Source organism: Nicotiana tabacum, chromosome 18, assembly GCF_000715075.1.
Source record: "Nicotiana tabacum cultivar K326 chromosome 18, ASM71507v2, whole genome shotgun sequence".
In the NCBI taxonomy this organism is placed as follows: Eukaryota; Viridiplantae; Streptophyta; class Magnoliopsida; order Solanales; family Solanaceae; genus Nicotiana; species Nicotiana tabacum.
The window spans coordinates 29,086,649-29,158,737 of record NC_134097.1 but is presented as its reverse complement, the minus strand read 5'-3'; the positions used below and the strand labels follow the sequence as shown (position 1 = coordinate 29,158,737).

General features: G+C 39.2%; 1 protein-coding gene across 4 annotated transcripts; it reads left to right on the top strand.

Annotated features, from left to right (window-relative positions):
- Positions 1 to 36,720: 36,720 nt before the first annotated feature.
- Positions 36,721 to 56,379, top strand: LOC107799860 (uncharacterized). Of its 4 annotated transcripts, none has more exons than XR_012701958.1 (21): positions 36,721 to 37,266; positions 38,167 to 38,326; positions 39,100 to 39,431; positions 40,355 to 40,436; positions 40,545 to 40,863; positions 42,268 to 42,326; positions 43,327 to 43,416; positions 43,694 to 43,785; positions 44,290 to 44,388; positions 44,470 to 44,547; positions 45,898 to 45,982; positions 46,095 to 46,153; positions 46,255 to 46,324; positions 46,474 to 46,565; positions 47,551 to 47,613; positions 48,004 to 48,070; positions 53,183 to 53,446; positions 54,074 to 54,190; positions 55,494 to 55,646; positions 55,770 to 55,940; positions 56,110 to 56,302. XR_012701958.1 is itself a non-coding variant. In XM_075236714.1 (20 exons), exons 1-20 carry the CDS (start codon positions 36,818 to 36,820, stop codon positions 55,863 to 55,865), a joined length of 2,826 nt encoding a protein of 941 aa, XP_075092815.1. In that variant the 5' UTR covers positions 36,721 to 36,817; the 3' UTR covers positions 55,866 to 56,379. The 4 variants fall into 4 exon arrangements, 2 of the variants coding, with proteins under 2 accessions (XP_075092815.1, XP_075092816.1); XR_012701957.1 differs by having other exon boundaries at positions 56,041 to 56,180; XM_075236714.1 differs by having other exon boundaries at positions 55,770 to 56,379.
- Positions 56,380 to 72,089: the final 15,710 nt, after the last annotated feature.

Genomic DNA, 72,089 nt, shown 5'->3' with positions numbered 1-72,089 from the left:
GTTGTCATTATTGATCCATTCTGACGAGCATTGCCGAGCTTTGATGAAGATATTGAATGAAGCTCATGTGCCCGACAAAATTTCAGTGAACCATCTAGAGACAATTGCCAACAAGATCTTTAAGGTAAACATGGTAGAATTTTCTTATGATGAATTGCCTGCAGAAAGCACAGAACATAATAAAGCTCTCTACTTGACGGTCAAGTGTGAAGATTCAATGGTTACTCGGGCGTTGATCGATAACGGGTCAAGTGCTAATATTTGTACATTGTCCACATTGAACAAGTTGAAGATTGATGATGATAGAATCCGCAAAAATAGTATTTGTGTTCGAGGGTTCGACGGAGGGGGAACAAACACAATGGGGGATATTATACTCGAATTGACTATTGGCCCAGTCGAGTTCACTATGGAATTTCAGGTGTTGGATGCTGCAGTGTCCTACAATCTTTTGTTGGGTCGACCATGGATCCACGCGGCCAAAGCAGTGCCTTCCACACTGCACCAAATGGTCAAGTTCGAGTGGGACAGACAAGAAATCGTGTTATATGGGGAAGATCCCACATGCGCCATGAATGATGCCATTGTGCCCTTTATAGAAACTGAAGATGATAAGGGACCATGGGTTTATCAGGTCTTCGACACGGTCCCGGAGAACAGAGTGCCCGAGGGTAAAAGCATTCCATGTCTCAGGGTGACAGCTGCGACCGTCATGGTAGTATCAGAAATGCTGAGTAATGGGTTCGTGCCAGGAATAGGTCTGGGGGCTGAGCTTCAGGGCATTGTTCAACCTGTTTCTCTGCCCAAAAATCTGGACACCTTCGGACTAGGGTTCAAACCAACAGCGGCAGATGTTAGAAGGGCTCATAAATTGAAAAGGAAAGCTTGGGTTCTTCCCAAACCAATTCCACGGTTGTCCAGGTCCTTCGTCAGGCCTTGTAGCAAGAAGAAGTCATTGGCAAAGGTGTCGGGTCCACTGATTGGTGCAGAAGAGAACTTGGATAGGGTGTTTGAGAGGGTATTTGCTGAAGTGAACATGGTTGAGGACGGGGAAGGGTCAAGCAGAGCAGATATACAGTACATCGGACTGCATGCTAACATCAACAATTGGGAAGCTACTCCTCTTCCAATTCGGAGGGAGTCATGGTAGTGGGTTTTGTTTTCCTTTTTGTCACCTAGATGATTCCAGGGTTTGTAATTCAGTTGCTATGTTCCGTCCGTTTGGATGAGTTAAAACCCTGTTATCTTTACATTCAATGAAATGCAATTTTCTTCATTCCTAATTTTGTTTCCATTTTTTCTTTTCTTTTGTACAGTTCTTTTTATGTTGATATCAATGATATGACATGCATGGGGAATCTTCGGCCCAGTTTTAAAAGCCAATTTAGCTTAGAAATAATAATATAAGAAATCGAGTGTGATGATGGGGTGGATTGTAACGACGATGAGGCTTATGAGGAAAATAGTAAAGAATTAAGTCACTTCGAAGGAAAACCCAAACCTAACCTAAATGACACAGAAGCAGTTAATCTAGGGGACCAAGACAATGTGCGGGAAACTAAAGTAAGTGTTCATCTGGAGCCACAACTCAAGGAGGAGATAATTAAAGTATTGCATGGGTACAAAGATGTTTTTGCATGGTCGTATGATGATATGCCAGGACTAAGCACCGATTTAGTAGTTCATAAATTACCCACTGATCCGGCACTCCCTCCTGTCAAGCAGAAGTTGAGAAAGTTCAAAACGGACATAAGTGTGAAGATCAAAGAAGAGATTACCAAGCAATTTAATGCAAAGGTCATTCAGGTTACATGGTATCCCACTTGGTTAGCTAATGTTGTGCATGTGCCGAAGAAAGATGGCAAGACCAGGGTGTGTGTCGATTATCGAGATCTTAACAAAGCGAGTCCAAAAGACAATTTCCCACTGCCCAACATCCATATACTGATTGACAATTGTGCCAAACATGATATTGGTTCTTTTGTGGATTGTTACGCGGGTTATCATCAGATTCTAATGGACGAGGAAGATGCAGAAAAGACGGCATTCATCACGCCGTGGGGAACGTATTGTTATCGGGTCATGCCGTTCGGTTTGAAAAATGCTGGGACAACTTATATGAGGGCCATGACAACAATATTCCATGATATGATACATAAGGAAATCAAGGTGTACGTGGATGATGTGATCGTGAAGTCTAGACAGCAATCCGACCATGTCAGAGATTTGAGAAAGTTCTTTCAAAGGCTTCGCAGGTACAATCTTAAGCTCAATCCTGCAAAGTGTGCTTTCGGGGTGCCATCTGGGAAGTTGTTGGGATTTATAGTCAGCCGGTGGGGTATTGAATTAGACCTGTCGAAGATCAAAGCTATTCAGGAATTGTCACCTCCAAGAAACAAAACTGAGGTGATGAGTTTGTTAGGAAGATTGAACTATATCAGTAGGTTCATTGCTCAGCTCACGACAACTTATGAGCCGATTTTCAAATTTTTGAAGAAAGACGTTGCGGTCAAATGGACTGATGAATGTCAGGAGGCTTTTGATAAGATAAAGAGGTATTTGTCGAACCCACCCGTGTTGGTCCTGCCAGAACCAGGGAGGTCTTTGATTCTATATCTGACGGTTTTGGATAATTCATTTGGCTGTGTACTGGGGCAGCACGATGTTACGGGTAGAAAGGAGCAGGTTATCTACTATCTCAGCAAGAAGTTCACATCTTACGAGGTTAAGTATACTCATCTGAAGAGGACATGTTGCGCCCTAACTTAGGTGGCACAGAAGTTGAAACATTATTTGTCGTCCTACACTACTTACCTCATATCTCGCTTGGACCCGTTGAAGTATTTTTTTTAGAAGCCTATGCCTACAGGGAGGCTTGCAAAGTGGCAGATTCTGCTTACAGAGTTCGACACTATCTATGTGACACGGACTACGATGAAAGCACATGCACTAGCCAATCATTTGGCTGAGAACCCCGTCGATGAAGATTACGAACTTTTGAAAACTTATTTCCCTGATGAAGAGGTGATGCATATTGATGAATTGGAACAAGCTGAGAAGCCAGGATGGAAACTTTTCTTTGATGGGGCTGCAAATATGAAAGGCGTGGGAATAAGAGCGATACTTATTTCTGAAACAGGTCAGCATTACCCTGTTACTGCTCGACTTTGTTTCTACTGTACGAACAACATGGCAGAATATGAGGCATGTATATTGGGATTGAGATTAGCTGTAGATATGGGTGTACGGGAAGTCTTGGTCATGGGTGACTCGGACCTACTGATACACCAAATTCAAGGAGAATGGGAAACACGGGATTTAAAGCTTATACCGTACCGGTAGTGTCTGCATGAGCTTTGTCAACGGTTTCAGGCTATAGAATTCAGGCACATTCCAAGGGTTCATAATGAGGTTGCCAACGCTTTCGCTACTTTGGCGTCGATGTTGCATCATTCAGACAAGGTTTATGTTGATCCGTTACAGATTCAAGTCTGTGATCAGCATGCTTATTGTAATATGATAGAAGAGGAAATCGACGGTGAGCCGTGGTTCCATGATATCAAAGAGTACATCAGGACGGGAGTATATCCGGTACAGGCCACCGGTGATCAGAAAAGAATGATTCGGCGATTGGCAAGCGGGTTTTTCTTTAGTGGAGGAGTGTTGTACAAAAGAACTCCAGATCTCGGGTTATTGAGATGCATGGACGCGAGACAGGATACATCTATCATGACTGAGGTACATTCCGGAGTTTGTGGACCGCATATGAGTGGGTACGTTCTAGCAAAAAAGATTCTCCGAGCAGGTTATTATTGGCTCACTATGGAGCGGGATTGTATCAGTTTTGTGCGTAAATGTCATCAGTGCCAAGTGCATGGAGATTTGATTCACTCTCCACCATCAGAACTACATACGATGTCCGCACCATGGCGTTTTGTCGCATGGGGCATGGATGTTATTGGGCCAATTGATCCAGCAGTGTCAAATGGGCATAGGTTTATTCTGGTAGCTATAGACTATTTTACCAAATGGGTAGAAGCTAAGACGTTCAAGCATGTGACTAAGAAAGCTGTGGTCGACTTCGTGCACTCAAATATCATCTGTCGGTTTGGGATTCCGAAGGTAATCATCACGGATAATGGGGCTAATCTTAATAGCCATTTGATGAAAGAGACATGTGAGTAGTTTAAGATTACCCATAGACATTCCACTCCATACCGTCCCAAGGCAAATGGTGTGGTTGAAGCAGCCAATAAGAATATAAAGAAAATACTCCGAAAGATGGTTGAAGGGTCTAGACAGTGGCATGAGAAGTTACCTTTTGCATTGTTAGGGTACCGCACCACCGTTCGTACCTCGGTGGGGGCGACTCCTTATTCATTGGTGTATGGCACCGAGGCAGTAATACCTGCAGAGGTGGAAATCCCGTCTCTGTGAATCATCACGGAGGCTAAAATCGATGATGATGAATGGGTGAAAAGCCGTCTTGAGCAGTTGAATTTGATTGACGAGAAGAGATTGGCATCAGTGTGTCACGGTCAACTGTACCAATGAAGAATGGCAAGAGCATACAACAAGAAAGTGCGTCCAAGGAAATTCGAAGTCGGACAGTTAGTACTGAGGCGGATTTTGCCTCATTGGGCTGAAGCAAAAGGAAAATTTGCCCCAAACTGGCAGGGACCATTTGTAGTAACCAGAGTGTTGTCTAACGGTGCCATTGTATTTGACAGATGTAGAAGGAAAATGTATAGAAATGGCCATCAATTCCGATGCAGTCAAGAGATATTATGTATGATTTCTTTATTTCTGAATGTATCTGTTTGTATTTGGCATATCTTAAAGATTGAAATGACGAAGGCATTTTGTCCTGCTATCCAAACACTTTTATCCCTTGTCATCCCCTTTGAGCCATACTTATTTTTCATACCCCTCTTTCGGAATCAATGACACTATTAAGGAACACAGGTGCCGAACATAAAAGAAAAAAAAGAAAAGCAACGGAAAAAGAAAAGAAAAGAAAAAAAAAAGAAAGAAGAAGGAAAATAAAGAAAAAAGAAGAAAAATGAAAAGTGAAGGAAAAGAGAAAGAGAAAGAAAAGAAGAAGAAAAGAAAGAAAAGAAAAGAAAAAACACACAACAACAAAGGTAACTATGATACAGTGAACTACGTTTGACTTGATCCCGAAAGGGTACGTAGGCAGCCTTACTCCGAGGTTCAGTCATACCAAAATAAAATCCAAAAAATCCCCAAGCAAGAAACTGGGGCAGAAGTTGTGATTGTTGTGAAAAGTTGGATTCCGAAAGTTGTAATTTGAACCCATTTGAATTGTTTTGAGCCTTTTTATACCTTTCTTTCTAACCCAATCCAAAAGCCTACATTACGGTCCAAAGAAAGACCTTCTGATCAGTTTTGAGAAATGCCAAGTTGAGCAGGTAGGAATAACTCACGATAGGGGCAACACTCTGGTTCAAGCAAGAAAAACAAAGTAATAATGAGAGAGTCTTATCGGTGAAAACCTTCACATGCACCCTAAGGCGATGGGAGTTGAGAGAAAAATAAATGAGAGAGTCTTATTAGTGAAAATCCTCGCGGGCACCTTGAGGCGAAAGTGAGTTGAAAATGGTTATTTGGCAAAAGGGTTGCGGGTGGAAAACTGTTTCGAGGCACCGCAGGATGAACAAGGTTAAGGCCTGGGTAATTCAAACAATTGATGGAAGTCCTGGGCAATGAGGTATGGCAATTGGGAGTTGTTTAGTTGGATTGGTTGGGCTGATTAATCCGAAATGCATGTCATGACCATTGGTGCCAGCTATTTCGGTCAGATAAGTTTCTTTTCTTCACTTCATTTTTAGGTCATCCGGTTTTGGATTCTTCTTATCCCTAACCCGTAAAACCATTGCATTTCATTCTCTTTTGGGGGGTTTTGTTTGTCTAAATGTTCTAATGACAGTGATGTTCAAAAGCAAGTGGGAAAGGATTTCAAGGCTCGCTACCAGCTTCCAAAATTGTAAAGCACAACGTGGTCAGAGCATGTCAAAACAACATGATGTCAAGTGGAATACAGAGAATTAACGGAAGTTTCATCGGTGGAATGATTGGGAAATGTCGTGGGAAATGCAAAGGTTCAAACAAAAGGGTAAGAAAAGTGAAATAACACCATGGATGTAAAATATTTAGGTCGCCAGAGGTTGGGGAATTTAAAAGTTGGTCAGAAAGTCAAGCAGTTCAGGGTCAGTACGTGGAAGTCAGTCAACACAAAGCAATGCAGGGGAAAGATTTTTCAGCAAGAATGCCATCAACTAACCACCATTTTAAACTAACGGAATTTTCTTTGATTGAAACAGGGGCAGAAAGTTGGTTGTTCAGGAGGAATTCCCCATAAAGGGAAAGCAAGCAGTAATCTGATTTGACCGCAAAGTATGGTGGGATTAAAAACACAAGATAATCATGAATAGCATAGGGGAATATAATTTGGTTGCAAAGTTTGCATGTTTAGGATAAAATGCAAGTTGTTAGGACCTTCCTGGATAACAGGATGTAGCTTAAAACTCTTGTAGATAACATGATGTAGCGAGAGTAATACCTTAGGTTCGTAATTGTTAGGAGTTGTTAGGACCTCCCTGGATAATAGGATTTAGCCTTCAATTCTTAGTAATATGTGGTAATATGATTCAGTTTAATGCTCACCCATACACCCAGCTTCCAAACTGGGGTAGAAAATTTTCGTTGGTTGTCTATTTGTTGAAGTCAGGAGTCCGCCTGGAGAACAGAGACATACAGTTTAAATTTTAGAAGTCAGGAGTCCGCCTGAAGAACAGACATACAGTTTAAATTTTAAAAGTCAAGAGTCCGCCTGGAGAACAGAGACATGCATTTCAAATTTTAGCAATCAGGAGTCCGCATGGAGAATAGAGACATACAATTCAAATTTTTAGCAATCAGGAGCCCGCCTGAAGAACAGAGGTGACACAATTCTAATTTTAGTTTTCAATCAACTTCTTTGTTCATTTTGGAGTCAGGAACCCGCCTGGAGAATGGAGGTATTAAAAGTAGTCGAAATCAAGAGCCCGCCTGGAGAATGGAGGTATTAAATTTTTAAGTAGTCGAAGTCAGGAGCCCGCCTGAAGAATGGAGGTGTTAAATTTTTAAGTAGTCGAAGTCAGGAGCCCGCCTGGAGAATGGAGGTGTTAAATATTTTAAGTAGTTAAAGTTAGGAGCCCGCCGGGAGAATGGAAGTGCTAAATTTTTAGGTAGTCGCAGTCAGAAGCCCGCTTGGAAAACAGAGGTATACAATTCAAGTTTCGGAAAGCAGGAGCCCGCCTGTACAACAGAGGTATTTCAAGTCTAGCTTTAGTAAAATTCCTATTAATATCCGGTAACATGTGCCCAGTTTCAAAACTGGGGCAGAAAGTTTTCTTCGTTTTGTCTATTTCTGTGAAGTCAGGAGCCCGCCTGGATAATAGAGGAGTATTTTCAATTTCAAGTTCAGCAGTCAGGAGCCCGCCTGGATAACAGAGGAATACATCCGAGTTCAAGTTTACTCAAGTTCAGCAGTTTGGAGAGAGGGAACAACATCTCAGTTGACCAATTGAAGTAGCAACAAGGAATTTTATCGAGAAAACACAAGACAATGAGACAACAAGAAAACACAAGACAACAAGGCAACAAGGAAGTACAAGATCAAAGTTTGAAGAATCTAGATAGGACATTTTAGAGCATAGTTAGTTCAGCTTCTTTTATCTTTGACGTGGTGTAATGAGGGAAGTCAGCAAGCAGCAGCAGCAGCAATCGCAGTGAAATCACAGCTCATGGTAGTCCCAGTTACCAGACATTCCCGAACTACACTGACCTGATTCCTGTTTAGCCCAGGATATGTAGGCAACCTCTGAAGCAGGGTGCGGTCAAGCTTTTCAGAAATGCTTCACACGGAATTTCCAAACGGGCACAAATCGCTCGTATTTGCTCACTTATCTTTGCTCGAAAACATTTCATGTTTCTAAGCAAAGAGGGACAGCTGTGAGCACGTGATTTTGCCCTATATATGAATAATTCCCAAAATTCCAACAAAATAATTTTTCTTTATTTTTACAATTTTTTGTGCATTTTGGTATCATTTTCTGATGAGGGTTGCATTTTATTTGTGCATGTTAATTCATATAAAATACAAAAAATATGCATTTGCATTTAGGATATAATTTTATATGTTTAGGATCAATTAGAGGTTAGTTTGTTTTAGAACCAAACATGAAAAATTACAAAATAGCTCACTTTCGCATTTTAGTTGTTTTAATCGTAAATTTGGCGTAAAATAGGGTTTAAATAATTTTAGAATTTAATTAGTTTAGTTTTGAAATATATTAGGACTTTATTCTAATTGTTGTAATTTTATAAAATCAGAAAAAATAAATACAAAATTACAAAGTGGAAAACAAAATACAAAAATAGATAAAAGAAATAAAAGAGAAAAAAAAACACCAAACAAGAACAAAATTGGGCTCATCTCAATTTAACCCAAACCTCAACCCAAATCAGTGTTCCGACCCAAGCCCAGAACCCTCTCCCTATCCGGTCCAATACGCCAAAATCAAAACGACGTCGTTTGGCGTCGATCAATCCAGACCGTCGAGGTTAACAAGATCAACGGCTCAGAGGCGGGGTAGGCGTACTATAAAAGTGTCTGAATGTCCCCCCCACCCCATTCCCCATCGTCTTCCTAACCCCTCACAAACCCTAGCCGCGCCGCCCTGAAACCGCTCGATCGCCGGTGGCGGCGCAGATGCTAATCACCCCCAAATCTACACCCCTCGTCCTCCTCACTCTCCTCTTTACATTCCTACCATTTGTTTCCCTCGAATATTGTCGGAGCTCGTCGAATCTCCGATTAAAGCTTTCCAGCCAAGTCGCAAGTTCATCCAAACCGGCCCAAAATCATACCACACCATCCCCAGACTTCCCTCAACCCAAATCCATGACCATCTTCCTTCGAATCCCGGTGGAGCGGCTCGAATTTTGGATCTAAGAATTTCTGGCCAAAACCCTAACCCAAAATCTTTGTAATTTTAGACTGTAATATCCTTAACCATGTGTTATATTGTAAAAACACATGGTTAGGGATGTTATGTGTCAAAAATATGGAAAGATTCGGACGATAGCAGCTGGCCGGAGTTTCTCGTGCTCCAGTGAGCTTTCTTGTTTCTTTTTACTTGCATAGTTGAAGTGTTAGTTATAGTTTTGATTTCATTAAAGTGTTCTTTCAATTTTACGATTTATTTTGTGAATTAGTATAGTTTAAATCTTCTTTGTTCCTTGCTCCTTGATCAGTAAAGCATCTTCGCATTTTTAGTTTAGTTTGATGCATGTGTCATTTATTAGTTAATCATAATTTTAATTGCATAATCGGCATAATTAATTAGTTTGGATTCAGTACCATTTTGTCCATAAATGTTGATTGATCCTGTTCTCTTGGTTTTTCTAAGTTGTTTGGGTTTGGGTGATTGAATAATTGGGATTGGTTAGTTCAATTGGGTAATTTCTGAATTCTAATTAAACAGTCCTCGTTAGTTTTGAATTAATTTAGGGGATTGGTTATAGCTGTTGAGAATATAGGTAGAACCAGTAACTTTGAGAAGTTTTCAAGGGCATTTTAGGCATAGAAAAGGGTAGTTTCTTTAGGAACAGTAATTTCAGAATATAACAAGGGTAGTATAGGTACTGTATAGGCAGAAGAACACCCTAGGGCCTTCTAGAATAGGACTTTAGTGTAGATTTCAGCCAACTTAGGATACTAGCTTGGGAAACAAGTCAAGAAATGAGGGACTAAACTGAAAATAAGGGAGGGACTAAAAAGAAAACCCAAAATCTGATTGACCCTCTTGTATCACCTATAAAAGAGCATCAAGTGCCTTGAGGAAGGGGATTGAATTTTCAGCCCAAAAAAATCCCCACCAAAAGCTTTCCTCCTTGCTTTCAATTTCAGCTAGCATTTCAATTCCAATACTTAAGAAAAAATATCAAAAGATGGAAAAATCAATAACAGTTTTACTATTTCATCACTAGTGTTAGTGATTCTCAGTCCTTCCTTGGGCATTCTTTATTCCAGCTCGAGGTTCTATTCCTAAAAAGTGTTTGGGAGTGACTAACGACTGATTCAAGTGAGTTTGGGGCCTATTAGTTTGGACTTCAGTTGAGATTTAGGTCAAGCAGGATTTAAGAGGCATCTAGGCTCAGCTGTGAGGGCTAGGAGGGCATTGCAAGTGTGTGTTGGACTGATCTGTTGAGTCTGCTTATATTTCTGATTTTTCAAAAGCATTTCCTGGCCTGTTCTGTGATGATATACTGCTGAGTTTTGTTGTTGTTGCTGTTCAAAGTAGCTGACTTCTTTCCTTCTCATATTTTCCCTTATCCAGGTACACAATTGTACCCCTGATGACTGAGAGCTAAAGTGTGCAGAAATGAATTATGTGAAGAATGAATTTACTTGCAGAATTGAGTTCTGATTTAGCTAATTTCTAGATCTACGTATTCAGTGTTTAATTCATGGATATTGTTTAAGTTTTGCTTGCTTTTGTGCTACATGGACTATATAAACTGTTATGTTTCGGATTCCTGTGATTACTATAAAGTGAGCACTAGTGTTAGTTGATTACATGATAGGTTGATAGTAATGTTGGCGTGAATTAATTCAGAAGTAATTAGTCTGCTTTGTGTTGTTGAAATCATGTCTACAGCTTGGTTCTCACCTAAATAATATCTGAGGATTCACTAGAATACCAGTAGATAAATTAGTCTGTGCGTAAAAATGGAATTCAATTGACTAATATCCCTTTAATTCAAGTAGATGCGTATTGTTTCCCTTTGCTATAATTATCGAACACTTAAAATCATTTAGGTGTAATTTCAGTAGGCATTTGGCTGAACTAAATCGAGGCCTAGCTGGGCTCAGTGATAAGCCATCTCAGGCTATCACACGGACTGCCTTCATGAGTTTGGGCTTCCTGGGGGATTTGATCCCAGGTGCTGTTATCTGTCACCTGGGCTTCCCTTTCTCCTGTCTGACTGAATTTTTGGGCCATTTCTGAAGCCCATCAGTGGTCCAGCTCATTGTTGAGGTTGGACTACTGAATTTTAGTGTATAATCTCAGTTCAGTTTTCACGTAATTAAGTTTTTTTTCTTCTTTTAGGGACAATTGATCAATAGAAAATTGTAGTCACTTTCAAATGGGCCTTTTAAATAAAATGTTGAGACGAATCTCGCCAAACAAAATCATGTATGCGGGGCCTTCAATGAATGGTAATTAAAATAATTAAATTTGGAAAGGTTGTTTAGTAAATTCCACAGCCTCCCCCAAAATAATAATACGTTAGAATCTTTAGGCACGATTTAATTAAATTACTTTCTTAAACTCGGGTGCGCATTGATGCGATCCAAATCCAAATCTCAATGAAGTCGAAATGTGTTGACAACCACGGGTGCATTAATTGCGGCGCGGTTTGAAACGCATTTTCACGACGTTGCAATTCTTTTAAAAATAATTATAATAAAAGTGGTTCAAAATTAAATAAAAGGCACATAAGCTAGCATGTATTAAGATCAGATAAAATTAAATACAACAGTTAAGTGACCGTGCTAGAACCACAGAACTCGGGAATGCCTAACACCTTCTCTCGGATTAGCAGAATTCCTTACTTGGATTTCTAGTTCGCAGACTGTAACAGAGTCATATTTTTCCTCGGTTCGGGGTTCAACCGGTGACTTGGGACACCATTAATCTCCCAAGTGGAGACTCTGAATAATTAATAATTAAATCCCGTTCTGATTGCCCTTTAAATGGAAAAACTCCTTTACGCCCCTTTGCGGAGTGTAGGTGAAAAGGAGGTGTGACAATTATCAATATGATCGCCATGAATGTAGAGAGATTTTGTAACAAATACTTAGTTTCAAGTAAAAGTCATATTTTGATCTCATTAGTGTTCCCCGTTTTTACAGAGTGTTCGATCCCCTTTTATAGGGGACGATCTCCTGTGACGACCCGGCCAGTCGTCTCATGAGTTACCGCTCCGTTTCTCCTATTTATGCTTCTAATTGCTTTGTATAGTGGTCCTATATATGATCGGGTTGATTGGTTAGGGTTCGGAAAGGATTTGGTAAGATTTGAGATACTTAGTCTCTTTTAAGGAAGTTTAAGTTGGAAAAGTCAACCGGATGTTGAATTATGTGTTAGAGGGCTCAGATATGAGTTCTGATGGTTCAGTTAGCTTTGGTAGGTAATTTATGACTTAGGAGTGGGATCGGAATGAGTTTTGGAGGTTCGGAATAGTTTTAGGCTTGAATTGGCAAAGTTGATATTTTGGCAATTTCCGGTTGATAGGCAAGATTTTGATATAACGGTCGGAATGAAATTGCGAGAGTTGCAGTAGTTCCGTTGTTCCATTTGGGATGTGTGTAAAATTTTTTAGGTAATTCAGACATGGTTTGGTTGGGTTTTGATCAAAAGCGGAATTCAGAAGATTTTTAGAAACTTAGGCTTGAATCCGATATGTTTTGGTTGATTGGATGTTGTTTGAAGTATTTTGATGATTAGAACAAGTTTGAATAAAGTCTTAGGATATGTTGATGCCTTTGGTTGAAGTCCCGAGGGCCTCGGGTGAGTTTCGAGTGGTCAATCGGATCATTTTGAGTTAAGGAAATTGCAGAAATTGCAGGTTGAGCTATTGCAGGTTTTTACTCTTTGCGTTCGCGAGTGGACCCTCGCGTTCATGAAGAGTCAGAGGAAGTCAGTGGGATTTTTTCCTTCGCGTTCACGAGAAGGACTTCGCGTTTGCAGAGAGCTAGGAAGTGATGCATCGCGTTCGCGAGAAGGGCTTCGCGATCGCGTAGAGGAATTGGGTCAGCTGGGTTTTGAGGTCAAGTTGCTCATCGCGTTCAAGATGTAGGGGCCACGTTTGCAAAGGGTCACCTGGGTAAACCATTGCATTCTTGATGGTCATGTCGCGTTCGCGTAAGAGGAAATTTGGTCAAAGTTAAGTTGTGCTTTGCGAATGCGAGGCTTTGACCGCGTACGCGAAGAAGGAAATTATGCCTGGGCAGAATGTTTTTAAACTCATCTTGTTCGCGATTTTGGGGCTTATTTCCTCTATAATTGGTCATTTTTGGAGATTTTTGAAGGAGATTGAAGAGGGATTCAATGGGAATCACTTTGAGGTAAGATTCTCGGACTTAAAACTCGATTATTATGTGAATTCCACCTAGAAACCCATGAAATCTAAGCCTAAAATTGAAGAGCTAGGGCTTGAAATTGGAGATCAAACATTTGGGATTTGAAGGGTCATTTGTGGATGGATTTTTATGTTCTTGGTATGTATGAACTCGTGGGAAGATAAGGAACCTATTGGTGTAAAAATTATTGAATTTCAAGACGTGGGCCCTGGGTCGGGTTTTGGTAATTTCGGGATTTGTGCCCTTTATCGATTGTTTTTGCTTGGGCTTCCTTCCCTTAGCATATTTTGACATCCTCGTTCTGATTTTGGATAGATTCGACATGCGATTCGAGGGGCAAAGGCATTGCGAGCTAGAGATTTAGCCAGTTCGAGGTGAGTAATAATTGTAAATGATGTTCTGAGGGTTTGAAACCCCGAATTGCATATCGTAGTGCTATATTGAGGTGAGGCACATGCTTGATGACGAGCGTGGGGTCGTGCACTATTGGGGATTGCGACTTGGTCCGTCCCGATTGATGATTTTACCGCGTATTTGGTTGAAAACTATTTGCTATCATCTTTATTTGGGGTTGAAATGCTATATTTGGGCCTAGTGCCAACTATTTGAACACTTCGGGGCTTTTTATTGAAATTTCCTCACTGTTTTGACTTATTACTTGAATTCAGTCATGTTATTTTCCACTGTTTTCATACTCAACCATGTTTACTCAGTTTTAATACTTAAATGATATTTTAAATGATGTTGGGGCTGAGAAACACTATTTTACTATTTGCTAGATGGGCTTGTGAGGATTTTTGACTGAGTAAGGCCGAGGGCCTATGTTGTGAGGAAACACTGATATTGATTTGAGGCCGAGGGCCTGAGATATGTATGCCATGAGGTGGCTTGATTGATATGAGGCCGATGTCCTAGTTTTGATGCCACGAGATGGCTTGTTATTGCGCTTGGGCCATAAGGGGCCCCTCCAGGAGTCTGCACACCCCCAGTGAGTGTGGGTACCCATTGTGATGTGAGATTGAGCCTGAGGGGCTGTTATTGTTCTGAGATATTGCCCGAGGGGCGGATGTGGTGATACTGTGCCCGAGGGGCGAACTTCTATTTGTTTACTTTACCTTAATTACCTTTCAATTACTTGTTTACTTGTTAAAAGTGGATTTTACTTGAATTTTCAGTGGTTTACTGTTTTTAAATGATTTTACTGCTTATTATAGAATGCCTTGTGTCTTGCGTGTTTTCTTACTTTCAGTCGTTATTTACATTTGTTACTCACTGAGTTGGAGTACTCGCTTTACTCCCTGCACCCTGTGTGCAGATTCAGGCATAGCTGGTTCCGCTCTCGAGTGCTGATTCCTCCAGCTTCAGGCGGGCTTTCAGAGATTACGAAGTAGTTGTTGACGTCCGCAACCCCGTGTCTCTACTTCTTTATTGCTTCTATTTCCTATCAGACATTGTACTAGTTATGGACTTATCAGACTTTTATTATGACTTATAGATGCTCATGACTAGTGACACCCTGGTTAGGGCTGTGTATGGGTGCTTTTCCGCATATTTATGTTATTATCGGTTATTTCGGATTTATTCTTATCATGTTTAGACTGTTCTTAAATGCTTATCTGTTAATAATTGGAAAATAAGAAGTGTCGGCTGGCCTTGTCTTCACGAGAGGCGTCATCACGACCGGGTCCGGGTTTAGGGTCGTGACATCTCCCTTCTTAATCTCAAAAAGAAAAAAGTACAACTTAAAGAATATTCCAAAAGCATATTCCCATTATTTCCTATTACGCTAACACGACTACAAACGTCGTGCGTTCGCTAGCCACTGTCGATCGTTGTTTATCACGACGATCCTCAAGAAGCGACATCGCAGGGACCTCGCTCTCTACCACACTCGGTTTCGATCGTAGCCGTCCAAATTTTGACTCATACAGTTAGTCCCTGCGCTTGTTGAGGTCGCAGCTTGGGGTGTCCTTGATAAGCGGACGTCGTCCATGCATACGAAGAAATTTGATCTGCAAACCATGACGGTTTCAGTTGATGACGGAAGAACAAAGCATTTTGCCATACCTTGGGTGGTGTGTGCCATCTTTGGAGTGACATCATATCCACATGCGTCATCATGGCGTATCTTCCCGAGGGACAACATGATGGCATGTTGCCTCGATTTTTCTGCCACATGAAGTCTTTTTGCTTCGATTCTAGCGCCACCCAACCCTATAAATAGGGGAAGGGTTTGTTTTTTCAAAAATGTTTGGCCATTTCTCTTTCGATCATTTCCTTTCCCATTTCTAGCTTTGCATCTACGTTTTTCTTCATCTACTCTTTCTCATTCATTGTTCTTGGTTTTTCTTGTTACATTAGCACATCTCTTTTCACAGACATGCCTAGAACACACCGATCACGTGAGGGGGTTTGTGACGCCACCCCGCTATCCATGTAGTCCCCTCCCGATGTCGAAGACTTGACGATAGAGGAAGGAGATAGCCTTCCCACCGTGGATGAGCTACTACCGAGACACCCTATGTCTCGAAGTGACTTTCTCAAAGATCCTCCTCCTACTCCCGTCCCAATATTCGCTGAAACTGAACAAGTCCACATTAATGCCCTCCGTGCAAAATATAACATTCCTGCTCATATTGAAATGGTTCCAGCGGGAAGAGACTTCGTAGAAGTCCATAGACTGGGGTATTGTGCTTTTTATGAGTACCCCATCGTGATTGGTCATTCCTTCCCCCTTCTCCCATTAGTGGAAGAGTTTTGTCGATTTTATCAGGTTTTCTCGGCGCAAATTTCCTCGTATACGCTCAAAATACTTATGTTGTTGACAAGGTATGCGGAGTTTGCGGGGTGTGAAGTTACTGTTCACCACCTTCTGCATTTGTTTTCACCCAACTTTCACAGGGGTACTATGGTGCATCTGAGGCACCGTGGGACAAAAAGGCTGGTGGTCGGAACTGATGATCGAGCAAGCCACAAGTTTTGGCATAAATACTTCTTCGTCAGAACTGATCACCTCGTATTCGACCCTGCTAGATTTCCTGAGCGTGGAATGAGAACCGTAAGTGCCACCACTTGCTTACTCTTTCTTTTTTCTTCGTTCACCTTAGCATTTATTTGTGGTTTTCTTTCACAGCTATGGGGCGTCTACCCCATCCTATTGCATTCATATGGGATTGGGTAGCCCGTCTGCTCCCCCATGCAGCGGAGACTCGAGACTGGTCCGCCTTCGTTAAATGATTTGAGCCAAAAGTTTCATCTGGTGAGCGTGTTCCTTTGTATCATTCTTCGTCAATATATCATTATCTATTGATACAACTTTTTATGAAGATAGGTCGTGGAGCTTCTAGGCGAGGGGGCCCCAGTCCCTGCGTTTTGTAAGGCCGTCGTCTCCGTAGGGATGCTATTAACTTAGGGTGAGTCTGGCCGAGAGGGTCATGCCTAGTTGTTACAGGCGAGGGACTCCTCTAGAGACATAGTTGTGAGGGGGGAGATCCCTTCTTTATCAGTTCAACATCCCATGGATGAGTCCTCAAAAGGGGATGAGTCTATATTGAGAAAAAAAGAGTAGGACGGAGCTTGGGAAGAGCGTGGTCGTTAAGATCGGCAAGAGCAGGACGGGTACATCGGAGACGACACCGGTACACATGTTTATTGCTGACGCCATCTTGGTGGGGAGATATCCCAAATGGAAGGGGTTTATCAAGGAGGGGGGACCGAGTGTTCCGCCGAGGGCGGCGCATCATTTACTATTGGCAGGGGTTTGCGTATTGAGGGCAACGGTTCGGGATCGGACGTTAACACATAGGATGCTTGCGAGTTTGCGGAGCGTCATACTCACGTGGAGGTCAGAATGGAGGGTTCTGATCGACACATAGTCGTTCCTGGGAATTATGACTTATTGTCGGACTATGATCAGGTGGCATATATTTTTGCCCCTTTGTGCGTTGACCCTGAGAGCGAGGCACTTAAAGTGATGAGTAATGTAGAGCTGTCTCGGAGTGTTTTTAGCATGGCTTTACGGGGAAATATATTTCTTTTTATTATGTTGTTGGCTCTGTGTTACTATTTTTGGCTCATTTGTTCAAACTTTTATTTCTCGTGCTAGACCCTTATCTTGGAGATCGAGCGTGAGCGTCGGGAAAGGAGGAGGATGACCCTCTATGGAAAGATATTTTCCAAGTACCAAAAATATCGCATCAAGCATCGTACGATGGTCGACATCTACAGTCAAGATCGTGATTTCCAATTGCTCCGTGAGGGACTCAAGCAGAGGGAGGACAAACTGACACGTAAGGTCGAGGAGTTGAAGGAACGAGATGAAGACCCTATGAGGGTTGATGCCCATAGTAGTGAGCTTGAGGCAGCCCTTAGAGCTAAGGAAGATGAGTTTGAGCTAAGTAGGGGAGTAGTTCCTGAAAATGACGATCTTCAAGCGAAGGTAGCCAGTTTGTGCCGAACTGAACATGAAGACGACTGAGGTCGATGAGCTTAAGGGTGAATTGAGTGTGAATGCTGATAAATTGGCCTATGCTGAGAGGGGGAGGGCGGCGGCCATTTCTGAGGTGGCGGTTTCAGAGGACGCTCTCAGTGTTTGTAAGTTAGAGCGGGCTAGGGAGATGGAGGTGTCTACGCTTAGGACGACGGAGCTTGAGGGGCATATTCAAGGGTTGGAGGTGGAACTGTTCGCACTGAACAATCAAGTGGATTCTTTGAAAATCACAGCCTTCTACATCGCATGCCCTAGCTGATCATGTCGTGCCTCAACATTTATATAAGTTGTGGGTTCATGCCGAGGCTCATATCGATGTGTACAAAGCCCTTCATGTTGATGGGAGGGCGTCTGAAGCGGAACTTCGGGATGTACGTGCTAGGGCTCGTGCGGCTCGTGAGTCATGCGAGTACGATCCTCTCACGCCCGGAGATGATACTAATTCTGATGATGCGAACAGACTTGCCTCCGACTTTTGGTACGAAGACGTATATGCCACCGAAAATGATGTGTAGTATTTATTTTGTGCTTTTTGCTTTGCGATTTTTTGTAAGGGTCTTTTTGAACCTTTTGTAAGGATCAATATTTGTAAGATATTTGTTGTAAATGGAGGTTGTTTTGTGCATGCACCTCTGAGTTGTTTTCTTTCTTTGGTTTGTTTGACGACGGTTTGTGCCGCAATCACATTGCTTTGGAGCTTTGTTTAAATGATAAACTTATTTCATTTAGGTGAACTATGTTTGTTAGCAACAACCTTGGGCGTAGGGATATTGCTTTCGAGCTGGAGCCGAAGTAATATCCCGTCGTGGTTCGAATGATGTCGAACCCATTCTTTGTCGATGGCCTTAGCCATTGGGATGTTACTTTCGAGTTGGTGCCGAAGTAATATCCCATCGTGGTTCGAGTGATGTCGAACCCATTCTTTGTCGATGGCCTTAGCCATTGGGATATTACTTTCAAGCTGGCACCGAAGTAATATCCCGTCGTGGTTCGAGTGATGTCGAACCCATTCTTTGTCGATGGCCTTAGCCATTGGGATATTACTTTCAAGCTGGCACCGAAGTAATATCCCGTCGTGGTTCGAGTGATGTCGAACCCATTCTTTGTCGATGGCCTTAGCCATTGTTGTCGCACCCCCTTTTTCTCGCGAAATCGGGCTTGTGACATTTATGAGGACAACTCGTTCCCTTTTGGGAATTGAGTTTTGGAACTTGAAGAGTCGCCACCTAATGATCAAGTGCATTAGGACACTACGAAGGGTCTGAGTTGGAAGAACCAGAGTTTGGGTAAGGGCTAGAAATTATCTCGAGGGGAAGGTGTTAGGCACCCCTCAAGATCCACTAGTGTGGTTCCCGGCGATGTTACAATTGTGACTTCACATAATCAAGTAAGAAATTAAGGGCCTCAAATAAAGGGGGATTTTCGCATATTATTGCAAGCAAATTGAAAGTTTGGAGAGAATAAGGAAAGCAGAAATAGTTCGGATAATAAAACAAGTTAAAAGAAAGGGGTCCTAGGTTTACAAACAATATGGATCACATCAATGCAATACCTAGCAATCGCTCCTCAGAAGAGGGGTTGCACGTAGTATTAGCGCATCGGTCATCATATCCATATCTACCCTTTCCCACCCCGTTCAGGTATTAAGCGTAGAATAGTATCGTTACTTATTACATGCTAGTACTCGCCCCAATCCTATCAGTTCCGGAGGCATTTGGGACTACTAGTCCTAAAGGGAAGGGAGATTTGGTTTTCAGAGTTTTAAAAGGACAAAATTCTAGGGCGACAATCAAAACATATAAGGCAGGTATGGGAAGAACATATAACAGTTTAAAGGGCTCAAACAGGCCTCCTCATTTAAAGGGACAAATTGGCTAGCATGACTTACAAGTGCTGGTTATGGTCTGAAATCAAATTAAAGCGTAGGAAAGGCTGATTCATCACATATTTCTCAGATGAGGAGTCCGAATAGCCTTCCCTGGTTGTAATTTATCAAAGACTGATGCAGTTAATTAATTACCTAATGGTTTGCCTAAGTGAGACCTATAGGCATGATATCTAACAGTGCTTACTCCGATTTTAAAGAAGGCTTACTGATTGTAGAAAACACATAAGTTCTGCAGACGTTAAACGACATTACCACTGATTTTAGACTTGTAGATGAAGTAAATGAATCAGATGCAACCGGTTACTCCTATAAGCATGATTTCTAGGCATTGTTGGTTTTTATGACGATTATAAAAGTGCAGGAGTCCTATAGACATGGTATCTAGAATGCAGCTGATTATTGTTTTAACCTATAACCGTTTGCCTAATGATAGATAAAAAATGCAGAAGTGAAGAACTATATGTAGGATTTCTATGTGACGTGCATGAATGCAGAAAACTATAGGCAGGATTTCTATATGACGTGCATGAATGCAGAAACTTAAAGGCAGGATTTCTATATGACGTGCATGAATGCAGAAACTTATAGGCAAGATTTCTATATGATGTGCATGAATGCAGAAAACTTATAGGCAGGATTTCTAATGCGGAAGGGCAGAAACTATAGGCAGGATTTCTATGAGACGTGCATGAATACAGAAAACCATAGGCAGGATTTCTATATGACGTGCATGAATGCAGAAAACTTATAGGCAGGATTTCTATATGACATGCAGAAGTGCAGAAATTATGAATAGTAACGCATATGAGCATGTTGTCTACCCTTTGCATATATAAGTGACCCTCCCCTTTTCACTAGAACCCTATAAGTTATTACAACATATTACAGACCAAAATGAATTAAGAAAAGTAAAATTACATAAGAAATTAAGCTACAACCAAGGGGCCTAATTCAGACTCAAGGTCCAACAATATGAGGTGAGCCAACTTCCAGAATCAGGTTTCCAAAGCCTTTCTCATATTTTGGATGTGTCAAAGTTCCTTAAGAGACTCAAATGGACTCCGGGTAGTGCTTACAATCCAAATATATTGTAGAATTAAATGCAGTGTGGAAATGCCAGCCCTCATATGTCCAAGTTCAGAGGGAACTCAAGGTCCCAAAGCAAGGCTCATAAGAGGGGGCAGAACTTAGAATCTAAGAGTAAGTATAAGTGCACAAGGGGAAAATCAGGGAGAGCCATGGCAGGCTAGTGGTCATGCCCAGCAATCAGGAGTGCTGGCACACCCATGACTAGCCTATTAGCCACATTTGAGAGTTGGGATCCATTGATGATCAGGTTCAGACCTAAGCAACAATTTGGATGTTGTCAGGCCATGAACCTTAACTCAAATCATAGAAGGGAGTGGGGGGGTATAGGGAGTTCATAACAAACAACAGATGCAAAGAGAAAGTAGCATACTCAATACAGAACATGAACATCAGAGTAGATAGGAGTGTAGCAACTGTAAAAATAAACACATAGGGATGATGCTGAAATCAAAATTAAGGCATACCAGTTTCAGGGAAACAAATAAGTGAAAGCTAAAGTCTTGTAAATCAAATTGCAAGCAAATAGTACAAACAAATCTCAAAAGAGAGTAGAGTAGAGTATTGTAATTGAGAGGTGTGCGTGTAAAGTGTTGAATTCGAAGTGTTGAACTGAAGGTTCAAGGTGTCTAAATGCAGAAGGGTCGTGCCCCTTTTATAGTGTTGAAAATAAGTAAGATAAGGTAAGGGAATAGTTTGCAATCAATCACACAGAATCTCCCTTCAGTTAAGGGATTCTGATTTCAAACGGGTAGAAGACAATTAAGGAAAGAATTGGATTAAAATCTTTTCCAAAGTAGTATAAGAAGGGCAAATACATAGAAACTATTTAAGGAAAGAGTTTGATAGCAACACGGTTTGTGCAAATAAGGAAAGACAATTAATCATCAGCCAGTAAAAATCAGAAATTGAGTTTTGGTATGAATGAATCCAACCAGAAAAGGTGAAGAAAGGTTTAATTTAAAGAAAATCAGTAACAATCAATCGAACCTTATTAAAAGGAATTCTGAATCAATCACAAATTGGAAAAATCTCTTTTGAAGGAAGAATTCCTCAAATATAAAGCATACAGACATGTCAAACAAGTAAGAACTGTCATGGTAATTAGAAAGAATCTAGCATAGAAAAGAGTTCAGAATCAAAAGGGATACAAGTTCAGTTCGGCAGACTCATAATGAGTCTGAGAGTCTAGGGTTCCAAAGTAACCCTAGTCCAAAATAAAACTTTCCAAAACCCAAAGCCTAGGGTTTTCAACTTTAATCAGAAGCAGAGACGAGAAGACAGATAACAGGCTCATGAGAACCCAATATGCATGATAGCAGGTTCGAAACAAACATAGTGAAAAAGTTAATTTGAAGCATAAAGAACATGTTTTAAGAAAAGCTTGGAACTTAAACAAGTTCAGAAGACAAAGAGCTAGCATAAACTTAAGGAAGCAATAGATGAAACATGTTTAGAAAGAATTCAAACAAAGTCCAGAAGAAGGCAAATAAGAACTAAGAGCTTAGTAGAAATTACAGTAAAGGAAAATAGGGTTAAACTAACACATAAGATAAACGTGTGAAAGCATAATATAGAAACCAGTAGAAGAAAGAACGGAGCACAGTAGAAGAATATGCATAATAGGCAAACCTAAGAACATAGGAGAAGGATATGCGAGGTATAAAAGAGAACCTAAAAACATAGCATAGACAAATTCACACAAAGAAAAGAAGAAGAGGAGTCAGAAAATATTTTAAAACTTTTTCAGAAACAAATTTTGAAAGAGAAGATTGGGGAAATCGTTTTTAAAAATTCCAGTATAACACAGATATAGCATACATCTAAGAAAACACACAGAGAAAAACCTCGAATAGCTTAGGGTTTCAGCGAAACCCTAGAAATGAGAAAGGCTTGGAAGAAGGTCCGATCTTGAGTCGGATGAGTTAGAATCAGGCTCCTAATGCTTGAATATGCCGGAGCATGGCCGGAGAAGCCATAGAACTGTAGATCTGAGAAGGATCTGAAGAGAGCCATCAGAGTCGGGCCTCGAAGCTTCGAACAACCATGGTTTGATGGTGGAGGGGGGTGAGTACCAACCATCCATGGCCCGAGAAGCCACGGATTCTGGTGGAAACATGGTAGAATAAGGTGGGAGATGGCTAGGGTTTCAGAGAGCTTGAGAGTGTTTTGAGAGACGAAGGGTTTCAAGGTGGCGGGTCAGGTGAGAATGAGGGGGATTAGGGTAGTCGTTTAGGTTTAATTATGGAAGGGCGGGTCTTGGCCGTTGATCTTGAGTGATCAATAGTCCAGATTTAAGTGGTAGGCGGGGAACGGGTTAGGCCCGTTTGTAATTGGGTCATGGGTTGGATCTAGATTGAAACTGGGTTGGTTTTAATTTGGGCAGAATTGGGGTCAAATTGAGGTTAAAATTGAAAGGAAATGAGGCTGTAATTGAAATAGAAATAGGCTAAATGTTAAATAGCCAATTTTCCTCTTTTATTTTATAAAAATAGTGAAAAGACTTTAAAAACAAATTAAAAATAATAACCCAACTAATAACACATAAATATTTATTTAAAAATATTTAAACCAATTTTACAATTATAGAAATGCTATTAATTTTAAAATAGGCTATAATTGCAATTATATGCAATTTAGTCTTTTAAATACCAAAAAAATTTGTAAAAATGTACAAAAATTATTTTAACTATATTTTGGTATAAATATGGAAATAAAATAAATTATTCACCAAAATTGATGATTTTGGGAATAATTACGGATTTTGTACTGCTAAAATGGATAGTAAATTGATTTTAAAACTCTTCAAAAAATTGAAAAAATACTAAAATACTTGGGTATGCTTATGTATGCATATATATGATATTTTGAAAGTATTTTGTATATAAAAATACGTAGAAAAAAATAGGTATCAACAATTGTGATGTTACTTTCGAGCTGGTGCCGAAGTAATATCCCATCGTGGTTCGAGTGATGTCAAACCCATTCTTTATCGATGGCCTTAGCCATTGGGATGTTACTTTCGAGCTGGTGCCGCAGTAATATCCCATCGTGGTTCGAGTGATGTCGAACCCATTCTTTGTCGATGGCCTTAGCCATTGGGATGTTACTTTCGAGCTGGTGCCGAAGATCGTAGTTCGAGTGATGTCGAACCCATTCTTTGTCGATGGCCTTAGCCATTGGGATGTTACTTTCGAGCTAGCGCCGAAGTAATATCCCGTCGTGGTTCGAGTGATGTCGCACCCATTCTTTGTTGATGGCCTTAGCCATTGGGATGTTACTTTCGAGCTGGTGCCGAAGTAGTATCTCGTCGTGGTTCGATTGATGTCGAACCTATTCTTTATTGATGGCCTTAGCCATTGGGATGTTACTTTCGAGCTGGCACCGAAGTAATATCATGTCGTGGTTCGAGTGATGTCGAACCCATTCTTTGTCGATGGCCTTAGCCATTGGGATGTAGGTGTCGGTTTTATTCTTGCACTAGAGATGCGTGTTGATTTTGTGTACATAATGGAGTGGTTTTATTCATATGTTGGGGATACATGTCGACTCTGCTCGTACAATGGCGATACATGTCGATTTTGTACATATAATGGAGATTCCTTATATCTAGTCCCTTCATTGTTCGGCTTGGAGATGTAGTTGGCAGGCGGGGCAATGAACAATACCTCACACTTTGAGGTGACCTCCTTGTCGCCTATTAAAAACCTCTCCGAGAAAACCCGATTGGGACAAAGCCCGAGTGAGGGAAAAATAGTACGAATTGGGCGGCGTCTCTTTTCATAAGTGGAAGTATTTCAGGTGGGCGACGTTCCAGTTATTTTGTAGTAGTTTTCCTTCCATTGTTTCTAGTTGAAATGCTCATTTGCTGGCTGTTGCTGTGATCTTATATGGCACGTCCTAGTTCGTTCCTAATTTCCCTTTATTCGGGTCTTTCGCTGCTTGCGTTTAGGTTTTTAGTACGTAGTCCCCGACTTTGAGTGGTCGTATTTTGGCCTTCTTGTTATAATATCTTTCTGCCTATTGTTTTTGGGCTACTATTCTTATGTATGCCATCTCCCTTCGTTCTTTGACCTCATCTAGGTCTCGTAACCTGCTCTCGTCGTTGCTTGATCCACTCTCATTTGAGTATCTCAGGTTGGGTTCCCCGACCTCAACGGGTATGACTGTGTCGGTGCCGTAGACTAGTGAATATGGCATCTCGCCTGTGCTGGTCTTCGGCGTTGTACGGTAGGCCCATAACACCTCCGGTAGCATTTCTAGCCATAGCCCTTTGGCATCTTCAAGATTTTTCTTTAATATGTTTAATATTGTTTTATTGGAGGATTCCGCTTGGCCATTGTCGGCGGGATGATATGGCGTGGAGAGTATCCGCTTGATGTGCCATTTCTCGAAGAATTCCATCGTCTTCTTCCCGATGAACTGGGGTCTGTTGTCATAACTGATTTCTTTAGGGATGCCAAAGCGGCATGTGGTGTTTTTCCAGATGAACGTGATGACTTCTTGTTCGCGTATTTGAGCGAATGCACTTGCCTCCACCCATTTGGAAAAATAATTAGTTAAAACTAAAAGGAAGTGTGTCTTACCTCGCCTTACTGGGAGGGGCCTGACGATGTCCATCCCCTATTTTATAAACGGCCAAAGAGAGGTGACAGAATGCAGGAGTTCTCCCGCTTGGTGTATCATAGGGGCATATTTATGGCATTGCTCTTATTTTTTGACATACTCTACAGCCTCCTTCTTCATGGTGGGCCAGTAGTATCCTGCAAGAATAAGACACCTAACGAGGGCCCGGTTACCCGTATGGGTGCCGCAGTGGCCTTCGTGTACCTCTTTGAGTACACACCTTGTCTGATTTGATCCAAGGCATTTGGCTAAGGGGCCACCAAACGTCCTTTTATAAAGGCCGTGGTTAATAAGGTTGTACTTGGCCGCTTGTATTTAGACCTTTTTGGCTTCTTTTTTTATCTTGCGAGAGTGTTCCTTCTTGTAGATATGATATAAAGTGATTATGCCAATCCCAAGTTAAAATATAGAATGTACCACGATTTGGTCTATTGTTGAGTGGAGGAGGGTGACCACGTTCTCCTTGGTGATGTTTTTAGTTGCTGCCGCCAGTTTGGCAAGACCATCCGCTTTGATGTTTTGCGCTCGAGGAATTTGGTCGAATCGACATTCGTCGAATTCTGGCAATAGTTTGTTGATTTCGGTCTGGTATTTTTGCAACCTTTGTTCCTTAATCTAGAAAGTCCCAGTGACTTGATTTACAACGAGCTCCGAGTCGCAGCGGAGGATGATCCGCCGAGCACCATACTTGAGAGCCAACTTTAGTCTTGCAATTACGGCCTCATACTCGGCCTCATTGTTAGTCGTTTTGGGGCATCATACAGATTGACGAATCACTTCGCCTATTGGGACTTCGAGTACGAGTCCCACTCCCGATCCCGAGGCATTGGAGGCGCCGTCGGTGTAGAGAGCCCAGAGGTCAGATCGGTCATGTGAAATGCAAAGTGATTATTGTTCGACTTCAAGCAATATTTCCACACTGAAGTCGGCGACGAAGTCGGCGAGTACTTGAGATTTTATCGCGGTTCGCGGTTGATATGTTATATCATGCTTGCTTAATTCTATGAACCACTTGGACAGCCTTCCCGATAGTTCGGGTTTGTGTAGGATACTCCTGAGGGGAAAAGTTGTTACTACCTTTATGGGGTGGCATTCGAAATACGGTCTAAGCTTTCGTGAAGCTATGACTAGTGCTAGGGCCAATTTTTCGAGGTGGGGGTACCTCGTTTCGACGCTAACTAAGGTTTTGCTGATATAGTAAATTGGAGATTGCGTACCTTTGTCTTCTTGTACTAGGACTGCACTTACCGCGACCTCGGACACAACCAGGTAGACTAGGAGGCATTCTCCTGGATCTGCCTTGGCGAGTAAGGGTGGTGAAGACAAATATGCCTTTAGTTTCCTTAGGGCATCGATACATTCCGAATTCCATTGAAGTCCATTGTCTTTCCTTAACACATTAATGAATTTGTGGCATCTATCTGATGACCGTGAGATGAACCTTAACAAGGCGGCTATCCGTCTTGTCAGCTTCTACACCTGCTTTTTGCTGGTCAGCGTTTCGGGTGTTCCTTCGATTGCTTTAATCTGTTTTAGGTTGACCTCGATGCCTCTTTGGGATACCAAGAAACCGAGGAACGTACCCGAACTTACACCGAAGGCGTATTTTTCAGGGTTCAGCTTCATGCCGTACCGTCTTAGTATATCGAAGGCTTCCTTCAGATGATCAATATGATCTTCTTTCCTTTTCCACTTAACTAGCATATCGTCGATGTATACTTCTATTGTCCTACCGAGTTGGTTTTTTTGAACATTTTGGTGACCAATCTCTGATAGGTCGCCCCCACATTCTTTAGCCCGAATGGCATCACTTTATAGCAGTATGTTCCCTGGTGAGTGATAAAAGTTGTTTTCTCCTGGTCTTCTTCTTCTATGAGGATCTGATTGTAACCCGAATAGGCATCTAAGAAGCTGAGCAACTCGTGCCCTGTTGTTGCGTCGATGAGCTGGTCGATATGTGGTAATGGAAAAGAATCTTTCGAGCATGCCTTGTTTAGATCCGTGAAATCTACACACATCCGCCACTTTCCGTTCTTCTTTTTAACCATGACCACATTGGCGACCCATTGAGGATATTTTGATTCCCGGACTAAACCATTCACGAGTAACTTATCGACCTCTTCGCCAATGGCTTCATTGATAACAGCGTTGAACTTCGTTCTCATTTGTCGTACCGGCGGGTAGAGGGGATCGACATTTGGCTTGTGGGTGGCGATATCTTTTGGGATGCCTGGCATATCTGCGTGGGAAAAGTCAAATAGATTGGCATGGTCAGTTAAGAACTTATGGAACTTACCTGGTTCTGAGAGGTTGTGCCTAACATAAGCCTTTTTTGTACTGTCATTGCCGTCCAATAGGACGAGATCAAGATTTTCTATCGTTGATTTGGATGCTTCCATAATGTCGGGTTCCTTGATAGCGTCTGCCCGCACGTCAAGTCTGACCCCCAACATCACTGCTATGCTTCCGCATTTGCTCCTTTGAGTTATTGGGTGTGTGCGCAATCTTGGGCGATGCAATAACATTCTTGTGCGGTGTGCTGCTCCCCTCGAATGCTGAATATTCCCCATGGGGTTGGAAACTTGATCACTTGATAAAGACTGGAAGGGACTGCTCGCATGACGTGTATCCATGGGCGTCCTATGATGGCGTTGTAAGCTGTTTCCTGGTTCATAACGTGAAATTTTGTTTCCAGAGTGACTCCTCTGGCTAGGACGGGTATCACTATTTCTCCAGAAGTTAGTTCAACTGCATTATTAAAACCTGTTAGCGTTATACAACGCGATACTATTTTATCTTCGAGTCTCATCTGCACGAGGACTCGAGGATGGATAATACAAACGCCGCTCTCGTCATCTACCATTATTCTTTTTTACATCAGTATCTACGATACGTAAAGTGATAACAAGAGCATCATAGTAAGGGAAGTACAAACCGTCGGTATCTGACTTATCGAAGATGATACTGTCTTCGAAGTCATCATACCGTTCGTGGGTGATTGATCGTTTGAGTTTATGTGTGGGGGCGAATATGACATGAATGATTGCTGAACCATCGCCTCCTCTAATGATCATCTGTATAGTGCGAGCCGGAGAGGGCAGTTTTGGAGGTCCCTAGAGTTGTTCACGTCCGTGGACGAAGTTAGCTCGTCCTCGATCGGTTAGCAACTCTTTCAGGTGTCCCTGGCCTAGCATTCTCACTACCTCCTGTCGCAGTCCTATGCAATCTTCGATTTTGAGACCCCTTTCTTGATGGAACTCGCAAAAAGCGCTTGACTTCCGGGTACTGGGGTTTGACCTCATTTTTTGCGGCCATTGCACCTTTGGACCGAGTTTCTCCAGTGCGTACACTATTTCTGAAGGAGAAACACAAAAAATGTGAGCAGATAGGAGTGCATTTTTGAGTTTTGAGTCTCGGATTTGGGCGATTCTGATCACGCCCAACTATGCCTTATAAAAAGGACTAAGCGGTCGTTGCAAATATAATCTGGTTTACAAGTCCGGAGTCGAATCCCACAGAGAACTAAGGCTTAGCTACAGCTGTTCACTATCACCAAGAAGACAAGTTTGAACAGTTCCTAACTTATAGATATTAAGATTCTTGTGTTTAACTAATTAACTAACAAATTAAAATAGTAAATTAACAACTACATATGCAAAGGGTTAGAGACAAGATTAAGGAGGTCTAGAGTTATGATTTCCCCAATTATCGGAATCCTTCCCGCTATGTCTTTTATAATTTCGCCTAAGTATTCTCTACCGATCATGAGTGCTATGCATGTTGTAATTCTCTCCCGAGTAATTACTACAATTTACTAGATATACTCTCCCAAGTTACACTAGTTGGCTTTAATTACAGCTCACTTAGATCGCACCCAAGGTTTCGTTATCCCTAATCCCACCTTTAAACCTTTGGTTATTGATTCCTCACATACGTCGGGAGTGATGTTGTTCAATAACTACCTAAATATGCACTCTCTCACGATTAATACATACTAAATAGGCATAGCTAATTGAGAGCTCTTCAACCAACCACAATATAAACGTAGTTGAACAAATAGAGAAAAGCTACGGCTCAATTATATAAAAACATAACAAGAATTTATCCTACAAAAGGTTCTATCAAAACTCTAGATAACAAATTAGCTATTCATAATAGTATGTAAAACTGCAATACTAAAAGTCATAACCAACAATGAAAAATAGGAAGAGGAAGGAAAAACTCGTAGAAGAATTCTCCGCCTTGCTCCTATTGTGTCTCTGCCTCCTTAGGTCGAATCTGTGTCAAAAATTGGTCTCCTCCCTCAAAATACCATTTTTCCATGTATATATACCAAGTAGGGTCGGGCCCAAACAATTATACCTTCTCCAATGTAAAAAAAGACACTTTCCCCGGGTTTGACTAGCGCGGCCGCGCTCATGACCGAGCATATTGCCCAGTATTCTTCCTGACAAGCGCGGCTGCGCTATTGACGTACACTTTTCACACTGTTCTGATTGAAACTTGGAAAAACGTAAAACATGAAAGTTGTATCGCTTTGTGTTAGCTTTCCAACCATATATTGTGGAGTCCAAATGGAGTTCTGAGAAAAAAAATTATGTGTATTTTACTAGATAGTGTACAATATGCCTACTCGAGTCTTCGTTTGTTCTTAACTATCAAAGTTGACCCCTGACACGATCCCGGCTTAATTCCTTGGACTTTTACTCAGACTTCAAAGCTCCAAATCACTTGAATTCATTCCATAACATCTATATAGCTCGAAATCACTCCTACAAGGCATAAAACACACAGTTAGCGTAAGACACTAGCAATTAAAGCTCAAACTCAATTAAAGTGCAGTAAATTAGAGTGTAATAAGCGACTACAATACGTAATTATAGCCTATAATTAACACCCCACACTTAAATTATTGCTCGTCCTCGAGCAATCAAACTATACTTTTTATAGACACGACCTTTTTATACAATTGTCCTAACTTATCACACCAAAAGTATTTAAAATAACCTAAGCGCAAAAGCGTAACATCTTCACCTCAAGATTTGACTCACAAGTACCACACATTATTCACAACTCACCCACTTACTCTAACATAGAGGTCACTGACATTACCTTTCTTTCATGAATCAAGTGCCATCACACAACTAAAGAGAGTAGTTCCACGCAATAAAATTTAAGAACACTTATGAACTCAAGATAGAAAGAATTCACTCACTCTCAGAAATAACATTCATATGCCACAAAAGATGCACCATAAGCTTGCCCGTAGTGTACTACTCTACTAATCGAGCTCATTCAATCTAGGATCAATTAGGACTTTATTTGGTTGTAATGTAGGCTACGGGACGGGTAGGATATATTTAGATATAAGAGTGACTACACCTCCCTAAGCACTTTAATACATATACTTTAACATTCATACCCCATACTTATGTCAAACCAAAACTTCACCTTCACATCAATGCATATTACCCTATTCTTCTTTAAGCACACTTACATCAAGAGCCATCACTTATCAAGGAATTATTTTTTCCACAACAATCCAACTATTTTTTTTTTCAATTCAAGTGGCTCTTACTTTTTTCAAAACAATGCACCTTTTTCCTTATTTCATTAGTTCCACTCAAAAGCCAAACTAACCACCCCTACACTTTAACTTTTACATAGTTCATAATAATTCAAGTGCTCATGAGAGGTTAAAAGGTTCAAATAGATGATTAATTCAAACAAATTGGTAAGGCTTGCAATGTGGTGGCCAAAGAAACAAGATTACAGGCTCAAAGGGGTTAACTACGATACATAACAATTAAGTGGGTAAAATATACATATTTGGCTCAACAAGGAAACGCCTATATCACTTCCAAGACCAAACGAAACTATTATTCGCTTTACAAACACACATGGCAAGTTCTAGGCATCAAATGCAATGCACAGAATATAACAAATCCTTAGACACACATGGCATATAACTCACTCAGGATTGGTTTCATAGACACTCTAGTCAAAGAAGTTAAGCAAAGTTAAGATCATACAATTTAAGGTACTTCTACAAGAGTCAAAAATTGAGCCTAAGCGTCACAAACAAAGTACTCACTATTCTCAAGGCATAACAAAGTCAAGAGATATTGCTTCATTTAAAAACACAACACAATGGCTCATATTCCTAAAAAAAACTAACTACACCCGGTTCAAATAAAACCCTTGGAAAAGAACCGCAACACAAAGATAAAACCAAGCGGGAATTGCTACACTACCTAACAAAAGAAACTCTTTTTTATTTTTATTTTTTCATTAGACTTAAATCCCTCAAGAAAATTGTCTAATAGATCCATCGCCGGGAAAAGTCCAATCTTTTCTATTTAAAAAAAATATTCAATTAAACTAGCATAATAAAATAGCATAGAAAGTCTCCCAGACAATCTCTTCACCCCACACTTAAAATTGTGCATTGTCCCCAATGCACACCCATATATACAAGAGGGTAAAAGAAACTCTCTGGTAGGCCAAATGCCGAAGCACTAGCAGCTCATGGGGTACTCAGACTTCTCCCAAGATTGGTCCTTCGTGCGGGTACCTCACACTTAGATCCAACCATTTGGTTTGTTGTTGCATCCTTCCAATACCTTTGCTTTCCATGCTCCTAGAAAATAAAAAATTGACACTACAAAAATAATAAAATTTTAAAAATAATAAATAAAAGAAAGCAATAAAGTTGGGTTGCCTCCCAACAAGCGCTGGATTTAACGTCGCGACACGATGTGAATCACTTTTTGCCTCCACTTTGAACTTATGAATCAGACCCCAAGTTTTGATTCTGCTCTATGATCATGCTCCTGGGGTGGTGGAACAAATCTGACTTGACCAATAATATAATGTAGTATTCTGAACTTCTTGACCTTTAGATGAGGTGTGTAATCCCGACTTTCTGGCAAGAAGAATTCCAGAATGTAAGCACTTTGTTCCTCATTCCTTGACTCCTCAAATGGCTCGGACGACTCTATTTCCATATCATCGTCTAAACACAATGTGGAAAAATGCTTGGAGTGAGGACCAATGCGCTCAACTACATGAACATTTGGACTGTCTACATTCTCAACACTAATGACAATAGAGTCAACTAAATATGTATCATCAATATCCTTGGTTGACTCTAGTATCTCTTCTACAACATCGACATCCTCAAAATCTAGTGCGATTGATCGTTGGTGTTCTACTCTAGCCTCCTCCTCTAGCTCATCCTCGTATTTTTTTAAATCCTCCAGTAAAATGGCAATTTCTACAGCCAATTCATGCTCATATTGGCTACTATCCACAATGTCAACTTGTTGCGCTTTAGAAGGTTCAATTAATTTATTCGCTTGAGCCTCTAAGTTGTGAATAGTTGCCCCTTGCCTTTGTGCCCATAGTTGTATCTCATCATATTGTTCCGTAAGGCAGTTTAGCATATCCTCGATCTCTTTCAGGTCCTCATACCTAGGTTCTTTGTTCCTATTAACTTCACAAAAAAAAACATCAAAGTAAGGGGTTGGGGGAAGATAAGAACTATAAGCACAACCATGAAAGTGACCATCTTAACCACCACACATATCATACACATTCCACACATAAGATTGAGTTGGCGCACAAAACTCGCTCTCGGGAATATTTTGATAACTTTGTCGTGGGTGGTTTCCTTCACAATATGCATAAGGAGGATTAAAAGTAGAATTACCAACATCAAAATTCTTATAATTCCATGATGCCATATTTCTCAAATAAACAAATAAAACTAAAATAAAAAAATCAAATAATAAAATAAAAGTTCAAACTTGAAACCTAGCAATATGTACACCTACAACTACACCATTAGTTCCCCGGCAACTGTGCCAAAATTTGATCACGCCCAACTATACTTTATAAAAAGGACTAAGCGGTCGTTGCAAATATAATTCGATTTACAAGTCCGAAGTCGAATCCCATAGAGAACTAAGGCTTAGCTACAACTATTCACTATCACCAAGAAGACAAGTTTGAACAGTTCCTAACTTATAGATATTAAGATTCTTGTGTTTAACTAATTAACTAATAAATTAAATAATACATTAACAACTACAGATGCTAAGGGTTAGAGACAAGATTAAGGAGGTCTAGAGTTATGATTTCCCCAATTGTCGGAATCCTTCCCGCTATGTCTTCTATAATTTCGCCTAAGTATTCTCTACCGATCATGAGCGCTATGCGTGTTGTAATTGTCTCCTGAGTAATTATTACAATTTACTAGACATACTATCCCGGGTTACGCTAGCTGGCTTTAATTACAACTCACTTAGATCGCACCCAAGGTTTCGTTATCCCTAATCCCACCTTTAAACCCTTGGTTATTGATTCCTCACATACGTCGGGAGTGATGTAGTTCAACAACTACCTAAATATGCACTCTCTCCCAAGTAATACATACTAAATAGGCGCAGCTAATTGAGAACTCTTCAACCAACTACAATATAAACGTAGTTGAACAAATAGAGAAAAGCTACGACTCAATTATATAAAAACATAACAAGAATTTATCTTACAAAAGGTTCTATCAAAACTCTAGATAACAAATTAGCTATTCATAATAGTATATAAAACTGCAATACTAAAAGTCATAATCAACAATGAAAAATAGGAAGAGGAAAGAAAAACTCGTAGAAGAATTCTCCGCCTTGCTCCTATTGTGTCTCTGCCTCCTTAGGTCGAATTTGTGTCAAAAATTGGTCTCCTCCCTCAAAATACCATTTTTCCATGTATATATACCAAGTAGGGTTGGACCCAAACAATTATACCTTCTCTAATGTGAAAAAGGATACTTTTCCCGGGTTTGACTAGCGCGACCGCGCTAGTGGCCGTGCTCGTGACCGCGCTAGTGGCCGCACATATTGCCTAGTATTCTGCTTGACAAGCACGGCCTGAGCGTGGCCGCTCTATTGACGCGCACTTTTCACCCTGTTCTGTTTGGAATTTGGAAAAACGTAAAACATGAAAGTTGTAGCCCTTTGAGTTAGATTTCCAACCATATATTGTGGAGCCCAAATGGAATTATGAGAAAAAGGTTATGTACATTTTACTAGACAGTGCGCAATATGCCTACTCGAGTCTTCGTTTGTTCTTAACTATCAAAGTTGACCCCTGACACGATTCCGGCTTAATTTCTTGGACTTTTACTCAGACTTCAAAGCTTAAAATCACTTGAATTCATTCCATAACATCTATATAGCTCGGAATCACTCCTACAAGGCATAAAACACACAGTTAGCGTAAGACACTAGCGATTAAAGCTCAAACTCAATTAAAGTGCAGTAAATTAGAGTGTAATAAGAGACTAAAATACGTAATTATAGCCTATCATCATGCTTTATGTCGAGGGGGAGCATCTGTGTGCCGTGGTGGAGGCAGGGCAGACGTCCTGGTGTAAGGCTGATGCCTTTCTTGGCCGGGGCGGGCTCCCAACTAATCTCTTCAATCGTCGTTGTGACGATCTTTCCGTGCTTCGACTTGAAGTGAAGTCAACCGTTGGTTCGGACCGTTGAGTTCATCCTCTTCGCCTCGTACCTCGGCGTAATAAGCATTATGGATTTCTTCCCAAGTAGTTGGAGGGTACTTTATGAGCTTGCTTAGCAATTTTCTGGTCGCTCTCGACCCGCTCTTGTTCAGACCATTCTGGAAGGCTGCTACCCGCCATTCCTTGTGACATATTCGGCAGGCTCATTCTTACCCTGTTGAACCGAGCTAAGAAGTTTTCCTTACGGCAAATATATCATTTACCCTAGCTTCTATCTTTTTGGTCTCTGCGTGGGTGGTAACAAATTTATCTTCCATTTCCTCGAACGTTGTTATTGAGCCCGTCAGTAGTTGAGAGTACCATGTCAATGCTCCACCTGTTAGGGTTTCGGTGAACTTTTTTAATAGTACCGATGGTACCTACTCTTTTGAAAGATCGTTACCTTTCACGGCTGTAACGTAATGGATGATATGATCCTCTGGATCAGTAGTACCATCATATATCTTTAGGTAGGGCGGCATTTTGAAGGTTTTTAGGATGGCGTAGGTGGCCGCTTCTTCATTGTATGGTTGCTCGATGAATCGACTAACATCGCATTTTGGCAACAACTTTGGAGCGCCTGGTATTTTGTCCACCCTCTCTTGGTGTTCCCTCATTTGGTCGCAGAGTGCTTTATTCTCATTTTCCATCTCCTCCATTTTCGTTAAAATAGCTGCAAGCGTGTCATTACCTACGTCATTAGCGACATAAGTGTTACCCGTATGGGGGCGTCCTACTCATCAACGTTTATCGTGACATTTGCATGTGCAGTATTCCTGTTATCCCTTCGGGCGGGTTTGTCAAGTATGGTGTTCAAAGTACTCGTTAGCCATTCTTCCAGCAATCTTCGCACTACTGGTGGTGCCTCTCCTGTTGCAGATGTGGAGGCTTCCTTCTTGCGTGAAGCAGTTACACTTTCGTGAGGGGGAGGTGAATCGTTTCCCCTAGGTGTGATGCCCTGCGTTTCATTTTCGTTATCTTCCCTGCCATCTTCATTGATGGTGTTCAGAAGGTTGGTTGTGATGTCTGCTATCGCTTTCAGGCTTGTATCTCCTTTCCCTGCCATTGTTAGTTTAGACAAATCTAGGAAGAGGTGGTTATCCCTTCCAAGAATCTAGATGAGACTAAGATCTTAGCTAAAGAAATCCCCACAGACGGCGCCAAATTATTTGACCAAAAGATATTGAAACCTTTTTTATTAAATCAATTAAGAAAGTTGATGGGGTAAATCCCATCCAAGTATAATAAGACCTAGCTTGAAAGATGCTAAAGATGAGTAAGATGAACAATATGTCAAGAAGAACAACAAATTATCAATATGATCGCCTTGAATGTAGAGAGATTTTGCAACAAATATTTAGTTTCAAGTAAAAATCGTATTTTGATCTCATTAGTGTTCCCCGTTTTTACAGAGGGACAATCTCCCTTCTTAATCTCAAAAGAAAAAAGTACAACATGAAGAATATTCCAAAAGCATATTCCCATTGCTTTCTATCACGCCAATACGATTACAAACGGCGTGCGTTCGCTAGCCACTGTCGATTGTCGTTTCGTTTATCACGACGATCCTCAAGAAGCGACATCGCATGGACCTCGCTCTCTGCCACACTTGGTTTCGATCGTGGCCGTCCAAATTCGACCCATACAATTTTAATTTTTATACATGCAAGTAAAGTGTATATTTGCCTTATATTTGTAATGAATTCTGAAGTCATTTTGTAGTAAAATCTCATTCTCCCGTTTCCGACCAATTCTGTATTTTTTTTCTTTTTCTTTGCGCCATGTATTATGTAATAGAAAAAAGAAAAAGTTAAAAAAAAAAGAATAGTACAACAGACCCACAAAAAAGAAAGAAAAAAAGAGAGACAAAAATAGAAGGCTCGGTCTCCTCCCTTTCAACACAAAAACCTCTGCATAAACCCTCCAAAAAAACTCCACCTTTCTTCAGCAGCCATGGCAGAACAACAACACTCCCAACTCTCATCTCTCCGTGCTCTCGAACTCCGTCTTCTTCGTTGCTCTCTTCCACCCTCAACCCCACCCCCACCCCCTCATCAACCCCTATCCACCCCTTATTTGTCTCACCTCCACACCCTCATTGAACAAATTCTCGAACTAATCGAATCGGGTGAATACACAAGCGCACTCTCTTCTGATGCCGCTAAATCCATTTTCTCCTCACAACCTTTAATTCATAATCAGCTCAATTATTCTTCAGAAAAAGCTGAGTTGTTTTACTCAGAATTTGTTCCCCAATGTGTGACTTTGTTTCTGAATAAAGAAGACGGGGTTGAAAAAGATTCTGTTTTTAATAGCTTTCTGAGCAAGTTGTATAAAGCAGTTCTTGTCATGGCAGTTGCTGTTGCAGCTCTGCTTGCTTTTACTCAGTCTAACATTACTGGGTTAGTCTCTATGTCCCAATTTATGCGATAATGTTACCTTTCTAAATTTTGAAACAATTCAACTTTAGACTTTTCATTTTACCCTAAATGAGATTGATTTATAGCTACACAAATATCATATACTTGTTCTCGACCATAAGTTTCAAATTATCGAAATTTTCATTATATAAATGTGTGCGCTCCAAGTTTTGAGATTATGAGTGTACCCGCATATTTGCAGATGCCTTTTATCAACCTAACAAAAAAAATTCATTTATATACACACACACTTTATATACGTATGTGCCCAGTTTGAAGCAGTGGATGCACGTGCCTTTCTTTTTATGTGACCCCCCCGGCCACACACATGAAAAAAGGAATTGAACCAAAAGACATCAGAATGTTTTTGAGTAATATAGTTAGTCCATCTCTTCCATTTTATATTACCTAGTAATGTTTCCAATGGTTGACTTGATTAGTTTTTGATCTAGCTTGAGACATTTATTTTGAATGTATGTTGAGATTAAAATTATTTTCGTTAAAAGAAATGAAGAAAACTCTAAAACAGTGAGAGATTTGTGTAAAAGATCACAATTATATAAGAATAAGGTCGACTTTGAACGGTATGAAGGATGATTAAATATCTGTTGAAAATAAATAAAAAGATTGTTTAAACGGCAATGAGAGATTTACTTAATCCAAAAAAGAAAAAAAAGCCAATGAGAGATTTATGTAAAAGATTACAATTAGACAAGAATGTTCTTAACCTTTTGAATGGTATGAAGGATGATTAAAATGTGATGGATGAGTACTATTATCAACCTTTTGATGTCTGGATTAACATCTTGGTGGTGTATCTGCCAAGCTTTATGAACTTACTTTTTGCGTGTTATTCAGTGTCTTACCTTATTGTTATTATAGGCCAATGATGAAGTTGCCGCCAATGCCGTTAGGTGCAATAACTTTTGGTGAAGAAGAGTTGACCAATGCTTCTAGTGGTTGGTTAGAATGGGAAGCGTGGGCACAAAAGGAGTTAATGTCAGCTGGTTCTGACTTGCGCGCCAAATTTTTGAATCTGCAGGTAAAATTGCTTTCATCGCGTATCAACTTGCCAAAATTCTTGTGAGCATGAATAAGTGGTGATATTTCTGGAAATTAAATGCCTATTTATCGTTTGTCATTAGTAAGCTGAAAGTTGTAAATGGGATGAAAAGTTTTATTATCTGCTTGTGTTTCAGATTACTTTACGTATTTGAAACAATATATAAAAAGTAAAAAGTAAGTCTATATTCCATCTTGACAGAACCATTGAGATAACAAGGAAGAAAAAGAGACAATTGATTATAATGATTGTAACTTGATTCATATGAAAGAGAAGACATGTACACCTAAAATAGGTGCGAAATACAGAATAGTGTGTGAATGGAATTATGGAAGTAATAATTGGTGGCATGCGCTGCTTGAACCGTTTATTAAACAGTACCTTTTCGTACCAAACTCTACTCTCAAAACTTTCATTGCATAGAGGTAATAGTAGGGTATTTAAATTCATTTCTACGGGATCAACTCCCTAGTCTTGACAATGTAAAATGATATGGAGAAGTATAATTTCTGTCAAGTATCCATCCATGTTATGGGGGCAAACTTAAATCCTTATTTACCTATTAGAAAGGTATCCATCCATGTTATGCGTAGTTTTTTGAATTAACATATCTGTATGTATGCTTTGTGTAATAAATGCTTACACGGACGTCTGGTTTCCTTATTAGCCAATTTTTCTTATTGCATACACCAGTGAGTTGATGCCAAAGTTTTCCTTTTCATTTTCCTCCCCCTTTGGTCCTCCTTCTGTAGTATATAACCTTTGCCAAGATACTGCTTATGAGGACGAAAGATATTTTGTCAGAAGGAAGCGACTCGGGGATGGATGGAGCCAGAAGCATCTCATGGTGGTTAGCTAGGCTGTTAATCATTCAACAGAAGTTGTTAGACGATCGCTCGTCTTCTTTGTTTGACCTATTGCAAGTATTCACGCGTGAAAGTTTGCAACATATTGGTTCACTGGAGAAAGTAAAAGATTATTGGGCTTCTCTGATATCAGAAGAGGATGTTTTGACTATTGTATCTATGCTTCATTTGGAGGCAGGAATAATGGAACTTACCTATGGACGAGTTGATGCTTCAAGGTTAGCTATTTGATGAAGAAACTTTTATGGTACTTTCAGTCACAAATCTATAACTGGGCATACCTGGGTCATTTTCCATGGTTTGCCCATCCAAAGTTACTGATGATTTCATTTTTCTTATTCAAGTCACCTTCGATACTCTTCTCAGTCTATAAACAGAGATAAAAAGATGGAAAAAAACTCAACTCATCGTAGTTGCATGATATGTATTCAGTTGTTTGACGGATGAATGCATGTGAGGCTTTATTTAGTTTTGCTGTAATATGGATCTTCTAGTGGTGCTGTTGTTTATCAATTATCTTTGTTTTCAGCTATATCGGTCTTTTTTCGTTAGGTTTATTGGTTTTCTTCCTTTTCATTGAGTTGTCCTTTTTTTTTTTTTAAAAGAAGATTTTATTGATATTCAGTGCTAAGATATTACTGTTTGGAAATTACAAGAAAATTGGACTTGTTTTACATTACAGCCTCATCACATTCAACAAGTCCAACATATCCTTTACAAGTCTAAAGTCTTTTAGTTCCGTACACTTGACAGCTGATCTGTATCCAATGAATCACACTTGGGATGGAAACATCAAAAGGCCAAAGAGTAACATAATCTGATTGTTCTTCTTAGCTGCTTATCTCTGTGACATGTCGGTTGGCCATTTATCTTCTGTTGTAGCAGCATAGTTTCCTGTTTCAATGTTGAATTAGTTTCACTATATGATATTATTGGCACATCTAGCTGCATTTCTTACCCATATTTTTCCTTTATCCCTGTCACTCTTATTTTGGTCCATGCATATTTGATTTGTTTGTGCAATAATCAATGATCTCATCTCATGTAATCCTCTTGTATGATGAATCTTCTCAAAAGTGTAACGTTTCTGCTTATCTGGAAGCGTGATATTAGTTCCTCCCTGATATGATTTGTGTATTAGGGTGCATATTGAATCAGCTGCAGCAACATCCAGACTTAATTTTTCGCTAAGTGGGGCTTTGGGCTTCCGTACGGTACATCAGGTATGTTTTGTCACGTGCCATTTGGAAATATTTGGTGATCATTGATCACAATGATTGGAAGAGTTTTTCTTTGTAGCCATATACTCAATGGTTGCGCTGGTAAAACAGGCGGAACCAAAAGCACAACTCCTCCTTGTGGGTAGCGTGGATGCCGGTGATGGTAGTGCTTCGCTTGGAAATGAGTTCCAAAATAAGGTTTCTACCAGTGTTGAAAATGCTGTTCCTCAACATCCCAGTGAAACTCATGAAACTTCAGACATATTGATGACCCCCAGATTCTTGGGAGATGATAAAAGTTCCGAAGACAGTGCACAAGGTGCTCAAAATCACAGTATAGCGTCTATGCAGTTAAAGCCAACTCAGCAAGCAGTAATTTTAGCACAATGTCTTTCTATTGAGAAGAGAGCTCGGGGTGATGAATTGCAAAGTAAGCTTCCTGACTATTATAACGAATCCCTATTTCAATGTTCTTTTGTTTTCCTGTTGCTTTGTTTGATTATACAAAAAGTTACATTGCAATCTGATTAGCTTAAAGAAGGACTATTGAAGGGCATTGTTTCAGATAATGTGAAACATATTCCTTTGGGAAATTTGTTACCCCCTTCTGCTTTGGGACACTTCAAAATGGTTAAAACCATTCCTTTTCTGTACAACTTACACTACGTTCTATTAATATATCACACTAAAATTTCTGATGTTAATTGATATTTGAAACTGTAGTAAATTCAATACTTGCTGACCAATTGCATTAGTATGGACTATAAAGGATATAATGCAGCTGAGATAAGAGACTGGTTTAGGAGTCTAAATCTTACTTTATAAAAAAAATTGGTTTCTAAAGAAGAAAGGAAATGAAATGAAATAATCTTTACTTGATTGCACTCAAGAAGAAAGTCATTGCTCTCCTCTCTTTGTCTGAAGTAAGCACATAGCAAGAACCTTGGAAGCAGTGTTGTGAAGAGCGTGAAGCAAGTAAAAGCGACAACCCCCATTTCACGAGAAGCGAGAAGCGAAGCGCTCGCTTTTTTTAAGTGAAGCGGAATTTAAAAAAAAAATTAAAATAAATACTGCATAGACAACACATGTAATTGTAAGCAAATGTTCAATACTTCAATTAATTGGGCAGAAATTTTCTGGAAAAAATTCGCTAGCATTTCGCCGCTTTTTGGACGTTTAGAAAGAAAAAGAAAAAAAAGAAGAAGAAAAAGAAGAAGAAGAAGAGGAAGACTGAAAATCAAAAGTGCAGAAGCAGAACATACCTGTACTGTTGAAGAAGAAGAAAAACAACTGCTTTGAGATTATTTTAGAAATCAGAAGTTGATGAAGAAGAGAAGAAGAAGTCGCTGCTGTTGTTGAAGAAAAACCCTAGTCTTGCTGCTGTTGAAGAAGTCCAGACAGTGTTTACGTTTTAGAAACCTCGTTTTAATAAAATACGGCTTGAGTTAATTTTAAAAATAGAAGCGGACGCCTAACGCTTCTTCTTTCTTCACCGCTTCTCGCTTTTTCCAGAGAAGCGGTTGCTTTTTCGTACCAGAGTCGCTTCTATTACCTGAAGCGCTGCCCTTCACGCCTCGCTTTGCTTCTCGCTTAAAGCGAGGAAGCGAGCGCTTTTTTAATCACTGCTTGGAACATCACTAAGAGCATTGGCAAGTTAACAAGCTGCTGAGAAAAGAATGGTTAAAGACAAATATACCTCTCTGGATTTCCAATTCCCAAGTATTCCTACCTGAAAAGTGGTCGAAAGTATATATGAAACTTGTGTATGATGATATGTGGGGAGATCTAAATTTACTTTATAAAGCTTGGTTACTCATGCATGTGCTTGTTTCAGGGTGGGAGATGGCTCCTTATATTGAGGCAATTGATTCCCAGAAGTCATCACTTTTTACGGTGAGGTTTACCCCGTTTAATTCTAGCATTTTGTTCTTCATTTGGCATTCAAATTGCTTTAATTGAAACATCACATTCAAAATTACACTCCACATTTTGAATCTAGCTGGTTTTACCTTTTTAGCATACATTGTATCCTTCTAATATTTGAAGTTGGCAAATCAAAGATGGTGTTACCAAGGGCACCAGGGGGTTCCTGACTTGCTTCTATGCAAAACTTATACAAGAACAAGAAACTTTTTTTTTTTGTTGAGAAAGTTGTATCCTTCTAATATTTAAAGTTGGCAAATCAAAGATGGTGTTACCAAGGGCACCAGGGGGTTCCTGACTCGCTTCTATGCAAAACCTATACAAGAACAATAAACTTTTTTTTTGTAAACAAGTATTATGAGAAACTATAATACTTGTTTACAAAGCTTAATCCATCCAAGCCGTGAAGTAGAGTGGCCTGATAGTTATGGAACACTTATTTTGTATTTGTTCTTTTTTTAGTAAGTAGAAATGGAGAACTTCTTACTGGCATTGATAGAGGGCTTGCAAAAAGTAATAAGTGAAGTGACTGAGACCTGAATTGTATTTTCTTGGCGGCAATGCTTTAATAGCTTCCTTTGGTTGTCTTCTAAAAGTTATTGTTCTCAGTAGCAAAATGAGATAGGAAACTTGAGGATGGAAGACCAATTTAGTTTACCTCCCTCCTCCTCCTTTATTTTTGGCTCCCTGGCTCCTGCTGCCCCAACCAATTCTTTTTTTTCTCAGTTTAACTTCAAAAGGATATACAGCTGCTTTAGTTAGTGTTGCAGTTCCTGTAAAAGTATGTATAAGTGGTAATCAGATTTACAGTCATCTTTGTGTATTGCATCATCATCTTGCTGGTGCTTCTCAATTTGCTTCTATGTGGTCGTTCTCTTTCCAGGATTTGTATTGTACTTGATTTACGTACCGAGATTTATGCCATTATGATGGAATGCTAACTGACTCAAATATTTCTCTTTTCATCCAGCTACAACATTTGTGCGATATATTACGCATTCGATGGGAATCAACTCGTAGTCGTACGAAGCAGCGTGCATTACTTATGATGGATAAACTGGTAAGTCCTAGAGACGTTAAGGGATTATACTTCCTGCTTTAGATCTAATCTGTCGAGGAGAAAATAAAATGGAGCACCACAAATGGATCAGTATATGTAAATTGATGAAAGCAAATTCATTCCGAACCCACCGGGTTGGCCCAATGGTTAATTCAAGTTGATGAAAGCAGATTGATTTCGAATTTCATTCGATGCTCATTAGTTATTCCATTTGGGTCTTGCTTTTTGCAGCAAGAATATTTTTAATTGTGTTATAAGATTCTTATTTGAGTCTCAGGTTCAGGGAATATGTGATCCTTCCCCTGGAGCTACACAAAGGATGCATTGTTGTTTTGGAGTTAATATCCCTACAGTTCCTTCATTGCGCAAGTAAAGTTGCTCTTCTGCCTATCCAAATTTACTTGGTTTTGCTCAAATGACTCTTCATTTACATGCAATGTTACTTATTGCTGAGTATGTGGCAGTTTTTTGAAGGCCATCAATTTTAATCCCTTATAGGAAAACCAACTTGTGCACTTGGTGCAAAAGCAACTAGTAAATTGTCACACTAGCTGTGGTAGTTGCTGTTTGGTGCACCCTTGAGATTCCTACTTTTATAGATGATTGGGTGTCTTTCGTAGAGAAATGGGAATCATGTTTTGTTGTAGATTCTCTACTTCTTGGTCTACCTTTTGTATATGGGAGTTTTCCCATCGTTAACAATATCATTTACCTAACAAAACAAACAAAAAAAAGAAATATAGAATAGACATTCTATATACTTTTTCTTCTGATATTCTTCATTTTAGTTTTGCTAGGTATTATATTTGCATAAACAATGTCATCTCATAATTAGATACATTGGGTTAACAAGTGCAATCAGTTATTGTTCAGGGAGTATGGAGATCTACTAGTGAGCTGTGGTTTGATAGGAGAAGCTGTTAAAGTGTATGAGGAGCTTGAGCTTTGGGATAACTTAATATACTGTTATAGGTACTATTGAAATTCTCAAAACATGGCTGTTACCTGTGGTTCTGTGCAGTTTCATCTGAAAATAATGTTTAAATCTTGTAGGCTAATGGAGAAGAAAGCGGCAGCTGTTGAACTGATCAAAGCTCAGTTATCCGAAAGACCATGTGACCCTAGATTATGGTATATTGAAAAAAACTCCACCTTCGCTTTGTCATTTTAACTGCTTTTCCTGTTTCTTGTGTTGATTTTCCTCTAGCTTGGGAAATGGAATTCTTCGTCATCAGATGAAATTAGGTGCATTTTTTGTGCTATTACAAGGTATGAAGTGCTTGATTTTGGAGAGCAGGAGGTCTAAAATTTTGGTGATACGCAATAACCATCCACTTTTATCATGAAAAATTTACTTGTATGATTCAAGGGCTTTTTTTTTCAATAGTCCAATAAGCTGCCACAGGTTTTTTGGCATCCATTAGAAGCGCTTTGTTTCCTCAAAGTGGTTTTACGTGGTAGAATGTCTGTGATAAACATGTTCATCTTGAACCCACGAAGTATCTTTCAATTAGAAAAATTAACCAATGTATTCGAAAAGTTTTTCAAAAACCCATGACTATGAGATCAAGGTATTGATCCTTTACCTTTTTTTAATTTAGTTTTGCCTTTCCACAGTATTTTATGACATACAGCATGAGATAATGTGATACCCCTCTAAATCTCCAAAGTTACTGCATATCCAGAGATGCAGAGCAAAATTTTTGTACTATGATAATGCTGTAGTGTTTTGAGAACTTTTTTGTGCTTTAAACTTGAGTTAGGACTTATTGTGCGAGACTGACAAATCAACTATCCTTTTGTAGTAAGAGGAGAAGTCTTTTACTATTTGAGTAACTGCCCATGTTTGTTTATGCTAAAAATTCTGCCCATATGTTGAAAGGTTTGTTTGGTGAATTTAGACTCTTAGCACATTTGTTTGCATGCTACTGATGGAGAAAGTGATAACAAATTATTTCGTGTTAAGTTAAGTTGTACTTATTGGGGATAGCAAGAGGTGAGATTGTTATCCCCTCATTTGGTTACAGAAGTTGGTCCCGAATTCTAATCACAACATTACTAATAAATAAGATCATATTACTCATTACTTCCCTTTCTAAAAATTGCATTCCTATCAATATTTACCTCACTACATTCCAACAGCATTATAATCTTCCATCCACAGTCTCCTCACACTGTTATAATCTTTCCTTATCTCAGCCACCAAACAAAGGACTTTTTACGATTATGAGATGCATCATTTTGAAATTACAAGAAAGTGGTCTTTGCTGAAGAAGCTTTTGCATTATTTGTTTGCTGGTCATCTTCCTTTCCATGCATTACATTGAATTCATTTGTATTTGTTAGCTGCACTGTTTTCCGTTTTTATACTTAACCCTGATCTCTATTCGCATTTAAAAAAAATTATAATATACTTTAACCATATTTGTTTTATGTTTGGGTATTAATTATGCTGTATAATACCGATTGCTTCTCCTTTAGGTGTTCCCTTGGAGATGTTACAAATGATGATAAATGCTATGAGAAAGCCCAGGAAGTGTCAGGGAATAAGTCTGCTCGAGCACAGGTGAAACCAAGTCTCTTGTTACCTACCTTAGTGATTGCAAGTGTTTTTCTATTTTCCTTTCATAATTGATCTTCTAAATTTTTCTTTGGACTCCAAAATCTTCTTGGAACAGCGTTCTCTTGCCCGTAGTGCATACAACAGGGGGGAGTACCAGAAGTCAAAAGATCTATGGTTGGCTTACTGCGTGCTTTCTTTCACTTAATAATCATTAAATATTAATTAATTTGCTTCTACTTATCCACTGATTTGATCTTTATTTCCTTTGTTTTCAGGGAATCTGCAATGGCAATGAATTCTATGTACCCAGATGGATGGTTTGCACTTGGTGCTGCTGCTTTAAAGGTCTGTTTTTCGTTTGTATGTTGGTCTTGATCGCTCATGGCTCTAAGCTGTATGTAAGGAATTGCACATGATGCTATGTAGCGTTAGTTTCTCCTTCCTTTTGGCATGTATCCACTAAATTATTTCTGACTTCATCTGGAACACTACAGGCTAGAGATGTTGAGAAGGCACTGGATGGGTTTACACGTGCTGTTCAGCTTGATCCTGAAAATGGAGAGGCTTGGAATAATATTGCTTGCCTGTGAGTTCTTCACCCTTGCATTTAGGAAATTTATAAGTCTGATGCCCCGTGTCAGTTGCATTGGTTTGCTGTATTTTAGGAAATCAACTAGTGAAACCATTTATTTGTGGGACCAAAAATCATTTATAGATTGGTCAGTTTTCCAGTTCAGCAAATAAGTTAAAAATAAGTTAAACAACACTTGTAAAGAGAAGCAAGGAAGGCACTCTGTATAGTAGCTAGTTGTTTGTATAGGATGTCTTAGTAAAACATAGTTGAATCATCTTCTTCAGCAACCTCCTCCACGTACAGGCAAGAAATTAGTAGTATCAGCTGGTTCTTTTTCTTCTTCAACTTTCTTTTTTACTTTTTCCAAGAATTAGATTCTTGAAGAATATTGCAGCTAGCCTAGAACTTCACCAAATTTCATCCAACCTTTGGAGTGTTTTTTATCGTGCTCTGGCTTTTGGGCTAGCTATGCAACTTCATCATTTGCTACCCGAAAGAGTGAACTATTAAGCAACTGGAATCGTGGCTAAAATATTAAACCAACTCATCTATGAAGGTCATCTGATATAAGTATCTCTTGAAGAGCAAGATCATAATGTTTATAAACATTTTCTTTTTGAGATAGAACTTGTCTCCTTTTTTGATTTCCTTTTTAACTTATAAATTTTTAAACTACTGTAATAGCAATAATATTAGTTAAATACGTAATGGGCGGAGGAAAGCAAGATGTTTATTTTAATTCTAGTCTACTGAAGGATGTTAAATGGAGGAAGAAATCCAGTGTAAAGGGTATTCCACAAGCTATGAGAAGAAAAAGAAACCTTTACCTTGATAGAGTTGGACTACAGGGCCAAGGGGGTATGCTGTATACTGATACCTCTTTGCAGATTAAAGTGGATTCTGCTTGCCTTACTTCTTTGTCCTTGGAAATCGTCATAATATCTTTTACTTCTATTCCTATTTATTTTTTTCACGTGTTCGGTTTTTTGCTATGCAGGCATATGGTTAAGAAGAAAAACAAGGAAGCTTTCATTGCATTTAAGGAAGCCTTGAAGCTGAAGTACTAACTTCCTGCTATCTCCCCCCTACATTTCATATTTTATTTTTTTCTTTTGGTGTGCATGTGTATTTATCTTACACTTTCTCATCCAGCCTAGCTTTTCACCCCCCTCCCAAAAAAAAAAAAAAAAAAAAACGCACACACACACGGACATCACATTTTCAACCACAAAAACCCAGTTTCAAACCCATCCAGAATTGGACATAAACATGTAGGTATATCCTTCTTCACTTCCTTCCCATTGTACCATAGGAATGGGAGAATATGCACTTAGTAAAATCATGTAGTACCACTTTGCAAAGCCATCTTCTCTCCTCTTTTGGACCAAGGTTGGTGTTATCATCTTGTTGATCTCGGAGTATTTCATGTAGCCTTTTTTACCTTTTGCAGACGAGACAGCTGGCAGATGTGGGAAAATTTTAGCCATGTTGCTGCAAATATTGGAAATTTCAGTCAGGTATAGTCAACATTTTATGCAAAATCTTTTTTTTCCCCACTTAGATAATACTATAAATTGGTTGCTCCCATCATGTTTTCTGTTGATCTTTGACCGGTCAGACTTTTCTATATGTGATGCTCTTTCCATTTCAATTAATGTAAAGAAAGATATTTGAAAACTGAGTTAAAATTCAATTTCTTAATCTTCTAAGACGTCCTTCGAATCACCAGGTTGAAAAGAATTCCATAGCAAAATCTAAACTATGGAGATTCTGATGACATTTCTGATCATGGTTTAACTTACTGATAGATAAACAGATAACAAGATACGTTTGCAACAAGAAGGAAATCTTTGAGAAAGAGCTTGGGTCACTAGATGCATTAGATTCCGTCATTGGACTAGGGTTAATCTCATCTGAATCTGTAACTTTATCTCGATGTAAACAGAATTAGAGCATATTCCTGATCACGTCCAACTATGCCTTATAAAAAGGACAATGCGGTCGTTGCAAATATAATCCGGTTTACAAGTCCGGAGTCGGATCCCACAGAGAACTAAGGCTTAGCTACAACTGTTCACTATCACCAAGAAGACAAGCTTGAACAGTTCCTAACTTATAGATATTTAGATTCTTGTGTTTAACTAATTGATTAACAAATTAAAATAATAAATTAACAACTAAAGATACTAAGAGTTAGAGACAAGATTAAGGAGGTCTAGAGTTATGATTTCCCCAATTGTCGGAATCCTTCCCGCTATGTCTTCTATAATTTCGCCTACGTATTCTCTACCGATCATGAGCACTCTTATTATCGTAAATCTCTCCCGAGTAATCACGACAATTTACTAGACGCACTCTCCCGAGCTACGCTAGCTGACTTTTGATATAGCTCACTTCAGATCGCACTCAAGGCTTCGTTATCCCTAATCCCGCCTTTAAAGCCTCGGTTATTGATCCCTCATATACTCTGGGAGTGGTGTTGTTCAACAATTACCTAAATATGCACTCTCTCCCGAGTTATGCATACTAAATAGGCACAGCTAATTGAGAGCTCTTCAATTAACTACAATAAGAACGTAGTTGAACAAATAGAGATTATACTACGGCTCAATTATATAAAAACATAACAAGAATTTATCCTACAAAAGGTTCTATCAAAACTCTAGATAACAAATTAGCTATTCATAATAGTATGTAAAACTACAATACTAAAAGTCATAACCAACAATGAAAAATAGGAAGAGGAAAGAAAAACTTGTAGAAGAATTCCCAAGCCTTCCTCCTATTGTGTCTCTGCCTCCTTAGGTCAAATTTATGTCAAAAATATGTCCTCTCCAATTCTTGGCCGGTTTCCTTGGTTTAATATAGGGTTTATGGCTTAAAATCCCGTGTTTTGCACTTTGGTCCCTGAAATTTACGCATCCTGCCGCGGTTCCACTGCGGTCGCGCTGGAACCGCGGCCAAACACCCTTTCAGATTCTTCAGTTGTCCGCGACTGCCCTCTGCCGTGGTTCTGCCGCGGTCGCGGTTTTTGACCCTGTTCCGTTTGGAATTTGGAAAAACGTAAAACATGAAAGTTGTAGCCCTTTGAGTTAGCTTTCCAACCATATATTGTGGAGCTCAAATGGAGTTCTGAGTAAAAAGTTACGTCTATTTTAGTAGACATTGCGCAATATGCCTCTTCGAGTTTTCGTTTTATTGTTTTATCATCCGTTGATCCCCGAACGCGATCCCGGCTTAATTCCTTGAGCTATTACTCAGACTTCAAAGCTCCAAACCACTTAAATTCATTACATAACATCTATATAGCTCGGAATCACACCTACAAGGCATAAAACACACAATTAGTGCAAAACACTAGCGATTAAAGCGCAAACTCAACTAAAGTGCAGTAAATTAGAGTGTAATAATCGACTAAAATACGTAATTATAGCCTATCATCAATTCCCTTGACTGAAAGTTAGAGAGCACGTTTTAATGCACCTATGGCTGCAGAAAGAAAAGTCACTGTTACAGAATATATAGTTTCCTTGTATATAATATTACATCATATTTGTAGGAATTTTTAGGATTTTCAGGATTAGAATCCTCTTCGCATGTATTTAAACAATTGATTCTCTGAGTAATGATATAGAAGTTCCTCTATCATCTCTTTCGAATACATGGAATTAGAGCCGGTTATCTGTGTGTTGTGTGTCCTAGTGGCCCCATGTTATGTTGTCCAAGCTATAGTCTGGGTGTGCTGGAGGGGAGGAGGGGTGAGGGCGTTAAGTGTCCTATATTGGCTGAGGGATGGTTTGTTGTCTCCTTATATGGTCTTTGGCAATTCTCACCTCACGAGTTAAATGTTGTGGTTGAGTTAGGTACAAGGTCCATTTCTACACATGTAATTGTAAGAGATGGCAAAGAATTTCTATATCATTACTCAAAGAATCAACCGTCAAAATACATGTGAAGAGGACTCTAACTAAGGAAATTAAATTATAAAAATCTTAAAAATTCTTACAAATTTGATGTAGTATTATATATTCCATGTGTTTCAAAAAGAATGAACATATTACTATTTGTGGAATCAAACAAGATTTTTTTAATCATATTTTTTCGAATAGTTTTTGAATATTTTAAATTATTAACTATTGTGACTTATAGTACTTTCTATGTGGTTTCTAAATATGTATATTTTATTTAAAAAAACCTAAAGAATCTATGTCCGAATTCACACAAAAAATTAGTCGATTTGACATTGGTACTCCGAAAAGGTTCAAACAAATTGAAACAGAGGAAATACATAGAAACTGTATATTCTGTAACACTCCCCTCAAGTTGAAGCGTAGGTGTTAATCATGCCCAACTTGTTACAAACATTTTTCACTTGAGTGCTATCTAAAGCCCTTTTGAATATATCACCTCGCTCTCCTGTTTTTATATAGTTAGTGGTGATTAGGTTCTCTTGAATCTTCTCACGGATGAAATGGCAACTAACCTTGATATGCCAGTCGTTTTATGGTATAATGGATTTGAGGCAATGTGTAGAGCAACCTGACTATCATACCAAACTTTTGCCGGTGACAAAGGCTTCAAACCAATTTAAGTTAAAAGTGATGTATCTACAATATTTCGGAGGTGGACTGAGCCATAGCCTTATACTCGAATTTTCCACTGGATTGAGATACAACACTTTGTTTCCTTCTCCTCCATGATACAAGGTCCCTCCAACAAAGACACAATAGCAAGTAGTAGATCTTCTGTCAATTTCGATTCAGCCCAATTCGCATCTGTAGAACACACAATATTATCATGATCGTGGTCACTATACACTATGCCAAATCAAGGAGCTCCTTTCAAGTAACATAGGATTTGTTCCAAGCTACGCAATGTTCGACTGTAGGAACGGACATAATATCAACACTCATTAAAGGAGTTCTGAAAATCACAACAAGCTAAAGGGGAATAACTCTGAACTAGGTTATTTTTATGATGAACATATGGAGGCCATGTTTTCTACAACAATGGAGGCTTATTGGGCTCATGAAGGTGCCAATGAATTTGGAGAATTGGGCCACAAATTTAAAATGCTTACATTAATTAGCCATTTAGCCTTAGTCCAATTAAGGCCCAAGAATTTCAAGAAATTGAATAACTCCAAGAATCCATTCACGATTAGGATTTCTTTTCCTCAAAGATTAGGATTTCTTTTCCTCAAAGATGCTTAATTCTTGTTTTAGTGGGGTTATATTTATAGTTCTAGTTAAACTAGGATTGTTAGTTGGTATTCCATTCCTACTAGATTTCTTTTTCCTATTTTAGTTACGATAGGTTTTCTTAGCCTTATTCTTATTCTAGTTTAATTAGGATTAGTTTTCTTTGACCTTATCGATTTTGCTCATTGTAAGGCCTATTTAAAGGGCTTAATATGCTGAAAATAAACATTTATGATTAGTTTTTCTAAGCTCTTGCTTCAAAAACGTGATTAACTTTTTATTTCATTGTTCTTCCTTTATTCAACGCTTCTTGCAATCTTGCGGGATTGAAGAACGTGTAGGTGAGGTTTCTTTTCATCTTACATTCTTCTAATGTCGGTTTGAAGAACGCTTTCGCTAGTTTTGTGAAAACCTTTAGCGGGTGCTTTTGTTTTTCTCTCTTCTTTGTGCTTGAGAGGTGCAAGCTAAAGGGGAATAACTCTAAACTAGGTTATTTATAGCTACTAAGCATATTACAGAAATGGCCAAAAATGGGCATTGATTGTAATTGCGGATCTGGCCTGGACATAGTGCACGCGGACACAACTAAGGCCACGCGATTGCACTTTATGGCCTGCGATTCTTGTCCTCTTTGTTTTCGCGAACGCGGACCATTGGCTTCAAATAACCTCCTGCGATAGCGGCCAATGTCCTGTAACTCCATCTTGACGATCGCGAGTTGGTCCTCATGATTGGGACCTGGTCCTCGTGGCCACAACTCCGGAGGATCTTCAAAGTTTGGCGATAGTGGTCGGGAGGCTTGCAAACGTGTTTGACACCTGAACAGCCCAAAAACTGTAGCTTGAGCTAAGCTACTAAGCTTGATTTTGGACCTTTGGAAGCACTCCGTGCACTTGATATTAACTTGCATGAGCTCCACATTGTGAGTGCTAGTCCAGAAGCTATGATACTCTGAACAACAGACCATGTTTCTGAGAAGGAATAATTTTGACCAAGTTTGTCTATCTCTTTGGTCAGTTTGAATTCGGATCTTCGAAAAGAGTAAGGGGGAGATTTACCAAATATCAACTCAAAACTGATTCACTGTCACCTTTGTGATGTTCAAATGCTATGCTTTATCACTTTTTCCCCCGAAGTGTCGTTGTATGACACATAAGTTCAATACTTTGATAGCCCACACAACTTTAAAATCACATTTGTTCTTTCTCCTTTCTCGATTCTCTTGGTATCTCAATTTAAACATAATACTGAATTGCTCGGTAAGTTATGCTATTCCAACTTCTGCATTGCTAAAACAAATTCCTAATATCTCAAATAAGGGACTCCTCTTGTATTTTAATTAGATATTCAACACCACGTTAGTGCTGCCAGCAATGAAATTTAATTTACTGATGAAAAGCTGAAGCTGGTTTAGTTGCTTCTTTGAAGGCACTGGAAGCAGTTACAAAGGTGCTGGATATGACAAATAAGAAGAGAATTGATATCGAATTACTTGAGAGGATGTTGCAAGAGCTAGAATTACGGACTTCGACTAGGGATTCTGAATTGCATGCTTTGAGGGATAGCACCGGTTCTGCTGAGGCTGGCTCGAATATGATTAATGCTGATACATCGACCAGCTCAGACGTAGATTTGGCAAGAGAACGCGAAACTGAGTACTTGATTCAGTCAGTGGGGAAAATCCTACGGCAGGTAAATATCAATTTGACATCTTTCCTTGGCTTTTGTTTTGTTTCTGCGGTTTTCTGTCACTGAATAAAAATGGATCTTCAGCTGCTAAGTTCAAACTGCCATTTATTTGTTCTGCTCCTGAATCCTGATTCCTTAAAACAATTACTTGCACAACAGTCACAAGGCTCTTAAAGGCCACATGTGGACAAGAAACTGGTAAGCATAAAGTAGAGAACTTGATTTCATGTCATGAGCATTGTCTATTAGCAATACGGAGAACTTAGGAAAAGCAGACAGGTTTATGTGTTTTTTTGTATGTCTTTCATGCTTGTCAATCAACCTTTAGATTAGAAGCAAAATTCTCATAGCATGTATGCTGTCTTTGCTTCTTGTGCGCTGCTTTGATTAACTCACTCCCTAAAATGTTTTACTTCTGTTGACGATTTGTCCGTCTTGGGGAGGTCTTTTATTGTGCAACCTGCAGGGGATGAGTAGTGTCACTAAAAATGACCTTTGGGTATAAGTATTTCTTGGGCTTATATAAATTGATCTGGTTGATAGGGGAATCATCTACTTGAGAAACCACTGCAAAAATGGCACAAGTGTATTATGTAGCATCACATTTAAGAACCTTTTCCTCTGTTGCAGATCGTTCAAACTGGTGGGAATGCTGAGATTTGGGGCCTCTATGCCAGGTGGCATAAACTCAAAGGAGATCTTGCAATGTGTTCAGAGGCCCTTCTTAAGCAAGTCAGATCATACCAGGTATGACTGCAAATTCATTGTTTTGATGTTTCTGTGCTTGTGCCGACATTTTGATATCATTGACTTGGTGAAGCTGCTTCTCAAATGTCTGTCATCGCCCAATTAATCTTTTGATCTGTTTCTCCATTTCTGCTAGTATTCATAAAAATGCTGTACTGTTGGTTCACATGTTTGTCTTTTTTTTTTTCCTCGGAAAATTTTAGAGCTTGAATCCTTCATCATTGATGATGTGATGGCGTTACTGCTCAATAGACTCTTTTTGTCGTTTGGACTTTGGATAGCATTCCCAGTGTCAAGGACTGTTTACAAATCCTTGGCAGCTTATTCTCTAATCTATGTTCTCAGAAATCTTGTAAGGAACAGAGGGACTGTAGTTTGGTGTGGCCAAATGCTTTATAAAGGAACCTTCTCAAACAAAAACAAAAAAAGACCACCTCAAAAAGTGCTTTATAAAGGAAAGTTAAGCTATTTTTCTGTAAGCACTAAAGAAATAAGAAATTACCGTGCTATTTTTCAGTAAGCAGTAAGAAATAGCTATACAGGCTGGACACCATCACTGAGGATCCGATTAGATCTTCCGCGAGTTCTGCTTTGCACATTTGCAGAATAATGATAGTTTAGGTTTGCCATGTTGATATACCTAGTGGATATTAGTTGATATACCTAGTGGATATTAGCTAGAACAGCAGGGCCCCAGAAAGATAGATATTTGGTAGGTTAAGATGATAAAGTAATGCTGAATAAGATTAGGAGAGGAGAGAGGAGAGAGGAGAGAGGAGAGAGGAGAGAGGAGAGAGGAGAGGAGAGGGAGATGATTGATAGATTAGGTTCTTCATGGTTCATTTATGCTGGTAGGGCAAGTGTTAATGCTTATGGTTCATAATGGAGCAAAAACCATGACTAACGATTTAGTCTTTAATGGTATCCACGACATATAAATGTTCATCAGTTTTTGGTTAATGGTTCTCCAATGGTGCATCTCTGCAGCAGTTTGAACATTCATACATATGGTTTATAATGCTCTGCTATGAGGTGCACACTTGTGTGCTCTAAAGGAACATAGAATTAAATTTCCTGTCACTGTTATCGCGGACTTCCTGCATATTGCAGAGCATATTGCTTGTCTTCCGATTAATCCAATAATGTCAGCTCCCTGGACTCTTTTGTGTTGTGAAAAAACAGTGTAAATTTCTTAGATTCAGGCATTTGCCAGAATATAGAAGTCCTTGTACAGGCTTTAGATAATTTATCAAGCTTTGACATTTTACTTTCTCATTCCAATCTCCCAACAATCACTTGACAGGGATCTGACTTATGGAAGGATAAAGACCGGTTTGCAAAGTTTGCACGTGCCTCGTTAGAACTCTGCAAGGTTTACCAGGAAATAGCTCGACGTAATGGTAGCCGTAGGGAGTTATCTGCAGCGGAGATGCACTTAAAAAGCACAATCAAGCAGGTAGTTCTTTTAGTCTCCAAAACTAATGTGCTTGAAGCCTTCTTATGACAGATACTTTCTTCGTGCAGTATACCTTGTCTTAACCAGTGCTAAGCAGGGCAACTCTCTTTCTGTGAATTTCAGGCTGAGGCTTTTTCTGACACCAAAGAGTATCAAGATATCTTGGCATGCTTTGATGAGGTGAAGGCAGCACAAACCTCCTCAATTGCTGTGGCATAAGGCACAATATGCTTTCTGCTGAGTCATTTCTTCAAAGGGGTGAAGTCAACATCTCCTTAACAAACATATCGGCTGGTACAACACATTCTGTCCAAAGATAAATAAATCAGTTCTTGGAAGTAATTTAATTTCCTAAGGGATTTGTTCCAAAATTACGGACCTGTTCATTTTCCAGGGGAAAAGGTGTCTGCTTAAAAGGGCATAGAATTGATCTTATGTTTAAAATTGGTCGGTGGAAATGCAGGATTAGATGGTGGTGAATTATAACACTCTCAACTTCTAGGCAGTGAAGAGATGCAAGCTATGATAGTTGAGACATCTGCAGACTTTGATCTATGTCAAGATACGTAATTTATTGTATGTCAATGTTGTTTCAGATGACTGGTTTGGAAATTTGTTGTAATTTTGGTTAGTAAATGTCATGATAATTTCTCACTTCAGAATCTGTGATGGTGTTCAATGTAAGTTACAGTTGTGGCCCCTTTTGGAGAAAATATTGATTTTTTGAGGTGTTCTTTGTGGCCCCTTGTAGAGAATATTTTTTTTTTGTGTCCCAAACTTCCAATAAATTTCTTTTTATTCTTTGGTTACCCTAAATAAGACACGTTCTTTTGCCTATTACCTTCAGCTGTATGTAATGGACCATGTGATATTTTTAAAGAGTTAATATTTTTTTTTACGACAATGACAAAAATATATTAATTCTAATGCTACAATCAACTGTCGCAGCTAAATGATAGAATGTGAATATCAAGAACAATAAAATGCAAAGTAAACCAAGAATACAGGAAAATATGTCTTGTTGAATATCTCCAAGTGGCTGAGCTTTAATATCTTCTTACTTCACAAATTTGAGAAAGGAAATCTAACTGCACACAAACTAATAAGGATGAAAAATGCAAAAATCGTAATTTCAATTTACCCATCTCAAGCAACCATTGCAACAGAAGCAGCTACACAGATCCCTGAACCTCTGCAATAGATATTTTCTTATCTGCTGACCATTTTGGGCGAAGTGCACCAGTAGTTTTTTTAAGCATGTTATTTAAAATATATTTATAATTTACAATATATTTAAAGATTAGCCAATTCATCCAAACTTTACGACTAATAGCCTATTTGGCCAAGCTGTAAAAATCAACTTATTTTGAAAAGTATTTTTCTCAAAAATACTTTCAGCGAGAAGCAGTTTGTGTTTGGCTAATCAATTTGAAAAGACTTCTGAGCAACAATTAGTGTTTGACCAAGTTTTTAAAAACTGCTTCTAAGTGTATTTTTCTCAAAAGTAGTTTTCAAAAAGAAGCTACTTTTTTCTGCTTCTCCAAAACTACTTCTGCTTCTCTTCAAAAGAACTCTTTTTTCCTTCCAAAAGCTTGGCCAAACACCTCAATTTTTGGAAAAAACTATCTTTGGCTAAAAAACAAAGCACTTTTGGCCCCAAAAAAAACTTGGCCAAACATACTATAAGTATCCAAAATTTTCGTATCCTGAATTTTTGAATTGTTAATTTGAAATTAAAGACTTAGTGTCCTAAGTTTTTGAGTTGGTAAATTAAAGTTCAGGACTAAGTGTCCTGAATTTCTAAACTACTAATTTAGAATTCAGGACATAAGATTCGAATTTCTGCACATAATTTTCTAACTTTAGGACACGATGTCCTAAGTTTGAACTTTCAAATTTAAACTTCAAGACTCCATGTCCTGAAATTTGAACGAATTGGCTAATATTTAAATACATTATAAACTGGTAATAAATTTTAAAAAGCACATGTAAAAGTGGCTACCTGGTATCATTTCCACGACCATTTTAGAACTATTGCCATCATGGTGGTGAGCTAGAGGGTATAACGGGAAATGGAGCCCGTGTAACAAACTTAATTCAATGAAACAGTAATCAATTCCACCCAAACTTGTATTGATAAGCTGTAAAAAGAATTACAAGTAATTGCTCTGTTAAAGTTCCAAACAAACTTACAAAGGAATACTAAAAGTAACAGTAGATAAGAGAATTAGAGGGAGAGGAGGAACTCAGAAGGAGGAGAAGAGAACAGAATCATTCATAACAAATTGCCTGCTTGCACCAACCCCACTCATGATGCTTTATACTACTGCTTAGCCTATTTTACCCTTCTTCACGTGAACTTCCTTCTTTCCAAACGTAATCAACAAGTCTTTTAGGAGGAATGACCTTTCTAGAAGTCCTCCGTGGCAGTCCCATGTGCTCGTCTTGCGTGGCAACCCAATCATCTCTATTCTCATTCACAACAGTTGACTTCGTACTGTTATCAGGGAAACACAAGGGTTTCAGGTCCCTGTGTTGGTTCTCTATCTTCTGAAGTCATAGCAACTCATATTGGCTGGAGTCTGTTGATTTGAGTTGTGTACCAAGTGTGTCAGGTTCCTTATTGAGTTCCTTGACAGTAAGTTTGTTAAATCATCAAAATATAAAGCTAAGGTATTGTAAACCCATCAATTTCCCCCTTTTTGATTATGACAAACTTAGAAATTGATAACACATGTTTAGATCAAAATTAACCAGATGAAGTAACATGAACTTCACAAGTTCCCCCTGACTTTATGCTTCCCCCTTAATCAGATTCCTGTTTCAATTATGCTTCCCCCTTTTGGCATCATTAAAAATACACAAGCAAGTAATCAGCATAAAGAAGTCTAGCCGAGCTAACTCATGCCACATATGTGCACACAACATGATAGAAAAGAGAAGAAGAGAAACATATGCAATAAACAACAAAAGAGGATAGTTTTGTAAAACATAAGCCTTTGCCATTACAACAAGACAGAAATTGGACTGTTATCAGCGAGAGCAGTACAAATACATTCCATCCACATAACAAAAGAAAAACAAAAAGAAACAACCGCCATAGTCATCAAAACAAAAAGAGATAATCTAGAAACTAGTCACTGAAAGGGTTAGCCTAGGGGAAACTAAAGGTAGAGGGCTTAGAAGCTGCTGCAAGAGTATTGAGAACGAGATCAATTTGGGCATTGGCCGACATTTTCTCTGCGAGCAGTTTCTCCTTCAGGTTCTCCACTAGTTGCCTGAGATCAACATTTTCTTTGCTCAGACGAGCGATTTCCTCATTTGACCCTGGTGCCCCTTGGGCCTGCTGACTCTCCAGAATGGCATTCCTTGCCCTCAACTTCCTAATCTCCTCAGTAGCACTATTCTGGGCATTGATGAGCTGAGAGATCGTTGAAGTGCTTCCTACTCCTCCACCTCTTTCAATACATTCACATTCTTCCAAAGTAGTTTGGGAGAAGGTCTGCTTCTTGGTCCCCATCTTAGGTTGTCCCAAAGGCACTTCGAAGAACTTGAAAACATGCGTGAGAAGAAATCCATATGCAAGACCATGGTTTTCATCTTTAAAAGTTGCCACTTTTTACATGCGCTCAATCATAATGGCTGGCAAGTTTACAGCCCTAAACCCATCCAGTGCTTCCATCAAATACAAGTCAGACTTGGAAGTAATGGACCTTCTCTCAGCATGGAGTAGAAGAGCCTTGTTTACAAACTCAAATATCAGCTGATAAACAGGAAGCAGAGCTTTCTTGTGAACCCATTCCCCCTTGGACTGCACCTTCCTTCACAATAGCATTCCTAAAATATGACCCACACACATTTTTGACAAAGGACATACCATCGGCAGGGACCTTAAGTATGTCCCTAAGCAAAGCAGCATCCAACACAGTATCAACTCCATTGACCAAAGCACAAATACGATCAGTTTCAACAGGAAAGAGGTCAACATCGAAACTTTGGACCTCATCCTTATAGACTTTGGACACATCTACCTTGAACAGATGTCCCCACTGTTGAAACTCGATCATGTCAATTATTTGTCTCATTTCGACCATTTCATAGATCTCTAGGTCAAAAGTGTGACCCCACATAACCTTTTGGTACCTTAGCCTTTCCTTAGCAGACATACTCTCACGCTTCACTCTCTTTGCAGAATCAGGTTCCCTCACAGTTTCCCCTTCCTTTTCCAGACTTCACACTCGATTTTCCGTTTCTACTTGACTTTACTAACATATCCTCATCAGACAGTTACTTTTCACTCACAACTTGTTTCAACCCACCACCTTTCACTGATTTAGAACTTGGCATAGTAACACTTTCCTCTCGTTTCTTTTTCTGAAACCTTTTCACCAAGGAACTTGGTTCCTCTGCTGCTTCCTCATCTACTTCCACTATAGGAATGTTTTTGTAACACACAACCTCTCCATTTTTTACTAGCCTCTTTTTCTTCTTCTTGTTGCGTCTTTTGCTCTTCTGTAAGGCAGACTCATAAGCCTCTTTTGCTTGCAACCTAGTAGTAGGTCGTTTAGGAGAAAGCTTAGGAGTGAGTACTGTCCTCCTCTTGGCAATGAGCGCCTCTAGAGCAACATTATCTTGATCTTCTTCATCACTGGACCTCATAGCAGGAAATAAAATTTCCAAGGGCTCAAAATCAAAGTAAGGAGAAGGAGCAGGGTCAAAACTGACCTGGGAAGAGGATCCTTGACCTATTTCCTCAGCAGAGGGGTCAGGTCCTTTAAGAGGGGTACTAGTAGTTTCTGCTGGTGTAGAATTTCCAAAGAGCACCACAACTCCTTCTTCTTCTGGCAACTGTGTCTCTTAAGGGTGGGCGTTCGGTATTTCGGTTCGGTATGTAAGAATTTCGGTTCGGTATTTCGGTATTCGGTTTATCAATTGTGTATACCAAATACCATACCAAAATATTTCTGTACGGTTCGGTATTTCTTATTTTGGTTCGATACGGTTTCGGTTTGACAATCAATGAATAATCAATGCTAAGTGCTAACGCCTAACAATGCACATGCATAATTGAAATTTTCACTCTAAAAGAATATGTTTTCCGATATATAACAATGCACAACTGCACAATGTGCACATGGCTGAAACAAGAATAACATATTATATTCTCTTAATTCTGGTTGAAACCTGAAAGTCTGAAACCCCTGTGATGTGAATCTGTGATAACCAATTCACAATTTTACATGGCTTAAGAATAATTGAAAAGCAAAAGCTGAACAAGACAACAACTTCTTTACAATCTGGCAATCTGCAGTTGCATGCCAGTATACTCAATACTGTATGTCATATTATACAATATTACAATCTGCACAATGCACAATGAATCTGGCCAGTATACTGTAGTTGGCAAAAGCTGGCCAACTGCACATTGCACATTACACAACTATATTAAACAACTTAAACACAGTTAAACACATAACACAGTCCAACAAGTCCAACAACTTAAAAACAGTTAAACAAGTTAAACACAATCCAAGCTCGAGCCACATTGAAACGATTGAAGGAAGAAGTCCAAGCTCGAGCCACATTGAAAATACGCAGTGAAGTAGTATTTCTGCACTCAAAAACAGCTGTAACATACTGATCCTGCTAAATGGAGAAAGTGTCTTTTGAATTTTACAACAGACATCTGGAAAAATCATTTGGTATTTTGATGAAGACTTTCTACCTAAATTTACATAAGTCAAAAGGTTTGCAAAAATGTGGGGAAAAGAGGGGCTTCCCCAGATTTATTTATTTTTTTGAGAATGCTTCCCCAGAATTAATACAAGATAATAAAAAATTTAATACAACCAAAATCAACGGAGCTTGTAGTTTTTCCTTTTCCTCTCTCTGGATAACCCCTTTTCCTGTGAAATCCATTGCTTTTGGCTTTTTCTTTTTAGAACCATTGCATAAGTTTCTTCTTCAGCAGTCATAATATAATTAAGAGAAGCAGAACAAATGTTGGTTGACTATGATGAGCTCTAAGGGAGGTCAATATAAATCGTACAGTACTAAAAATCAACATATCCATTTTAATAGATTGAATGCTTAAAAAGAATATTTACCATGATGAGTGTTAATCAATAATTCAAATAGCTACTGTAGCAACATCGATATCATCAGATTCATCAGCTATCATTTCATCACGAAATAGCAGTTTAAGATATGGAAGAACTCTTGGAAGCATGGGTAGGTCTGCTAAGTTAACACTCATCATATCAAAAGCAATGCAAGTGAAGAAAGGTAGATGAAGACTTCCTCCACCATGCCATCTTCAAAGGTAGCCTGCAGTAAGCACCCGAAATAATAAACTATAAATTTTCTTCAAGTTGAAAGTTGCAAGTGAAGAAAAGAAGATGAAGAAACCAGATCCGATCCCTAAAGTAGTAGCCGATCCCTAAATCCTTTTTGAGGTGTGAGGAGTGAGTTCTATGTTGTGAGTTGTGACTGCCTAATGTCCTAATCTTTAGACCCTAATTGAATGAAAGACAAAGAATAGAGAGTGGACTTGGGCTGGGGCGCTGGAGTGGGCAGTGGGCTGGGAATTAGATTAGAAATTGTTAGGCTGGGACACTGGGCAGTGTAGCAGCTAACTATAGGTCCAACTTAAAAAAAATAAAAAGTCTTTAAAAATTCGGTAATTCGGTATTTCGGTATACCGAAATTTCAAGATCCTAATACCGAGGACCGTACCGTAATACCGAAATACCGAAAATGTTGTACCGAATTAGACCGAAATACCGAAAAAACCGAAACCGAAATACCGAATTAATTCGGTCCGGTTCAGAATTCGGTTTTTTGGATTTTATGCCCACCCCTAATGTCTCTTTCCTCTGAGACTCAGGCATAGATGAAATCACCCCATACATTATTCCATCAGCAGATATGGCTAATATGTTTTCTACGGCCTCTTTTTCTTGGGACTCCATGGGTACAACAACCTTTGAGACAGGAACAACTGCAGGCTGATCAATACTAACCTCTAAGAACTTTTCGACTTGCATAATTACACTCTGTTCACCATATTTGTTTTGGGCTATGAGAACCTCAGGCGATAGAGACGAAGAGCTATCGAGTTTGGGGGTTACTGAGTTCTCAACACTTAGAGGGAGAGAAAGGTCTGAGGGAGTGACAGGAGAAATAGAGGGTAAAGGGAAGTCAGGTTAAGGAGTGTCATCTGCAGAGGTGGTTGAAAAGGTAGCGGTGAGAGGTTTTTCACTAGAGACACAAGTATCAAGGGTTTTCTGTAGGGTTTCTCAACTGAGAAGGAGATCATTGGTTGATCTTCAGTCATGGTAGATGAGAAGTTTGAAGGTTCTGGAGAAGGGCTGAAGAGAAGAGATAATCGTTCAAAGTGAGGAGAGGGTTTTAATGAGAGAAGAGATAATTATGAGGGAGAGAGAGAAACCAGTTCTGAAATGGTAGTAGTTTTGTGGGGAGTTGTAACGTTTCAGAGGGAGATGAAGGGATTTGAAATGAAAAGACATGACATATAGGGTCTAAAAAGGTTGATTACATGGCACTCGATTGTTTTTTGCATCCTTTTAAGATATGTATGAAAAAGCACAAGATTACTAACCTGTGGTACAAGAACCAGGTTCTTGACATGTCCTTCAAAAATTTCCATCCTCTTTTACCACTCATGCAGTGCATCTACAACTTCTATAATCATCATGCGTGTCTACCTGCAATGGTATTGAAGTGAGTTAGACTTGGCCAGAAAACACTTTAGCTAATGTTACATAAATGTGACTTTCATAGCCAACTGATGGGAATTAGGTTCTCAATGAGGTTTTATTAGCCCCAACTCCATCCTATTTCGCTCAAAATATTTTTTGCTCAATGCTTTGGTGAAGATGTCTATAATTTGGTCTTCTATACTATAGAACTTCCTACATATAAGCCCTTTCTCCATGTTATCTTTGAGAAAATGATGTCTCACATCAATGTTCTTGGTTCTTTTATGTTGAACCGGGTTCTTGGCCATGTTGAGTGCACTGGTGTTGTCACATAGAAGAGGCACACAGTCAGTGTACACACCAAAATCTTCTAGTTTCTATTTGATCCATAGCAGCTGAGCACAGTAGGAAGTTGCAGCAAGATATTCTGCTTCAGCTGTTGAAAGAGCCACTGAGTTTTGTTTCCTTGTGCTCCATGAGATGATACATGATCCTAGAAAGTGAGCCATTCCAGAAGTACTTTTCCTATCCACAAGATAACCTGCATAGTCAGCATCAACATACCCAATAAGATTAAAATTATCACATGAAGAGTTGTACAGAACCAGGTCCTATTTCCCTTCAAGATATTTCGAAATTCTCTTGGCAGCCTTCAGATGAGATTCCTTGGGATTTGACTGAAACCTTGCACATAGCCCTATACTAAAGACAATATCAGGTCTGCTGGTAGTAAGATAGATAAGGGACCCAATAATTCCTCTATACATGGTTTGATTTATAAGAGAGCTAGGTTCATCCATGTCCAGTCGAGTAGCAGTGGCAATGGGAGTGTCGATCACTTTTGACGCTTCCATATCAAACCTCTTTAGGAGCTCCTTGATGTATTTCTACTGGTTGATGAATGTACCCTTTGTGGACTGATTCACTTGAAGACCCAAGAAGAAATTAAACTCACCCATCATGCTCATTTCAAAATCACTTCCCATGAGTTTTGTAAATTCTTCACACAGTTAATAAGTTATTGCTCCAAAAATGATATCATCAACATATACCTGAACAATGAGTAGGTTCCTCCCTCATTTCTTCAGGAATAAGGTGTTGTCAATTTTTCCTCTTGTAAAACCATTTTCAAGGAGAAACTTTGACAGTCTTTCATACCAAGCTCGAGGAGCCTGCTTCAATCCATACAGTGCCTTGTCCAATTTGAATACATATTAAGAGTGTTCATGACATTCAAAGCCTAGAGGTTGCTTTACATAGACTTCTTCCTTAAGGAATCCATTCAGAAATGAACTTTTGACATCCATTTGGAACAAAATGAATTCCATATGTGATGCAAAGGCAATGGGGATTCTGATAGCTTCCATGCGAGCAACCAGAGCAAAAGTATTAGCATAATCAATTCCTTCCTCCTAATTGTAACCTTGAACCACTAGCCTAGCCTTGTTCCTTGTAGTGTTTCCATGTTCATCAAGCTTATTCCTGAATACCCACCTAGTTCCTATGATGGTTCTATCTGAGGGTCTAGGTACCAGGTGCTATACATTGTTCCTTTCGAACTGATGCAGCTCATCTTGCATAGCTGTAATCCAGTTTGCATCCTTTAAGACTTCCTTGATATTTTGGGTTCTATTTGGGAAACAAAGGCTGAGAAGGCAAGCAAATTTCTGGCTTTTGATCTGGTTTGTACTCCTAAATCTGGAGGGGTAAATTAATTGAATGGCTATTTTCATCTATAGCTTTAGGCTTGCCCAACATTCCTTGTGACTTATACGAAGAGTGAATTCATGCCGAAGCCCGGTTGGATTCATTCCTTGTGACTTCGCGAGTTACATGTAGCAGGCTCCGTTTCTGCTGCAGATTTTGAGGGTGCTCGTATCAAAGCTCACGAGGCTCAGATTATATGTGGTTATGATCCGATTAATCCTCGTCCTGGTGAGGAAGATGAGGGCGGTGAGGATGGTATGGCTCGCCTTGAGGATGAGGCTTAGTATGATTCTATATACCCTCCGAGTGAGGATGGCGAAGGCGCTGGGGGCCGAGATGACGAGGGAGGTTGCGATTAGGGTGGAGATCATGTTGAGGATCAAGCTGGAAAGGATGTTGAAGGCCGTATTGAAGGTGACCAGTAGTTTTCATTTTTACTTTTCATGTATCTTTTGCCGGCTTCTTCAGGAGCATTTTGTAAACGATTTAAGTATATGAAATTTCAAAGTTGTTCTTTGCATCTTCCTCTATTCCTGTGCTTTATATTTTGTACTTGTGTATGTGAGCACGTGATTTTTGCTTCACGAAAACTACTCCAAAAGAAATCAAAAATAAAACAAAATTCTCTTGGTGTACAATTTTTAGGATTTGCGTGGCATTTTTGGATAATTATTTATGTTTTTGTCCGTAAATGTTTACCTTGTTGTAGTTAATTGAAAAATACAAAAATACATCTTGCATTCATATTTAGGATTTAATTATGCATTTAGAAATTAATTAAACCATCATTTGGCTCTAAAAAGAAAATCACAAAAATATGCGTTTTATTCTATTTGTTGTCATTGTGTGATTTTATTTTAAGGTTTCAATTTGTGCGTTAATTGTTGTAAGTGTTAATTAATATTTGTGTAGTTTTATTTTTGATTTTACAATTTAATTAGGAATTGTGTTTAAATTAGAAATTAAAGAAGGAAAAGGAAAAGAGTTCAAAAAATGAAGAAAACTCGGATTGGGCCAAAAGTTTAAAATGAGATTGGGCCCAAATCAATACCAATTTTGACCCAGTCCGGTTATCTGGTCTCTCACACGAAGGAAACAATTCCGTATTGGCACTTTCCATCTGGACCGTTGATCAAACAGATCTAACGGTCCAGTTCAGTTCTTTCATTAAACCAAACGACGCCGTATGGTTGTATTTGATCGGGATCGTTCATTTCTTTTGATCTAATGTCTCCCAGGCTTTCCCTCATGACCCGACCCACTCCCATCTGAGACCGACCCAATCCCCACTCAATCAAAACGGCACCGTTCCCTTAAGTGAAGAAATCCTGGCCATCAATCTCACTTGATCCAACGGCCAGGATCCATCCCTCCCCTCCGTATATAAGGCCAATTCTCACCCCATGCCCCCATAACCAAACACACCCCATCATCCCTATTCATCGTCTCTTTCAGAGACGGACCCCAAACCCTAGCCGCCCTGAAACCCCTCCGTTTGAAAGCCGGCGGCAACAACGCCGGTGATCACCACCTTAACACCCTAAGACCATCTGACCACCCCCGTTCCAAATATGTTGCTCGCGTGGTTCGAATCTTCCCCCATCTTCTCGAATCTTCATTTGAAGATTCGATCCAAACGGAAACCTACACCAACCAACCCCAAACTCACCCCAAGGCACCCCCTAACCATCCTCGTTACGGATCTGTTGGTCGCTCACCTCGAATCAACTTCCAACTTCTCGAATCTTCAATCGAAGATTCGAGCAGGACTTAGATCTACCCCCATCCACTCCAAATTCATACCAGGCAACCCCCAGACCTCCCTCATACCCTAAATGACTTTGGTTCCGTTCAAATCTGTCTAGAAACGTTCGAACCCTAAATCGAAAACCAGGAACCCTAGAAATTCAAATCATGGAACCCGTCCAAATTAAGTGAGGATTTGGGGTCTAATCGACCTTAATCGAAGTGTTCTCAATTGAGAACACTTCGACTAAGGTCTGTTCGACCTCAAAGTGTCCGAGTCCGAAGATCGAGCTTGGGTCCGTGTAGTTCTGATATTCTGAGGTATTTTCCTTTTTCTGTTTGTTCCATTTTCGTGTTTGTTTATCCTGATTACTTTGTTAAAGTATAGCTTTATGGACTTTTAAATTGTTGTCGATTGATTCTATCTTTCTTCATCAGACCTTTTATTTGGTCCAATTCTATCATTTACTTTCTGTTTGCTATAATTGTTATGTGTTATAATTTGCGTAATCAATTAATAAGTTGCGTCGATTAATTAGTTTCCTGTTAATCCCTGTTTCTGTCGATACCACTGAAATTACCCGAATTGCCTATTTTTCTGTTTCTGATTGTTCAGTGTCAATTGTAATATGTAATCGATTTATTAAGCTTCGTTGATTAGGGCGTTCGTATAGTTTGAATCATTTGGCGTTCTGTTGTTTATAGTTTTTTCAATTGATTGGTTGTCTGATTAATTAAGATTCTGTTTGATTATAAGCATTGTTCTGAATCACTGAAACCCTTATATTTGATGTATTTTCTGCCTTAAAGTACTAGCTGAATTGGTTATAGCTGTTAATCAAATTAGTTTAGTTAATTGATAGTTAAGCAGATTTTAGAATCAAAAGTTTTTATATATTTGAATAGTTGCATTTAGGAAGTCAGTAATATTAAGGGGTTTTCAGGGTTGATTTAGGAATGAAACAGTTAGGATTATATTTTAGTGTTAGTGCTTTGTTAGTGGGATATTAATTAATTTGGTAATGGTGAACAAAAGAGAATGGGGGGGCTGAAATTAAGGAAAAGATTTCCTTAGTGAGATTTTTCAGATTTTAGTGGAAGAAAAAAGGGTAAGGCAGACTTGTATAAGAGGGAGAGGGGACTGAAAACTTGGGTACTCAATTGAAAAAACTGGATTGAATTTTGAAAGCTGAAAACTTGAAAAAGAGTAGCTATTTTTATTTGCTTGGCTTGAGAACTTGAAATAACTTGAACACTTCTTCTTTTTACTTCTGCTCTATGCTTGGGATAGTTTGTAGCTGCTGGTTATTTTGTTGTTACACTGCTGTTGCAACTTCTGTTGGTTACTACTGTTGCTGACCTTTTTCTTCCTCTTCTTGTATTGCCTAAACCAGGTATATGTCCTGAATCTCAAATCATGTAGTCGTCCAGTCGGAATAAAAATGAAAAATGGAAGTATAACTTCATTGGAAGCTTTAGTTCTTGCCGTATTTTATCATAGTTGATTATAGTAGTTTGGACTGTAATTAAAATTTTCTACAATAATTTAGATGGGTTTGGACTGTTAAATTCATGGACTGTTCGGGACATTTGGTCATTTATTAGACATGTGGTAGTTTAACTTCATTTAGTTGTAGTTAAGTTTTGAAAATAAGAAGTTATTCAAAGCATGAAGCGATCTTGTTATTCACAATCCTCATTCGTCTTGATAAATGGCAGTGTAATCCTGGAGTCACATTGTTTGTATTTAATGGTAATTGTGAGTTAGCTTAGAGCTAGACGGGTAATTTGACAGTTGGATTTGCTTATCACTGATTAGCAGCTAGATATGGCATAACTCTAGATTACAGACTCAAGATCCTTGCAAAGACATGAACATTAGTCAATACAGTATGCAAGTTTAATTTGAGCAGAATTGTTAGATTGTTGAACGATTGGACATATTTCTGTAGGAATTGCATAATTATCAGTTTCAGTTTTGCTAATTCATATATTTAAAATAATGTAGCTTCAGAATCACATCCCAACTCGAATTGGTAATTAGTTAATGTAGTGAATCGATTTAATTGGTTGGTAAAATCTAACTTTAAACTCGCGAATATTGGAATAGAAGTAACTTGAAGTTTTTTTTGTGATTTTTTTGAATCTCGTTAGTAATAAAGATCCGTAAGTGTTAGGTAAGTATAATTGGTTAGTAATTTTGTATAATCCATAGGCTTGATATATTTGAAGTGCGATTCAATGTAGTAAGGCTAAGAACACTAATCCAATCAGTTATTTAAGTTAATGATTTAGTTTATCAAACTTTCGTAATCATTAATAATTAAGGTTGGTTTATTTTCAAGTAGTTGAAAACAATTAGTTCCAATGGTTCATTTCATCTAACAATGTGGGTTTAAATTAGCTATAGGATAGTTAGTTTCCTTTGAATATATATTGTTTGTCAATTCCGTATTTATTTATAATTTCAATTTCAGTAGTATTGGCTTATAGAATAAGGCATGAAATAATCTCCTTTTATGCAAGTTTGATTGCAATTTTCCGGTTGCGTTTGCTTTAATCCGATAAATAAGTGATGGCCTTTTCAAGTATGTAATTAACTAGGATTTTTCTCTTTCATTTTTAGAGACAAATTTAATAGAAAAAATGTAGGCACTTCAGGATTATCCTTTTAAAATAAACGAGATGAGCCTCGCCCAATAAAACGCACAAGTTGCGGGGCCCTCAATAATTGGTTAATAATTGTATAGACTTCGGGATCGGCCGTTTAGCAAATTTCACGGCCTTACCCAAAATAATGATACGCTAGTTTCTTTAGGCGCGTACTTTAATAATTCACCTCCTTAAACTTGGGTGCACATTTATGTGACCCAAATCCAAATCTCAACGGAGTCGAGATGTGTCAACAGCCACGGGTGCATTGATTGTGACGTGGTTCGAGATGCATGTCAATGACGTTGTAAATTCCTTTAAAAAATAATGAATGAGAGGAGCCTCAGCAAAACAAGAATACACAAATTACGGGGCCCTCAACGGATAGTTATTTCGAATGCTTAGATTTCGAGACAGGCTGCATAGCGAACTTTACGACTTTTCTCAAAATAACAGCGCGTTAGTCTTTAGGCGCGTATTTAATAATGTTATTTTCCTAAACTCGAGTGCACATTTATGTGACCCAAATCCAAATCTCAACGAAGTTGGGACGTATCAAAAATTGCGGGTACATTTATGTGGCGCAATTCGAGATGCATTCTCACGATATTGCAATTCTTTGAATAAACAATAACAAAGCGGTAAACAGTTAAAATTTACACGTAGGTTCATAATTGTAAAAAATCAGATAATTAAGCCGAATATGACAGTTGAGCGACCGTGCTAGAACCACGAAACTCGGGAATGCCTAACACCTTCTCCCGGGTTAACAGAATTCCTTACTCGGATTTCTGGTTCGCGGACTGTTAAACAGAGTCATTCTTTTTCTCGATTCGGGATTAAAACCGGTGACTTGGTATACCATAAATCTCCCAAGTGGCGACTCTGATTCTTTATAATAAACCCGTTTCGATTGTCCTTTAATTGGAAAAATTCCTCTACGCCTTTGCGGGCGCGGGTAAAAAGGAGGTGTGACAGCTCTGGCGACTCTGCTGGAGATCGAACCCAGAATCTCTGGTTCAGGGTTCAGAATTCGAGCTTAGATGAATTGTTATATTTGACTTTATTTATTATTTGATCTTATTACATGTTTTGGCCTAAATGTGCAAAATGATGTTTTTTTACCGCTTTGATATTATTTGAACTGTACATATTAACTGTGCCGAAACCTTCTCTTCTCACCTCTGGGGATGTGCTTACTGGTTGAGACTCCCTATTCTGTTAGTGTCATACCCTGAAATAAAAGAGACTCGGAAAGTTTCTAAGCCGGCTGGCCTTTTGGTTCCCGGAAAGGAGCTCCTTCCTCAACTCGAGTTGTCCGCTCGGGTACACTGTCTAGAACATATACCCAGGTTGAACCTAGAATAACTTGACTTCATGCCGGATCCCTAGTAGGAACGTTTATTTGCATCATGTTGCATTTGACTTAGGGGACTCAACACAGGGGTTGGGTCCGTCTAGGAAAAGCAACCTGAAATTAAAAAAGACCATCCTACTGCATCTTGTTTGTTTTGCACATTTATTTGCTTCAGATCTGCTTGCTTACCGGCTTCTGAAATCGGGAATTTTTGAAAAATTGTGGAAAAAAAAGAGAAAGAAAAAGCAGTGTAGGGAGATAACTACTTATTTTTAGAAAAATAAAACCAATGTCCAAGTAGTGTCAAAACCTTGCCGAATTATTGAAAAAAATTTGTCTTTTTTTAGTTTGATTTATTTGAAAAACAAAAGAAAGGAGTCTTGTTTACAAGTTTAGTTTATGTTGGGAGAACTACGCTGGTTTGATTTTCACAGGGCGTGAGATACGTAGGAAACCCTCGTCGGGTCCAACCTCCCATTTTGCAAAAATAGTCAAAACTATGTCAAATTTTAATTTTCGTCATAGAGTCGGGCGATGCCATTTTTGTAAGAAATAGCCGAATGTTCCCGAAAGGGACGCCGGAAGGCTGGCTTTGCATAAACGGCCACTCCTGTCATTTTTTTGGATATTTGATCGGTTGACTCGCACAACCTTAAAATCTTCATCCCTGAAGTGCTGAAAAGTCGTGCTCGGAAAATCGGGTCTTTCTTTTATGAAAAATAATCAAATAGTCTTGAGTCAAATAAATTTTTCTTTTGTTTAATCACATTAATAAATGTGCAGAATGAGCACGACTCAAAATGAACCTTTTTCAATCATGAATAAAATCCCCCTCCAGTTGCGGCTATGGTGGAATGATTTAGGCAAAGAAGGGCGTGACGAAGTCAAGAAACATCTGAAAGGTCTCACGGGTTTGCTGGGTATCAGGCCTCGAGGGGATATTATAAGGGCACTGGTCACTTACCGGGACCTGGCGCACAATGTCTTCCACTTCTCGGACTTTGAACTCACCCCGACTTTAGAGGAAATAGCAGGGTATATCGGCAGTGCTGAGGTTCCGTTGAGGCATAAATACCTGGTTGCTCCAAGAGCCATAGCGGTGCACCGATTTTTGGACTCGTTAAAGATAGTCAGAACGATCCATAACCCAGACTTGGCGAAAGGTTTTTGCACTCTGAGCTTCATATACCAAAGATACGGCCACATAAGAGGATTCGACAAGCCAGAAAACAAGTTGTGCAGCAAAAGTAACCGTCGAAA

Bases quoted from the DNA above. Each gene is read 5' to 3' on its own strand.
- LOC107799860 (XM_075236714.1), top strand. From the start codon at position 36,818: ATGGCAGAACAACAACACTCCCAACTCTCATCTCTCCGTGCTCTCGAA. The intron at 44,389-44,469 runs GTACTATTGAAA...TAAATCTTGTAG, and splicing joins AACTTAATATACTGTTATAG to GCTAATGGAGAAGAAAGCGG. The intron at 46,566-47,550 runs GTGAGTTCTTCA...TTTGCTATGCAG, and splicing joins TGGAATAATATTGCTTGCCT to GCATATGGTTAAGAAGAAAA.